Source organism: Schistocerca piceifrons, unplaced genomic scaffold (assembly GCF_021461385.2).
Source record: "Schistocerca piceifrons isolate TAMUIC-IGC-003096 unplaced genomic scaffold, iqSchPice1.1 HiC_scaffold_2167, whole genome shotgun sequence".
NCBI lineage: Eukaryota > Metazoa > Arthropoda > Insecta > Orthoptera > Acrididae > Schistocerca > Schistocerca piceifrons.
In genome coordinates this window covers 350669-422757 of record NW_025728083.1, presented here as the reverse complement: position 1 = coordinate 422757, position 72089 = coordinate 350669, and the positions used below count along the sequence as shown (strand labels likewise).

The window sequence follows — 72089 nt, the reverse complement described above, 5'->3', positions numbered from 1 at the left end:
TGCCCCCTGAATTGCGAGGCGAAAGGACACACCTGCAGGCGAGCAATTCACCTAAAGGCACAAGAAAATCTAAGTTATCTACAACTATTTACATGACTTACATTATACTGTATATTATATACAAAATTTGAATGACGCGCGTGCGCCGAAAAAGTTCTTATGTTGGCAAAACAGAGTGCGCGCATGCGCAGAAGCGTCTGTGTAACTGCGGCACTGCCGTTATTTCGTAAATTTAGATCACGCGGCACAGTATTGCAGTTCATATTGTTCGTGTGCGCGCGCATTTCTTAGTCGTTGCACAAAGAAAATATTCCACCAAGATTACATATGAAGACTACATTCTATGACAGGTAACTTAGTTTTAAAATTACAATATTTGTTATAATACAATACAACTTTAGATTGTTGAATGTTCTTAGTTACATAGCATTGCAATGAAATGCTTCAACGAAAAATGTTCTGTTGTTTCAGGTGCGTTGACCTATACACATCGTGTCGTTATTACAGTTTATATTCATCTACTGCACAGTACTGTTTCACAGGTTAGTGTGGTCGTGGTAAAGTTTTATGATCACAGTAACATCGCTGTATAACAACGTGATTGATACATAAGCATGTCCATTTCCTATTTCCATTATAGTCGTTGTGATGCAGTTCGTTGTGACAAAAAGCATTGTTTATTACAGATCAGACGTGACCCGTCGAGTAATTAGTCCATATGCAGTTCGTTTTCGATATTCCGTGGAAGCTTGGTTGCAGAACCTCGGACGGCACATAGCTGGCGTCGATCCTTGGACAGTCCAGGTAAGAGTGTCCATCACATTTCGAGAACATTTCATTCCCTGAAGTTCCAACCAGAATTCTTCCACCCGTCGTGTTGTTTTCTGGACAGGCACTTTGTGTCCATTTAATCCAGTTAACATCTTGAAGTTGGGTACTGTAGTAATGTCACTAGACGATGCACGAATTATGCACTTCACATATTCAGTTTTTTTTTTTTTTTTTTTTTTTTTTTAAATATAGCTCACCTAAATGTTCGTAGTTACTCATCGAAGAAATCGTTCATCGCGTTTACAAAGGTACGATGCATCATGAATGTCATTAACAGTTTCTTTCACATAGGTTTCTGCGTAGTTGCAGACTTAGTAATGTACGTTAATGTCCGTGAACAGTGGTTCACTACGCATTTTTTTTGTAAGGTCCATCGGATACAGTAAAGCAGCATTGGTGCATCGGAATATAAAACTGGCCTCCCAGGAAACGCTCAAAGCAAACCACAAACAACGAGAAGGGTCACTCTTCTTCTACCTTGTCGGCATTTTGCCATTTGAATTAATTCCCGACGCAATGTCAGTGTTTCATCGTCAATGTATCCATCGGATACAGTAAAACTGCATTGGAGCATCGGAATCTAATACTGGTCCCCCAGGAAACGCTCATAGCAAACCACAAAGAATGAGAAGAGTCAGTCCTCTTGTACTTAAGTCGCCATTGTGCCATTTTAATTAAATCCCGACTCAATTTCTGTGTTTATTCGTCAATTTGAATGTCCATCGGATACAGTAAAGCTGCATTGTTGCAACGTAATCTAATACTGGTGTCCCTGGATACGCTCAAAGCAAAGCAGAAACGATGCGAAGAGTCAGTCCTCTTGTACCCTGTCGGCATTGTGCCATTTGTATGAAGTACCGACACAGTTTTTGTGTTTCATCGTCAATGTGAATGTCCATCGGATACAGTAAAGCTGCAATGGTGCATCGGAACCTAATACTGGTCCCCCAGGAAACGCTCATAGCAAACCACATACAATGAGAAGAGTCAGTCCTCTTGCACTTAAGTCGCCATTGTGCCATTTGAATTAAATCCCGACTCAATATCTGTGTTTATTCGTCAATGTGAAGGTCCATCGGATAGAGTAAAGCTGCATTACTGCAACGTAATGTAATACTGGTCTCCCTGGAAACGCTCAAAGCAAAGCACAAACAATGCGAAGAGTCAGTCTTCTTGTACCCTGTCGGCATTGTGCCATTTGTATGAAATACCGACGCATGTTTTGTGTTTCATCGTCAATGTGAATGTCCATCGGATACAGTAAACCTGCAATGGTGCGTCGGAATCTAATACTGCTCCCCCTGGAGACGCTGAAAGCAAACCACAAACAATAAGAAGAGTCAGCCTTCTTGTACTTATGTTGGCATTGTGCCATTTGAATTAGATCCCGATGCAATTTCTGTGTATCATCGTCAATGTGAAGGTCCATTGGATAAAGAAAAGCGGCATTTGTGCATCGGTATGTGAAACTGGTCTCCCAGGAAACGCTCAAAGCAAACCACAAACAATGAGAAGAGTCAGTCTTCTTGTACCTTGTCGGCATTGTGCCATTTGAATTAAATCCCGACGCAATTACTGTGTTTCACCGTCAATGTGAAAGGCCATCGGACATAGTAAAGCTGCATTGGTGCAACGGTATCTAAAACTGGTCTCCCAGGAGACGCTCAATGCAAACCACAAACAATCAGAAGAATCGGTCTTCTTGTACCTTGTCGGCATTGTGCCATTTGAATCAAATCCCGACGAAAGATCTGTGTTTCATTGTCATTGTGAAGGTCCATCGGATACAGTAAAGCAGCATTGGTGCATCGGAAACTAATACTGGTTTCCCTGGAAGTGCTCAAAACAAACCACAGTCAATGAGAAGAGTCAGTCTTCCTCTACCTTGTCGGCATATTGCCATTTGAATTAAATCCCGACGTAATTTCTGTGTTTCATCGTCAATGTATCTATTGGATTCTGCAAAGCTGCATTGGTGCATCGGAATCTAATACTGGTCACCCGGGACTCGCTCATAGCAAACTTCAAACAATGAGAAGAGTCAGTCATCTTGTACTTAAGTCACCTTTGTGCCATTTGAATTAAATTCCGACGCAATTTCTGTGTTTCATCGTCAATGTGATGGTCGAACGGATACATTAAAGCTGCATAGGTGCATACGAAACTAATACTGGTGTCCCAGGAAACGCTCAGAGCAAACCACAAACAATGAGAAAAGTCAGTCTTCTTGTTCCTTGTCGGCATTGTACCATTTTAATTAACTCCCGACGCATTTTCTGTGTTTCATCGTCAATGTGAAGGTCCATCGGATGCACTAAAGCTGCAATGGTGCATCGGAATCTAATACTGATCTCCCAGGAAGCGCTCAAAGCAAACCACAAACAATGAGAAGAGTAAGTCTTCCTGTACCTTGTCGGCATTGTGCCGCTCAAATTAAATCCCGACGCAATTTCTGTGTTTCATCGTCAATGTGAAGGCCCATCGGAAACAGTAAACCTGCATTGGTGCATCGGAATCTAAAACTGGTCTCCAAGGTAACGCTCAAAGCAAACCACAAACAATGAGCAGAATCAGTCTTAGTGTACCTTGTCGGCATTGAGCCATTTGAATTAAATCCCGACGTAATTTCGGTGTTTCATCGTCAATGTGAAGGTCCATCGGTTACAGTATAGCTACGTTCATGCATCGGAATCTAATACAGGTCTCCCAGGAAACGCTCAAAGCAAACCACAAACAGTGAGAAGAGTCAGTCCTCTTGTAGATTCTCGGCATTGTGCCATTTGAATTAAATCCCGACGCATTTTCTGTGTTTCATCGTCAATGTGAAGGTCCATCGGATTCAGTAGTGTTGCATTGGTGCATCGAAATCTAATACTGGACTCCCAGGAAACGCTCAAAGCAAACCACAAACAATGAGAAGAGTAAGACTTCCTGTACCTTGTTGGCATTGTGCCTTTTGAATTAAATACCGACGCAATTTCTGTGTTTCATCGTCAATGTGAAGGTCCATCGGATACAGTTAAGCTGCATAGGTGCATCGGAATCCAATACTGGTCTCCCAGGACACGTACTAAGCAAACCAAAAACAATGAGAAGAGTCAGTCTTCTTGTACATTGTCGGCATTGTGCCATTTGAATTACATCCCGACGCAATTTCTGTGTTTCATCGTCAATGTGAATGTCCATCGGATACAGTAAAGCTGCAATGGTGCGTCGGAATCTGATACTGCTCTCCCTGGAAACGCTCAAAGCAAACCACAAACAATATGAAGAGTCAGTCTTCTTGTACTTAAGTCGGCATTGTGCCATTTCAAATAGATCCCATGCAATTTATGTGTATCATCGTCAATGTGATGGTTCATTGGATAAAGTAAAGCTGCATTGGTGCATCTGAATCTAATACTGGTCTCCCAGGAAACGCTCAAAGCAAACCACAAACAATGAGAAGAGTCAGTCTTCCAGTACCTTGTCGGCATTGTGCCGCATGAATTAAATCCCGACGCAATTTCTCAGTTTCATCGCCAATGTGAAGGTCCATCGGATACAGTAAAGCTGCATTGGTGCATCTGAATCTAATACTTGTCTCCCAGGAACTGCTCAAAGCAAACCACAAACAATGAGATGAGTCAGTCTTCTTGTACCTTGTCGGCATTGTGCCATTTGTATCACATCCCGTCGCAATTTCTGTGTTTCATCGTCAATGTGAAGGTCCACTGGATACATTAAAGCTGCATAGGTGCATCGGAAAGTAATACTGGTGTCCCAGGAAACGCTCAGAGCAAACCACAAACAATGAGAAGAGTCAGTCTTCTTGTACCTTGTCGGCATTGTGCCATTTGAATTAAATCCCAACGCAATTTCTGGTTTTCATCGTCAATGTGAATGTCCATCAGATACACTAAAGCTGCATTGGTGCATCGGAATCTAATACTGGTCTCCGAGGTAACGCCCAAAGCAAACCACAAACAATGAGCAGAATCAGTCTTCGTGTACTTTGTCGGCATAGATCCATTTGAATTAAATCCCGACGCTGTTTCGTTGTTTCATCGTCAATGTGAAGGTCCATCGGATACAGTAGAGCTGCATTGGTGCATCGGAATCTAATACTGGTCTCCCAGGAAACGCTCAAAGCAAACCACAAACAATGAGAAGAGTAAGACTTCCTGTACCTTGTCGGCATTATGCCGTTTGAATTAAATTCCGACGCAATTTCTCTGTTTCATTGTCAATGTGAAGGTCCATCAGATACAGTAAAGCTGCATTGGTGCATCGGAATCTAATACTGGTCTCCCACGAAGCGCTCAAATAAACCACAAACAATGAGAAGAGTCAGTCTTCTTGTACCTTGTCGGCATTGGGCCATTTGAATTTAAATCCGACGTAATTTCTGTGTTTCATTGTCGATGTGAAGGTCCATCGGATACAGTTAAGCTGCATAGTTGCATCGGGATCTAATACTGGTCTCCCAGGAAACGATCAAAGCAAACCATAAACAATGAGAAGAGTCAGCCTTCTTGTACCTTATCGGCATTGTGCCATTTGGATTACATCCCGATGCAAATTCTGTGTTTCATCGTCAATATGAAGGTCCATCAGATACAGTAAAGCAGCATTGGTGCAGTGGAATCTAAAACTGTCCTCCCAGGAAACGCTCAAAGCAAACAACAAACAAGGAGAAGAGTCACTCCTCCTCTACCTAGTCGGCATTTTGCCATTTCAATTAAATCCCGACGCAGTTTCTGTGTTTCATCGTCAATGTATCCATTGGATACAGTAAAGCTGCATTGGTGCATCGGAATCTAATACTGGTCTCCCAGGAAACGCTCAAAGCAAAGCACAAACAATGCGAAGAGTCAGTCTTTTTGTACCCTGTCGGCATTGTGCCATTTGAATTAAATCCCGACGCAATTTATGTGTTTCATCATCAATGTGAAGGTCCATCGGATACAGTAAAGCTGCATTGCAATCTAGTACTGGCCTCCCATGAAACGCTCAAAGCTAACCACAAACAATGAGAAGAGTCAGTCTTCTTGTACTTTGTCGGCATTGTGATATTTGTATTAAATCCCGACGCAATTTCAGTGTTTCATCGTCAATGTGAACGTCCATCGGAAACAGTAAAGCTGCATTTGTGCATCGGTATGTAAAACTGGTCTCCCAAGAAACTCCCAAAGCAAACCACAAACAATGAGAAGAGTCAGTCTTCTAGTATGTTGTCGACATTGTGCGATTTGAATTACATCCCGACGCAATTTCTGAGTTTCATCGCCAATGTGAAGGTCCATCGGATACAGTAAAGCTGCATTGGTGCATCGGAATCTAATACTGGTCTCCCCGGAAATGCTCAAAGGAAACCACAAACAATAAGAAGAGTCAGTCCTCTTGTTCATTGTCGGCATTGTGCAGTTTGAATTAAATCCCGACGCAATTTATGTGTTTCATCGTCAATGTGAAGGTCCATCGGAAACAGTAAAGCTGCATTGCAATCTAATACTGGTCTTCCATGAAACGCTCAAAGCAAACCACAAACAATGAGACGAGTCAATCTTCTTGTACCTTGTCGGCATTGTGATATTTGTATTAAATCACGACGCAATTTCTGTGTTTCATCGTCAATGTGATGGTCCATCGGGTACATTAAAGCTGCTTTGGTGCATCGGAAACTAATCCTGGTCTTCCAGGAAACGCTTAAAGCAAACCACAAACAATGAGAAGAGTCTGTCTTCCTGTTCCTCGTCGCCATTGTGCCATTTGAATTAAATCCCGAAGCAATTTCTCTGTTTCATCGTCAATGTGAAGGTCCATCAGATACAATAAAGCTGCATTGGTGCATCGGAATCTAAAACTGGCCTCCCAGGAAATGCTCAAAGCAAACCACAGACAACGAGAAGAGTCACTCTTCTTCTACCTTGTCCGCATTATGCCATTTGAATTAAATCCCGACGCAATTTCTGTGTTTCATCGTCAGTGTGAAGGTCCATCGGATACAGTAACGCAACATTGGTGCATCGGAATCTAAAACTGACCTCAAAGGAAATGCTCAAAGCAAACCACAAACAACGAGAAGAGCCACTCTTCTTCTACGTTGTCGGCATTTTGCCATTTGAATTAAATCCCGACGCATTTTCTGTGTTCCATCGTCAATGTATCCATCGGATACAGTAAAACTGCATTGGTGCATCGGAATCTAATTCTGGTCTCCCAGGAAACACTCAAAGCAAAGCACAAACAATGCGAAGAGTCAGTCTTCTTGTACCCTGTCGGCATTGTGCCTTTTGAATGAAATTTCGACGCAATTTTTGTGTTTCATCGTCAATGTGAATGTCCATCGGAAACTGTAAAGCTGCAGTGGTGCGTCGGAATCTAATAGTGGTCTCGCAGGAAACGCTCAGAGCAAACCAGATACAATGAGAAGAGTCAGTCTTCTTGTACTTAGGTCGGCATTGTGCCATTTGAATTAGATCCCGATGCAATTTCTGTGTTTCATCGTCAATGTGAAGGTCAATCGGATACAGTAAAGCTGCATTTGTGCATCGGTATGCAAAACTGGTCTCCCAAGAAACGCCCAAAGAAAACCACAAACAATGAGAAGAGTCAGTCTTCTTGTACCTTGTCGGCATTGTGCCATTTGAATTAAATCCCGACGCAATTTTGGTGTTTCATCGTCAATGTGACGGTCCATCGGTTACAGTATAGCTGCTTAGGTGCATCGGAATCCAATACTTGTCTCCCGAGAAATGCTCAAAGCAAACCACAGACAATGAGAAGAGTCAGTTCTCTTGTACCTTGTCGGCATTGTGCAGTTTAAATTAAATCCCGACGCAATTTTGGTGTTTCATCGTCAATGTGAAGGTCCATCGGTTACAGTATAGCTGCTTAGGTGCATCGGAATCAAATACTGGTCTCCCAGGAAACGCTCAGAGCAAACCAGATACAATGAGAAGAGTCAGTCTTCTTGTACTTAGGTCGGCATTGTGCCATTTGAATTAGATCCCGATGCAATTTCTGTGTTTCATCGTCAATGTGAAGGTCCAACGGATACAGTAAAGCTGCATTTGTGCATCGGTATGCAAAACTGGTCTCCCAGGAAACGCCCAAAGAAAACCACAAACAAAGAGAAGAGTCAGTCTTCTTGTACCTTGTCGGCATTGTGCCATTTGAATTAAATAACGACGCAATTTCTGTGTTTCATCGTCAATGTGAAGGTCCATCAGATTCAATAAAGTGGCATTGGTGCATCGGAATCTATAACTGGCCTAACAGGAAACGCTCAAAGCATACCACAAACAACGAGAAGAGTCACTCTTCTTCTACCCTGTCGGCAGTATGCCATTTGAATAAAATCCGGACGCAATGTCTGTGTTTCATCGTCAATGTGAAGGTCCATCGGATACAGTAAAGCAGCATCGGAGCATCGGAATCTAAAACGGGCCTCCCAGGAAACGCTCAAAGCAAACCACAAACAACGAGAAGAGTCTGTCCTCTTGTACTTAAGTCGCCATTGTGCCTTTTTAATTACATCCCGACTCTATATCTGTGTTTAATCGTCAATGTGAAGGTCCATCGGAAACAGTATAGCTGCTTAGGTGCATCGGAATCTAATACTTGTCTCCCAGGAAATGCTCAAAGCGAACCACAAACAATGAGAAGAGTCAGTCCTCTTGTACCTTATCGGCATTGTGCAGTTTAAATTATATCCCAACGCAATTTCTGTGTTTCATCGTCAATGTGAAGGTCCATCGGGAACATTAAAGCTGCATTGGTGCATCGGAAACTAATACTGGTGTTCCAGGAAACGCTCAAAGCAAACCACAAACAATGAGAAGAATCTGTCTTCTTGTTCCTTGTCGCCATTGTGCAATTTGAACCAAACCCCGACCCAATTTCTGTGTCTCATCGTCACTGTGTAGGTCCAACGGATACATTAAAGCTGTAAAGGTGTAACGATATCTAACACTGGTGTCCCAGGAAACGCTCAGAGCAAACCACAAACAATGAGAAGAGTCAGTCCTCTTGTACCTTGTCGGCATTGTGCCATTTGAATTAATTCCCGACCCAATTTCTGTGTTTCATCGTCAATGTGAAGGTCCATCGCATAAAGTAAAGCTGCATCTATGCATCGGAATCTAATACTGGTCTCCCAGGAAACGCACAAAGCAAACCACAAACAATGAGAAGAGTCAGTCTTCTTCTACCTTGTCGGCTTTGAGCCATTTGAATTAAATCTCAACGCAATTTTGGAGTTTCATCGTCAATGTGAATGTCCATCAGTTGCAGTATGGCTACATTGATGCATCGGAATCTAATACTGGTCCCCCAGGAAGCGCTCAAAGCAAACCACAAACAATGAGGAGAGTTGCCATTTGAATTAAATCCCGATACAATTTCTATGTTTCCTCGTCAATGTGTAGGTCCATCGGAACATTAAAGCTGCACTATTGCATCGGAATCTAATTCTGGGCTCCCAGGAAACGCTCAAAGCCTACCACAATTAATGAGAAGAGTCAGTCCACTTGTACCTTGTTGGGATTGTGCTATTTGATTTCAATCCCGAGGCTATTTCTGTATTTCATCGTCAATATAAAGGTCCATCGAATACAGTGAAGCTGCATTAATGCAACGGTGTCTAATACTGGTTTCCCTGAAAACGCTTACTGCAAACCACAAACATTGAGAAGAGTCAGTCTTCTTGTACCTTGTCGGCATTGTGCCATTTCAATTAAATCCCGACGCAATTTCTGTGTTTCATAGACATGCAAAGGTAGATCGGATACAGTTATACTGCATTGTTGCATCGGAATCTAATACTCGTCCCCCAGGAAACGCTCAAAGCAAACCACAAACAATGAGAAGAGTCAGTCTTCTTGTACCTTGTCGTCATTGTGCCATTTGAATTAAATCCCGACGCATTTTCTGTGTTTTATCGTCAATGTGAAAGTTCATCGGGTACAGTAAAGCTCAATTGGTGCGTCGGAATCTAAAACTGGTCTCCCAGGAAGCGCTAAAAGCAAACCACAAACAATGAGAAGAGGCAGACTTCTTGTACCTTGCCGCATTGTAACATTTGAAATAAATCCCGACTTAATTAGTGTGTTCCACCGTCAATGTGAATGTCCATTGGACATAGAAAAGATGCATTGGCGCAACGGTATCTAAAACTGGTCTCCCAGGAGACGATCAAAGCAAACCACAAACAATGAGCAGAATCAGTCTTAGTGTACCTTGTCGGCATTGAGCCATTTGAATTAAATCCCGACGTAATTTCGGTGTTTCATCGTCAATGTGAAGGTCCATCGGTTACAGTATAGCTACGTTGATGCATCGGAATCTAATACTGGTCTCCCAGGAAACGCTCAAAGCAAACCACAAACAGTGAGAAGAGTCAGTCCTCTTGTAGATTCTCGGCATTGTGCCATTTGAATTAAATCCCGACGCATTTTCTGTGTTTCATCGTCAATGTGAAGGTCCATCGGATTCAGTAGTGTTGCATTGGTGCATCGAAATCTAATACTGGACTCCCAGGAAACGCTCAAAGCAAACCACAAACAATGAGAAGAGTAAGACTTCCTGTACCTTGTCGGCATTGTGCCGTTTGAATTACATCCCGACGCTATTTCTGTGTTTCATCGTCAATGTGAAGATCCATCAGATACAGTAAAGCCGCATTGGTGCATCGTAATCTAATACTGGTCACCCATGAAACGCTCAAAACAAACCATAAACAATGAGAAAAGTCAGTGTTCTTGTACCTTGTCGGCATTGTGCCTTTTGAATTAAATACCGACGCAATTTCTGTGTTTCATCGTCAGTGTGAAGGTCCATCGGATACAGTAAAGCTGCATTGGTGCATCGGAATCCAATACTGGTCTCCCATGAAACGCTCAAAGCAAACCACAAACAATGAGAGGAGTCAGTCTTCATGTACCTTGTCGGCATTGTGCCATTTGAATTAAATACCGACGCAATCTCTGTGTTTCATCGTCAATGTGAAGGTCCATCGGATACAGTAAAGCTGCAAAGGTGCATCGGAATCTAGTAATGGTCTCCCAGGAAACGTTAAAAAAAACCACAAACAATGAGAAGAGTAAGTCTTCCTATACCTTGTCGGCATTGTGCCGTTCAAATTAAATCCCGAAGCAATTTCTGTGTTTTCTCGTCTATGTGAAGGTTCATCGGATACAGTAAACCTGCATTGGTGCATGGGAATCTAATACTGGTCTCCCAGGAAACGCTCAAAGCAAACCACAAACAATGAGAAAAAAGGCAGCCTTTATGTACCTTGTCGGCATTGTGCCTTTTGAATTAAATACCGACGCAATTTCTGTGTTTCATCGTCAATGTGAAGGTCAATCGGATACAGTAAAGCTGTTTTGGTGCAGCGGAATCTAATACTGGTCTCCCATGAAACGCTCAAAGCAAACCACAAACAATGAGAGGAGTCAGTCTTCATTTACCTTGTCGGCATTGTGCCATTTGAATTAAATACCGACGCAATCTCTGTGTTTCATCGTCAATGTGAAGGTCCATCGGATACAGTAAAGCTGCAAAGGTGCATCGGAATCTAGTAATGGTCTCCCAGGAAACGTTAAAAAAAACCACAAAGAATGAGAAGAGTAAGTCTTCCTATACCTTGTCGGCATTGTGCCGTTCAAATTAAATCCCGAAGAAATTTCTGTGTTTTCTCGTCTATGTGAAGGTTCATCGGATACAGTAAAGCTGTTTTGGTGCAGCGGAATCTAATACTGGTCTTCCAGGAAACGCTCAAAGCAAACCACAGTCAATGAGAAGAGTCAGTCTTCCTCTACCTTGTCGGCATTTTGCCATTTGAATTAAATCCCGACGTAATTTCTGTGTTTCATCGTCAATGTATCCATTGGATACTGCAAAGCTGCATTGGTGCATCGGAATCTAGTACTGGTCACCCGGGAAACGCTTATAGCAAACCACAAACAATAAAAAGAGTCTGTCATCTTGTACTTAAGTTACCTTTGTGCCATTTGAATTACATTCCGATGCAATTTCTGTGTTTCTTCGTCAATGTGATGGTGCACCGGATACATTAAAGCTGCATAGGTGCATCCGAAACTAATACTGGTGTCCCAGGAAACGCTCAGAACAAACCACAAACAATGAGAAAGGTCAGTCTTCTTGTTCCTTGACGGCATTGTGCCATTTGAATTAACTCCCGACGCAATATCTGTGTTTCATCGTCAATGTGAACGTCCATCGGATATACTAAAGCTGCAATGGTGCATCGGAATCTAATACTGGTCTCCCAGGAAGCGCTCAAAGCAAACCACAAACAATGAGAAGAGTAAGTCTTCCTGTACCTTGTCGGCATTGTGCCATTCAAATTAAATCCCGACGCAATTTCTGTGTTTCATCGTCAATGTGAAGGTCCATCGGAAGCAGTAAACCTGCATAGGTGCATCGGAATCTAAAACTGGTCTCCGAGGTAACGCTCAAAGCAAACCACATACAATGAGCAGAATCAGTCTTGGTGTACCTTGTCGGCATTGAGCCATTTGAATTAAATCCCGACGTAATTTCGGTGTTTCATCGTCAACGTGAAGGTCCATCGGTTACAGTATAGCTACATTGATGCATCGGAATCTAATACTGGTCTCCCAGGAAACGCTCAAAGCAAACCACAAACAGTGAGAAGAGTCAGTCTCTCTTTTAGAATCTCGGCATTGTGCCATTTGAATTAAATCCCGACGCATTTTCTGTGTTTCATCGTCAATGTGAAGGTCCATCGGATACAGTAGTGTTGCATTGGTGCATCGAAATCTAATACTGGTTTCCCAGGAAACGATCAAAACAAACCACAAACAATGAGAAGAGTAAGACTTCCTGTACCTTGTCGGCATTGTGCCGTTTGAATTAAATCCCGACGCAATTTCTGTGTTTCATCGTCAATGTGAAGATCCATCGGATACAGTAAAGCTGCATTGGTGCATCGTAATCTAATACTTGTCACCCATGAAACCTTCAAAACAAACCACAAACAATGAGAAGAGTCAGTCTTCTTGTACCTTGTCAGCATTGTGCCATTTGAATTAAATACCGTCGCAATTTCTGTGTTTCATCGTCAATGTGAAGGTCCATCGAATACAGTTAAGCTGCATAGGTGCATCGGAATCCAATACTGGTCTCCCAGGAAACGTACAAAGCAAACCAAAAACAATGAGAAGAGTCAGTCATCTTGTACATTGTCGGCATTGTGCCATTTGAATTACATCCCGACGCAATTTCTGTGTTTCATCGTCAATGTGAAGGTCCATCGGATACAGTAAAGCAGCATTGGTGCATCGGAATCTAAAACTGGCCTCCCAGGAAACGGTCAAAGCAAACCACAAACAACGAGAAGAGTCACTCTTCTTCTACCTTGTCGGCATTTTGCCATTTGAATTAATTCCCGACGCAATGTCTGTGTTTCATCGCCAATGTATCCATCGGATACAGTAAAACTGCATTGGAGCATCGGAATCTAATACTGGTCCCCCAAGAAACGCTCATAGCAAACCACAAAGAATGAGAAGAGTCAGTAATCTTGTACTTAAGTCGCCAATGTGCCATTTGAATTAAATCCCGACTCAATATCTGTGTTTATTCGTCAATGTGAAGGTCCATCGGATACAGTAAAGCTGCATTGTTGCAACGTAATCTAATACTAATGTCCCTGGAAACGCTCAAAGCAAAGCACAAACAATTCGAAGAGTCAGTCTTCTCGTACTTAAGTCGGCATTGTGCCATTTGAATTAGATCCCGATGCTATTTATGTGTATCATCGTCAATGTGATGGTCCATTGGATACAGTAAAGCTGCATTGGTGCATCGTAATCTAATACTGGTCACCCATGAAACGATCAAAACAAACCACAAACAATGAGAAAAGTCAGTCTTCTAGTACCTTGTCGGCATTGAGCCACTTGAATTAAATCCCGTCGCAATTTCTCAGTTTCATCGCCAATGTGAAGGTCCATCGGATACAGTAAAGCTGCTTTGGTGTATCTGAATCTAATACTGGTCTCCCAGGAAACGCTCAAAGAAAAACCACAAACAATGAGAAGAGTCAGTCTTCTAGTACCTTGTCGGCATTGTGCCGCTTGAATTAAATACCGACGCAATTTCTCAGTTTCATCGCCAATGTGAAGGTCCATCGGATACAGTGAAGCTGCATTTGTGCATCTAAATCTAATACTGGTCTCCCAGGAAATGCTCAAAGCAAACCACAAACAATGAGATGAGTCAGTCTTCTTGTACCTTGTCGGCATTGTGCCATTCGTCAATGTGAAGGTCCACCGGATGCATTAAAGCTGCATAGGTGCATCGGAAAGTAATACTGGTGTCCGAGGAAACGCTCAGAGCAAACCACAAACAATGAGAAGAGTCAGTCTTCTTGTACCTTGTCGGCATTGTGCCATTTGAATTACATCACGATGCAAATTCTGTGTTTCATCGTCAATGTGAACGTCCATCTGATACAGTAAAGCAGCATTAGTGCAGTGGAATCTAAAACTGGCCTCCCAGGAAACGCTCAAAGCAAACAACAAACAACGAGAAGAGTCACTCTTCCTCTACCTTGTCGGCATTTTGCCATTGGAATTAAATCCCGACGCAATTTCTGTGTTTCATCGTCAATGTATCCATCGGATACAGTAAAGCAGCATTGGTGCATCGGAATCTAAAACTGGCTACCCAGGAAACGCTTAAAGCAAACCACAAACAGCGTGAAGAGTCACTCTTCTTCTACCTTGTCGGCATTTTGCCATTTCAATTAAATCCCGACGCAATTTCTGCGTTTCATCGTCAATGTATCTATGAGATACAGTAAAGCTGCATTGGTGCATCGGAATCTAATAGTGGTCTCCCAGGAAACGCTCAGAGCAAACCACACACAATGCGAAGAGTCAGTCTTCTTGTACCCTGTCGGCATTGTGCCATTTGAATTAAATCCCGACGCAATTTATGTGTTTCATCATCAATGAGAAGGTCCATCGGATACAGTAAAGCTGCATTGCAATCTAATACTGGTCTCCCATGAAACGCTCAAAGCTAACCACAAACAATGAGAAGAGTCAGTCCTCTTGTACCTTGTCGGCATTGTGCAGTTTGAATTAAATCCCGACGCAATTTATGTGTTTCATCGTCAATGTGAAGGTCCATCGGATACAGTAAAGCTGTATTGCAATCTAATACTGGTCTCCCATGAAACGCTCAAAGCAAACCACAAACAATGAGAAGAGTCAGTCTTCTTGTACCTTGTCGGCATTGTGATATTTGTATTAAATCACGACGCAATTTCTGTGTTTCATCGTCAATGTGAAGGTCCATCGGGTACATTAAAGCTGCATTGGTGCATCGGAAACTAATACTGGTCTTCCAGGAAACGCTCGAAGCAAACCACAAACAATGAGAAGAGTCTGTCCTCTTGTTCCTCGTCGCCATTGTGCAATTTGAACTAAATCCCGACGCAATTTCTGTGTTTCATCGTCATTGTGAAGGTCCATCGGATACATTAAAGCTGTAAAGGTGTAACGATATCTAACACAGGTGTCCCAGGAAACGCTCAAAGCAAACCACAAACAATGAGAAGGGTCAGTCCTCTTGTACCTTGTCGGCTTTGTGCCATTTGAATTAAACCCCGATCCTATTTCTGTGATTCATCGTCAATGTGAAGGTCCATCGCTTAAAGTAAAGCCGAATCTATGCATCGGAATCTAATACTGGTCTCCCAGGAAACGCTCAAAGCAAACCACAAACAACGACAAGAGTCAGTCTTCTTGTACCTTGTCGGCATTGAGCCATTTGAAGTAAATCCGGACGCAATTTCGGTGTTTCATTGTCAATGTGAATATCCATCGGATACAGTAAAGCAGCAATGGTGCGTCGGAATCTAATACTGCTCTTCCTGGAAACGCTCAAAGCAAACCACAAACAATGAGATGAGTCAGTCTTTTTGTACTTATGTCGGCATTGTGCCATTAGAATTAGATTCCGATGCAATATCTGTGTATCATCGTCAATGTGAAGGTCCATTGGATAAAGTAAAGCTGCATTTGTGCATCGGTATGTAAAACTGGTCTCCCAGGAATCGCTCAAAGCAAACCACAAACAATGAGAAGAGTCAGTCTTCTAGTACCTTGTCGGCATTGTGCCATTTGAGTTAAATCCCGACGCAATTTCGTTGTTTCATCGTCAATGTGAAGGTCCATCGGTTACAGTATAGCTACATTGATGAATCGGGATCTAATACTGGTCTCCCAGGAAACGCTCAAAACAAACCACAAACAGTGAGAAGGGTCAGTCTTCTTGTACATTCTCGGCATTGTGCCATATGAATTAAATCCCGAGGCATTTTCTGTGTTTCATCGTCAATGTGAAGGTCCATCGGATACAGTGGAGCTGCATTGGTGCATCGGAATCTAATACTGGTCTCCGAGGAAACGTTCAAAGCAAACCACAAACAATGAGAAGAGTAAGACCTCCTGTACCTTGTCGGCATTGTGCCGTTTGAATCTAATCCAGACGCAATTTCTGTGTTTCATCGTCGATGTGAAGGTCCATCGGTTACAGTTAAGCTGCATAGGTGCATCGGAATCTAATACTGGTCTCCCAGGAAACGCTCAAAGCAAACCTCAAACAATGCGAAGAGTCAGTCTCCTTGTACATTGTCGGCATTGTGCCATATGAATTACATCCCGACGCAAATTCTGTGTTTCATCGTCAATGTGGAAGTCCATCGGATACAATAAAGCGGCATTGGTGCAGTGGAATCTAAAACTGGCCTCCCAGGAAACGCTCAAAGCAAACAACAAACAACGAGAAGAGTCACTCTTCTTCTACCTTGTCGGCATTTTCCCATTTGAATTAAATCCCGACGCAATTTCTGTGTTTCATCGTCAATGTATCCATTGGATACAGTAAGGCTCCATTGGTGCATCGGAATCTAATACTGGTCCCCCAGGAAACGCTCGTAGCAAACCACAAACAATGAGAAGAGTCGGTCCTCTTGTACTTAAGTCGCCATTGTGCCATTTAAACTAAATCCCGACTCAATATCTGTGTTTAATCGTCAATGTGAAGGTCCATCGGATACAATAAAGCTGCATTGGTGCATCGGAATCTATAACTGGCCTCCCAGGAAACGCTCAAAGCAAACCACAAACAACGAGAAGAGTCACTCTTCTTCTACCTTGTCCGCATTATGCCATTTGAATTAAATCCCGACGCAATTTCTGTGTTTCATCGTCAATGTGAAGCGCCATCGGTTACAGCAAAGCAGCATTGGTGCATCGGAATCTTAAACTGGCCTCCCAGGAAACGCTCAAAGCAAACCACAAACAACGAGAAGTGTCACTCTTCTTCAACCTTGTCGGCATTTTGCCATTTGAATTAAATCCCGACGCAATTTCTGTGTTCCATCGTCAATGTATCCATCGGATATAGTAAAGCTGCATTTGTGCATCGGAATCTAATACTGGTCTCCCAGGAAACACTCAAAGCAAAGCACAAACAATGCGAGGAGTCAGTCGTCTTGTACCCTGTCGGCATTGTGCTTTTTGAATGAAATTTCGACGCAATTTTTGTGTTTCATCGTCAATGTGAATGTCCATCGGATACTGTAAAGCTGCAATGGTGTGGCGGAATCTAATACTGGTCTCCCAGGAAACGCTCAGAGCAAACCAGATACAATGAGAAGAGTCAGTCTTCTTGTATTTAGGTCCGCATTATGCCATTTGAATTAGATCCCGATGCAATTTCTGTGTTTCATCGTCAATGTAAAGGTCCATCGGATACAGTATAGCAGCTTAGGTGCATCGGAATCTAATACTGGTCTCCGAGGAAACGTTCAAAGCAAACCACAAACAATGAGAAGAGTAAGACCTCCTGTACCTTGTAGGCATTGTGCCGTTTGAATTTAATCCAGACGCAATTTCTGTGTTTCATCGTCAATGTGATGGTCCATCGGATACAGTAAAGCTGCATTTGTGCATCGGTATGCAAAACTGGTCTCCCAGGAAACGCCCAAAGAAGACCACAAACAATGAGAAGAGTCAGTCTTCTTGTACCTTGTCGGCATTGTGCCATTTGAATTAAATCCCGACGCACCTTCTGTGTTTCATCGTCAATGTGAAGGTCCATCAGATACAATAAAGCTGCATTGGTGCATCGGAATCTATAACTGGCCTCCCAGGAAACGCTCAAAGCAAACGACATACAACGAGAAGAGTCACTCTTCTTCTACCCTGTCGGCAGTATGCCATTTCAATTAAATCCCGACGCAATTTCTGTGTTTCATCGTCAATGTAAAGGTCCATCGGATACAGTATAGCAGCTTAGGTGCATCGGAATCTAATACTGGTCTCCCAGGAGAAGCTCAAATCAAAGCACAATCAATGCGATAGTCAGTCTGCTTGTACCCTGTCGGAATTTGTAACGTTCCCTGGCAAACTCACGTTATTAAAAAAAAAAAAAAGGAGTTTATTTGTACCATATACGCCGCTCTGGGCAAGTTGTATATATCGTAATTATTGAACAAAAATATCACTGAATGTGGTGTAAAAGACATTTGTTATTCTCCTTATATTTTTTGTTGTAATATTTCTCTGTATTTAGGACAGGAATTTTTCTGTATTTATTATGTGATTGTAAAATGTGTCAGTATTTGCGATAGCAGAGATATAAAATGTTGCCAGAAGAGAATAATATCGTCAATTTGCAAAGAAATGTTAATAGTCAGCAATACTATTTAAGCACAATGCATTATGTATTCTTTGGTCTTCTCTGTTCAGAAGTCATTGCGGTAGGACACTGTGAAAAAGTTTTTTTTTACGAATGGGTAGACTTCTTTTGTCTCTGTCTGGACTTAGCCGCCATTAGACGATCCGTTACGAATTAATGTGAGTTGTATTGTTGTTTGATCTAAATATATTAGAGTTTATCAAAAGTGTGAATTATTTATGTAAATTAGCTTGCCCACGTCATCTATAAAATTTCTTTAAGAATTTTTCAGCATTTTTTTAGCGGTGTTGCTGGGCTGTGCCGCGACCAACAATAGCAAACCCGTAAATCGGGAACAGATGCATAAAAATCAATGGTGAATTAAGAAATTGTTCTTCTTTTTCAGTGATCCTGTGGCTGATAAAATTTGAATTAATTATACGTTTGTGCATTCGTAGGCGGATAGCTAATGTTAGTTAACATTGAAATTTAAACAGTTTGGTTCTTTCAAAATATCTTAAATGTGTAATGAAGTAGGTTTGATCAGTGATAAATGTCGGCTTGGCAATAATTAAAACATTTTCTGCTAATAGAGGTAATCTTGTGTTCTATGGCTAGTGTCGGGATAAAATTCAGTAAAAATATTTAACAAAAAATCCACTGCATCAGGAAAGTGTATGCCAAGGCCGAATGATTTAAAGGACCAAATTCTCAACCTAATATTCTTAACCAGTTCATATGAGTTCACGTAAATATTATTTTTTCCTTAAATGTACGTAATAATTAAGTAAAAATTTTTTATTACCACACGAAAATAAGAGAGTGGTTCTACAACAAAGTTCGCACGAAAGAAAATTAACTTAAAAACAACAGATAAATTTTATTATTCTTCTTTAACGAAATTTCAAATCAATCCCATTCATTTCCGCCGATTTCGTTAAATTGGCGCCCAACGTGGGGCTCGAATATGCAGTGGCCACTAAATACCCGTGAGATAACTAGGGAATTAATATAGTCGAACTTTGTTGCAGAACATTTAACAATTTTTCTATGTATTGTATGTATTGCATAACCAATATTGTGTGGTAATACCTGTGTATGATTTTTTGCATGAGAACACTATGTACCCAGAGGCAAGTTGAAGAAGAGAGCTCAATATTTCGAAAAATTAATTACCTACCACAATATCAGGGGGCAGCTGCACCCAAGATAGATCACCAAAAGGTAAAGCTACAGTGTAGTTGTCCTGTGGGTAGTATAGTAGCCTCAGTGCAGTGTTCTCGGATCATTAGTGGTGTGCTTGTTGTTAGTAAATTGTTTTAAAATAACAGGACATTTAGGTAGTTAGTCATTGTAGTATATAGTAAGTGTGTATTAGTTAATGTCCATTTCTTGTGTGATTATGTCAGTGAAACCTGAGTGTTAGGATATTTAGTTCAGATTTTATTTCTTTAGTTTACTATGGTTAGATTGCGTAGTCAGAAAGATATCAACATGGATAATGAGCAACAGTCAGTAAGTAGTGATACCGAGTTGGAAAGTGGGACACAAAGTAATGTTAGTGACGTAGTTCAGGAAGTACAATGTGAGAATCTGGGGGCAGAAGGACAAGAAATGTTGCCATTGCCACCCAGTGATTCAGTTGATAGCGGAAATACTGTGCCATCCGCAAGCACTGGACACGGACCAGAGAGTGGTGAGGTGTCAGAAGTGCAATCATTAAGAGTTATGTTCGAGCGCATGCTCAATTTCCAAGCTGAATTTGTACGTGTGCAAGCAGAGCGTGATAGAGAACGTGATGCTAAACAAGCAGAACGCGATAGAGAACGTGATGCTAAACAAGCAGAACGCGATAGAGAACGTGATGCTGAACAAGCAGAGCGTGACCAGAGATTGGTAGCTGAATTTGCCAAACAAGCAGAGCGCGATAGAGAACGTGATGCTAAACAAGCAGAGCGTGACCGACGCCTGCATGAGAGGGACTTGCAGTTGATGCAAACTTTAGAAGTTATGCAAAGTGAGATTGTTAGTTTGAAACAAAAATATGAAACCATACCCAAAACGGTGCAAGAATTAAGCGAAAGAGTAGATAGTGTTCAAGTGGCTAACGCCAATATAGTAGAGGAAATCAGTGTCCTGACTAATAGGGTCGAACAACTAGAAATTGACACAACTCAAGTAATTGAGAACAAAGTGACCGAACAAGTGCACAAAGTAGAAAATGAAGTCATAAAAGAAATAGATCAGAAAGTGCACGCCGCAATTGAGGCCAGAGATGTGGGCTCAAGTGCGGATGTGCAAGATCTAAAAAGGATAGTGCACAAAGACATTCCGCTGTGGCAGCGGAGTGTGGACCGTCGTCTTGCCGAGTTGGAGCTTAGCTTGCGGCATGACGAGGCACGGGCGTATGTCACGCCAGCCAGGTCCAACAATGATAGGCATATAAATACTGCAGTAAAAAATTGCGACTGCGAGACAGAACAGGCAACCAATGTAAGCGAAACAAATAAATGTCATTCCAAAGTAGTGATTGAAGAAAGCTTGATTAGGAACCGACAGTTTCAGATCTTTACAACGGAGAAGAAATCTGTTCACCCTGTAGTGTTTATCAAGGGATTTGGAAACATTTTGCCTAGCGTTTGGAGTCATACCCAGAAAATACAGCTCGTTATGTCTTACATACAAGGAGATGCTGCATTATGGGCAACCGAAGCAGCTGACAGTTGTGATACATATGAGCAATTTGAAAAAGCATTCTTGGCCAAATATTGGTCAACATGTATCCAGGAGAGATTACGGAAGGAGGTATATAATCCAGAGCCGTATTCTCCACGACTAGGCAATTTGCGAAAATATTTCGAGAAGTACATTAATAAGACCCGTTACTGGGACGAACAGATTTCATCCCGGGATTTGATCAGACTTTTGAAATCACACTTGCCGATACATGTAAAGGAAAAACTTATACACGTGCCTGAAAATGATATGGAACATTTCTTGTCTGTTCTGGACTCAATTGACCTGATTCAGGAGGATGTTAAGGCAGCCACTGAACAGGCTAGAAGTAACGGAAACGGTTATAGAAATGGTAGAAATAACACGCCTCCACCAAGTAATGGAAACGGCGGAGGTAATAATAGGAGACAAGAGTATGCACAAAACGGAAATAGAGGTAGAGACCGGAACGGCAATAGTCCGCCGGTGAATAATGACCGGAAAAGGAGGTTCGATGACCGGTATGAGACAGGCCCACCAAGCAATAATAGATGGAAAAATGCCAGGGGGCCGAGCAACACTAATACTTATAATGATGCAAACCGAACTTGGCCGCAGAACCAGAGGCCCAGTCCGGACCGGCAAAACAGTGATAGATATGACAATAACCGACCGCCACCACAAAATGCGCCAATTGCGCAACCGTGGCGGCCGACGCAACACAACGTGCACATAGTGGAGGTCAGTGACACAGAGCAGCCACGCCCATCCACTAGCAATAATTCAACAAACTAGATGCAGCCGAGATACGCTCTCCATCGTCGGCTGAGGTTTGGAGTGAGAGCAGCCCGACACAGAACAAAACACCGAACAAAATCTGTATCCTTAGGTATAATGACGGGGTACAGATGGGAGATGAATTAATAACTGAACCATCCACGTGCATAAAGGAGCACAAAGACAAAGTATAAGCGATAATAGAGATCAAAATTAACAATATTGATGTGCAAGCGGTCGTAGATACAGGTGCTACTGTCAGTGTTATGAGTATGGACTTATTCAAAGTACTGGGGAAGGAAAGGCGTATGCTGACTTTTCCCGTGAATAATTGTAAAGTCACTGGAGCCATAATAAAGTCACTGGAGCCATAAGTGCACAGCGACAAATAATTAAACTCCAAGTGCGGGTAGAGATGTATGTAGGGGATGAAGCCATAGCGTGCTCATTCCTGGTAGTAAAGGGTTTAAAGGTAGCCTGCATTTTGGGGGTAGATTTTTTAAGAGAAAGGGACGCAATAATCGACCTTTCTCGGGGAAAATTAAGCTTGATGAATGCTGGTAGGAGAATAGAATTGTCCATGCTCAGATCTGAAGAGGTACCTGTACCTAATTGTAACGCTATTAACATAAGGTGTAGGAATCAGTGGATACTACATTTAGACAATCATTGTCTAGGTCAGAATCTCTATTATCCTGACGTACAAGATGATCAATTAAAAGCAAATGTGGACGCACTTGTGAACAAAGTATCACAGTCCGAAAATTTGAACTCTATGCAACAGCAGGATTTGGTACAGTTATTATCTAATTATGCAGATGTATTTTCAGAACGACCAGGAATTGTTAAGGGATATCAGTACAATATCGAGGTAAAGCCTCACAAAACTTACTGTCGAGCCTCATACTCCATTCCTTGGCCCAAGAAGGAAAAAGTTTTTTTACGAACATTTGGAGAGTTAAATAAATTTTTCAGGTTATACATTGTATATAAGCACACAAGATAAGAAAAGCAGGGTGCAACCTTACCAGGTGCGCTCAAAAAAGGAAAGAAAAATATAATCGACATGTGACGAATAACCAAAAATTTAGTGTTGGGGACTTGGTACTCTTACGCAATCATCCTAAGTCCTCGGCATCCTTGAAACAGAATAGCAAGTGGCAATTGGTGTACAATGGACCTTTTAGAGTAGTAAGTGTGCCACATGAGTGTAGCTATCTCTTAGCAGATCCCCACTCAGGGAGAGTACGGGGACTGTATCCGCGTAAGGATGTGAAAGCATTCCTACAGTAAAAGACTAATAGTCCTATGTGGACACCATTCTTTTGTAAATAATGAACATTAATGATGTGTGATCTTTAGAGATAATGTACTAGTGTAGAAGTGTTTAGTTATAAGAATATGATTGACTTTCTTATGTGTATGGATATTTGTGTTATGTACTCTTTTAATTTGTGTTATCTAGAACATGCTCTAAATGTTTGCACAGATAATCTGATTAGTGCAATTATTTGTAGTGTTAAGCTGTGACAGAGTTCAATCAAAAAGAACATTTTAGTAATGATTAGTTAGTGTACTACATAATTTTCTATGTGCCCAAATTTGAAATATTTCTTGGCACAATCTTCTCTATTATGTGTATGTATGTATATATGTGTAGCTGTCAGATTGACAGATTCGAACCCAGAATAATATCAATAATATGAGGCCCTGAGAACTTTATTATCTAACCAATGTTATTAGAGAAAATAATGCACCCAGTAGTGACCCGAGGGCACCACGGGAGGCAAACTTGTTGCAAATTTATGTAATGCAAAGTTACGCACAAAAAAGCTTCAATTGAAGCATGTGCAGATTCAAACAGTAAAAAAGAGCTAGCCAGATACAGTCCAAGTCAATTTTTGCCTACAGAGACTACACTGTAGTTACGTAGGACGTTGATAGTAAAGTGTGACATGAGTTCAAAGGAGTTATTGAACAATATGCCTGAATCCGGCTGGAATGCACAAATAAAATCTACTCGAACACGAATATAGATGACTTTTGGGCAAACTAATACCAAATTTTAATATTTTGTTACCATGTACGCAAATATCACACCTTGGTAAAGAGTTACGAATGTGCTATTACAAAAAAAAAAAAAAAAAAAAATTGCACAGCGGACATTGTAAATAAAAATAAAGGAACTTAAACAAAAGTGCAGTATTGTGCGGCAGAGACAGACAGTGACTGTTAAACCTGCAGCAATACGTCACGGAATAGTTGTGTATAAGTGATAAAAAACTGTATCATCGCCGTGTGTGCAAGTGGACAAGGAACTAGCACGACACGAACAGTGAACCGATAACGGATGGTGGATCAAGCTAGTGTCAAACTTTAACTCTTTGTGTGTCAAGGGACGCTAGGAAAGCGCATTGACTACGAAGATACATTTTGTCCTAAGGTGAAAACTTGCGTGTGACTAATGACAAGTCATGACATGGTGAAAAATATTGTGTGCCCATAAAACGTGTTACTGTGACAACGAAATATTGTGCAAACCAGACTAGTGAAGGCCTACTGAGTAATAACTGCCACTAACTGTGTGCGTTCTTTCCCACAGCAGGAAAAATGCCTATAAGGATAGTACACTGTTTCTGAACTTGTTGCATGTTTCCTGGAGCACTGCAAGAAAACGTCGCACGGGCGAGCGGATATCCAACGCGCATCCGGCTACATCAGCTATGCAGCGGCCGCAGCAGCCCGTAGCAGACCAGACAGACAGCCACGCCCCTTCGCGCCGTAGCTGTCAACGCCGGGGGCGGTGACCTACACGGAGTCAGCGCGCCGCGCCGAGCGCCGCTCAACAATCACTCCGCACCGCTCACCAAATACAGCATTATTGATTTTTTTTTATGTTCACATAAACTGAATAACATGTCAATGACTTCATTTCGATAAACATTGAACATTTACTATGTATGTCCGTAAGTGATATATCCTAGGACAAGTGTCCTTGTAGTGTATCACAAGAATAATAGTATCATACACAAAAAAACTTCCGTCGAACTGTATGTGACTGTGATATTGTGTAATTGTGTAACCGTTTGTGACGAACTGCTAATTTAATTCAAATGAATAACTGCTAAAGAGACAATATTGACCACGAACCAACTGGGATGGCTGGGCTCCGGCACAGTTTTGCCCAGGTTTCCTGTTTGCCTACGCCCAAATGGGGGAGCCATGAACTTATATAATCCTGGGACTAAATAAAAGAGCCATTCCGTAAAATATACAAGTGTAAAGAACGTTACTGGCACCATTGTGTCAAAGTGTAAAAACTCTTTGCCAAATGCTGCCAGGGGGCAATGTAACGTTCCCTGGCAAACTCACGTTATTAAAAAAAAAAAAAAGGAGTTTATTTGTACCACATACGCCGCTCTGGGCAAGTTGTATATATCGTAATTATTGAACAAAAATATTACTGAATGTGGTGTAAAAGACATTTGTTATTCTCCTTATATTTTTTGTTGTAATATTTCTCTGTATTTAGGATAGGAATTTTTCTGTATTTATTATGTGATTGTAAAATGTGTCAGTATTTGCGATAGCAGAGATATAAAATGTTGCCAGAAGAGAATAATATCGTCAATTTGCAAAGAAATGTTAATAGTCAGCAATACTATTTAAGCACAATGCATTATGTATTCTTTGGTCTTCTCTGTTCAGAAGTCATTGCGGTAGGACACTGTGAAAAAGTTTTTTTTTACGAATGGGTAGACTTCTTTTGTCTCTGTCTGGACTTAGCCGCCATTAGACGATCCGTTACGAATTAATGTGAGTTGTATTGTTGTTTGATCTAAATATATTAGAGTTTATCAAAAGTGTGAATTATTTATGTAAATTAGCTTGCCCACGTCATCTATAAAATTTCTTTAAGAATTTTTCAGCATTTTTTTAGCGGTGTTGCTGGGCTGTGCCGCGACCAACAATAGCAAACCCGTAAATCGGGAACAGATGCATAAAAATCAATGGTGAATTAAGAAATTGTTCTTCTTTTTCAGTGATCCTGTGGCTGATAAAATTTGAATTAATTATACGTTTGTGCATTCGTAGGCGGATAGCTAATGTTAGTTAACATTGAAATTTAAAAAGTTTGGTTCTTTCAAAATATCTTAAATGTGTAATGAAGTAGGTTTGATCAGTGATAAATGTCGGCTTGGCAATAATTAAAACATTTTCTGCTAATAGAGGTAATCTTGTGTTCTATGGCTAGTGCCGGGATAAAATTCAGTAAAAATATTTAACAAAAAATCCACTGCATCAGGAAAGTGTATACCAAGGCCGAATGATTTAAAGGACCCAATTCTCAACCTAATATTCTTAACCAGTTCATATGAGTTCACGTAAATATTATTTTTTCCTTAAATGTACGTAATAATTAAGTAAAAATTTTTTATTACCACACGAAAATAAGAGAGTGGTTCTACAACAAAGTTCGCACGAAAGAAAATTAACTTAAAAACAACAGATAAATTTTATTATTCTTCTTTAACGAAATTTCAAATCAATCCCATTCATTTCCGCCGATTTCGTTAAAAATTGAGCCTTTTGAATGAAATACCGACAAAATTTCTATGTTTACTCGTCAATGTGAAGGTCCATCGGATACAGTAAAGCTGCATTGGTGCATCGGAATCTAATTCTTGTCTCCCAGGAAATGCTCAAAGCAAACCACAAACAATGAGAAGAGTCAGTCCTCTTGTACCTTGTCGGCATTGTGCAGTTTAAATTAAATCCCGACGCAATTTCTGTGTTTCATCGACAATGTGAAGGTCAATCGGGAACATTAAAGCTGCATTTGAGCATCGGAAACTAATACTGGTCTTCCAGGAAACGCTCAAAGCAAACCACAAACAATGAGAAGAGTCTGTCTTCATGTTCCTTGTCGCCATTGTGCAATTTGTACTAAATCCCGACCCAATTTCTGTGTTTCATCGTCATTGTGTAGGTCCAACGGATACATTAAAGCTGTAAAGGTGTAACGATATCTAACACTGGTGTCCCAGGAAACGCTCACAGCAAACCACAAACAATGAGAAGAGTCAGTCCTCTTGTACCTTGTCGGCATTGTGCCATTTGAATTAAATCCCGACCCAATTTCTGTGATTCATCGTCAATGTGAAGGTCCATCGCATAAAGTAAAGCTGCATCTATGCATCGGAATCTGGTCTCCCCGGAAATGCTCACAGCAAACCACAAACAATGAGAAGAGTCAGTCTTCTTGTACCTCGTCGGCTTTGAGCCATTTGAATTAAATCCCGACCCAATTTTGGTGTTTCATCGTCAATGTGTAGGTCCATCGGTTACAGTGTGGCTACATTGATGCATCGGAATCTAATACTGGTCTCCCAGGAAGCGCTCAAAGCAAACCACAAACAATGAGAAGAGTCAGTCCACTTGTACCTTGTTGGGATTGTGCTATTTGATTTCAATCCCGAGGCTATTTCTGTATTTCATCGTCAATGTCAAGGTCCATCGGATACAGTGAGGCTGCATTAATGCATCGGTATCTAATACTGGTTTCCCTGGAAACGCTTACAGCAAACCACAAACAATGAGAAGAGTCAGTCTTCTTGTACCTTGTCGTCATTGTGCCATTTGAATTAAATCCGGAAGCATTTTTTTTGTTTTATCGTCAATATGATAGTTCATCGGGTACAGTAAAGCTCAATTGGTGCGTCGGAATCTAATATTGGTCTCCCAGGAAGCGCTTAAAGCAAACCACAAACAATGAGAAGAGTCAGTCTTCTAGTACCTTGTCGGCATTGTGCCATTTGAATCAAATCCCGACGCAATTTCTGTGTTTCATTCTCAATGTGAAGGTCCAACGGAAACAGTAAAGCAGCATTGGTGCATCGGAATCTAATTCTGGACTCCCAGGAAGCGCTCAAAGCCAACCACAAACAATGAGAAGAGTTAGTCTTCCTGTACCTTGTCGGCATTGTGCCGTTTGAATTAAATCCCGAAGCAATTTCTGTGTTTCATCGTCAATGTGAAGGTCCATCGGATACAGTAAACCTGCATTGGTGCATCGGAATCTAATACTGGTCTCCCAGGAAACGCTCAAAGCAAAGCACAAACAATGAGAAAAGTCAGCCTGTATGTACTTTGTCGGCATTGTGCCATTTGAATTAAATACCGAGGCAATTTCTGTGTTTCATCGTCAATGTGACGGTCCATCGTATACAGTAAAGCTGCATTGGTGCATCGGAATCTGATACTGGTCTCCCAGGATACGCTCAAAGCAAACCACAAACAATGAGAATAGTCAGTCTTCTTGTACCTTGTCGACATTGTGCCATTTGAATTAAATACCGAAGCAATTTCTGTGTTTCATCGTCAATGTGAAGGTCCATCGGGTAAGGTAAAGCTGCATTGGAGCATCGGAATCTAATACTGGTCTCCCAGGAAACGCTCTAAGCAAACCACAAACAATGAGAAGAGACAGCCTTCCTCTATCTTGTCGGCTTTTTGCCATTTGAATTAAATCCCGACGCAATTTCATTGTTTCATCACCATGTATCCATCGGATACTGCAAAGCTGCATTTGTGCATCAGAATATAATACTGGTCACCCAGGAAACGCTCATGGCGTACCACAAACAATGAGAAGAGTCAGTCTTCTTGTACTTACGTCACCATTGTGCCATTTGAATTAAATCCTGACACATTTTCTATGTTTCTTCGTGAATGTGAAGGTCCTCCGGATACATTAAAGCTGCATAGGTGCATCGGAAACTAATACAGGTGTCCCAGGAAACGCTCAGAGCAAAGCACAAACAATGAGAACAGTCAGTCTTTTGTACCTTGTCGGCTTTGTGCCATTGGAATTAAATCCCGACGCAATTTCTGTGTTTCATCGTCAATGTGAAGGTCCATCGGATACACTAAAGCTGCATTAATGCATCGGAATCTAATACTGGTCTCTGAGGTAATGCTCAAAGCAAACCACAAACAATGAGCAGAGTCAGTCTCCGTGTACCTTGTCGGCATTGAGCCATTTGAATTAAATCCCGACGCAATTTCGGTGTTTCATCGTCAATGTGAAGGCCCATCGGTTACAGTATGGCTACATTGATGCATCGGAATCTAATACTGGTCTCCCAGAAACCGCTCAAAGCAAACCACAAACAGTGAGAAGAGTCAGTCTTCTTGTACATTCTTGGCATTGTGCCATTTGAATTAAATCCCGAAGCAATTTCTGTGTTTCATCGTCAATGTGATGGTCCATCGGATACAGTAGAGCTGCATTGGTGCATCGGAATCTAATACTGGTCTCCCAGCAGACGCTCAAAGCCAACCACAAACAATGACAAGAGTAAGTCTTCCTGTACCTTGTTGGCATTGTGCCGTGCGAATTAAATCCCGACGAAATTTTTGTGTTTCATCGACAATGTATCCATCGGATTCAGTAAAGCTGCATTGGCGCATCGGAATCGAGGACTTGTCCTCCAGGAAACGCTCATAGCAAACCACAAACTATGAGAAGAGTCAGTCCTCTTGTACTTACGTCGCCATTGTGCCATTTCAATTAAATCCCGACTCAATATCTGTGTTAATTCGTCAATGTTAAGGTCCATCGGATACAGCAAAGCTGCATTGGTGCATCGGAATCTAAAACTGGTCTCCCTGGAAACGCTCAAAGCCATGCACAAACAATGCAAAGATTCAGTCTTCTTGTACCCTTTCGGCATTGTGCCATTTGAATGAAATACCGACGCAATTTTTGTGTTTCATCGTTAATGTGAAGGACCATCGGATACAATAAAGCTGCATTGGTGCATCGGAAACTAATACTGGTCTCCCAGGAGCCGCTCAAAGCAAACCACAAACAATGCGAAGAGTCAGTCTTCTTGTTCCTTGTCGGCATTGTGCCATTTGAATTATATCCCGCGCAATTTCTGTGTTTCGTCGTCAATGTGAAAGTCCATCGGATACAGTAAACCTGCAATGGTGCGTCGGAATCTAATACTGCTCCCCCTGGAGACGCTGAAAGCAAACCACAAACAATAAGAAGAGTCAGCCTTCTTGTACTTATGTTGGCATTGTGCCATTTGAATTAGTTCCCGATGCAATTTCTGTGTATCATCGTCAATGTGAAGGTCCATTGGATAAAGAAAAGCGGCATTTGTGCATCGGTATGTGAAACTGGTCTCCCAGGAAACGCTCAAAGCAAACCACAAACAATGAGAAGAGTCAGTCTTCTTGTACCTTGTCGGCATTGTGCCATTTGAATTAAATCCCGACGCAATTACTGTGTTTCACCGTCAATGTGAAAGGCCATCGGACATAGTAAAGCTGCATTGGTGCAACGGTATCTAAAACTGGTCTCCCAGGAGACGCTCAATGCAAACCACAAACAATCAGAAGAATCGGTCTTCTTGTACCTTGTCGGCATTGTGCCATTTGAATCAAATCCCGACGAAAGATCTGTGTTTCATTGTCATTGTGAAGGTCCATCGGATACAGTAAAGCAGCATTGGTGCATCGGAAACTAATACTGGTTTCCCTGGAAGTGCTCAAAACAAACCACAGTCAATGAGAAGAGTCAGTCTTCCTCTACCTTGTCGGCATATTGCCATTTGAATTAAATCCCGACGTAATTTCTGTGTTTCATCGTCAATGTATCTATTGGATTCTGCAAAGCTGCATTGGTGCATCGGAATCTAATACTGGTCACCCGGGACTCGCTCATAGCAAACTTCAAACAATGAGAAGAGTCAGTCATCTTGTACTTAAGTCACCTTTGTGCCATTTGAATTAAATTCCGACGCAATTTCTGTGTTTCATCGTCAATGTGATGGTCGAACGAATACATTAAAGCTGCATAGGTGCATACGAAACTAATACTGGTGTCCCAGGAAACGCTCAGAGCAAACCACAAACAATGAGAAAAGTCAGTCTTCTTGTTCCTTGTCGGCATTGTACCATTTTAATTAACTCCCGACGCATTTTCTGTGTTTCATCGTCAATGTGAAGGTCCATCGGATGCACTAAAGCTGCAATGGTGCATCGGAATCTAATACTGATCTCCCAGGAAGCGCTCAAAGCAAACCACAAACAATGAGAAGAGTAAGTCTTCCTGTACCTTGTCGGCATTGTGCCGCTCAAATTAAATCCCGACGCAATTTCTGTGTTTCATCGTCAATGTGAAGGCCCATCGGAAACAGTAAACCTGCATTGGTGCATCGGAATCTAAAACTGGTCTCCAAGGTAACGCTCAAATCAAACCACAAACAATGAGCAGAATCAGTCTTAGTGTACCTTGTCGGCATTGAGCCATTTGAATTAAATCCCGACGTAATTTCGGTGTTTCATCGTCAATGTGAAGGTCCATCGGTTACAGTATAGCTACGTTCATGCATCGGAATCTAATACTGGTCTCCCAGGAAACGCTCAAAGCAAACCACAAACAGTGAGAAGAGTCAGTCCTCTTGTAGATTCTCGGCATTGTGCCATTTGAATTAAATCCCGACGCATTTTCTGTGTTTCATCGTCAATGTGAAGGTCCATCGGATTCAGTAGTGTTGCATTGGTGCATCGAAATCTAATACTGGACTCCCAGGAAACGCTCAAAGCAAACCACAAACAATGAGAAGAGTAAGACTTCCTGTACCTTGTTGGCATTGTGCCGTTTGAATTAAATCCCGACGCAATTTCTGTGTTTCATCGTCAATGTGAAGATCCATCAGATACAGTAAAGCCGCATTGGTGCATCGTAATCTAATACTGGTCACCCATGAAACGCTCAAAACAAACCATAAACAATGAGAAAAGTCAGTCTTCTTGTACCTTGTCGGCATTGTGCCTTTTGAATTAAATACCGACGCAATTTCTGTGTTTCATCGTCAATGTGAAGGTCCATCGGATACAGTTAAGCTGCATAGGTGCATCGGAATCCAATACTGGTCTCCCAGGACACGTACAAAGCAAACCAAAAACAATGAGAAGAGTCAGTCTTCTTGTACATTGTCGGCATTGTGCCATTTGAATTACATCCCGACGCAATTTCTGTGTTTCATCGTCAATGTGAATGTCCATCGGATACAGTAAAGCTGCAATGGTGCGTCGGAATCTGATACTGCTCTCCCTGGAAACGCTCAAAGCAAACCACAAACAATATGAAGAGTCAGTCTTCTTGTACTTAAGTCGGCATTGTGCCATTTCAAATAGATCCCATGCAATTTATGTGTATCATCGTCAATGTGATGGTTCATTGGATAAAGTAAAGCTGCATTGGTGCATCTGAATCTAATACTGGTCTCCCAGGAAACGCTCAAAGCAAACCACAAACAATGAGAAGAGTCAGTCTTCCAGTACCTTGTCGGCATTGTGCCGCATGAATTAAATCCCGACGCAATTTCTCAGTTTCATCGCCAATGTGAAGGTCCATCGGATACAGTAAAGCTGCATTGGTGCATCTGAATCTAATACTTGTCTCCCAGGAACTGCTCAAAGCAAACCACAAACAATGAGATGAGTCAGTCTTCTTGTACCTTGTCGGCATTGTGCCATTTGTATCACATCCCGTCGCAATTTCTGTGTTTCATCGTCAATGTGAAGGTCCACTGGATACATTAAAGCTGCATAGGTGCATCGGAAAGTAATACTGGTGTCCCAGGAAACGCACAGAGCAAACCACAAACAATGAGAAGAGTCAGTCTTCTTGTACCTTGTCGGCATTGTGCCATTTGAATTAAATCCCAACGCAATTTCTGGTTTTCATCGTCAATGTGAATGTCCATCAGATACACTAAAGCTGCATTGGTGCATCGGAATCTAATACTGGTCTCCGAGGTAACGCCCAAAGCAAACCACAAACAATGAGCAGAATCAGTCTTCGTGTACTTTGTCGGCATAGATCCATTTGAATTAAATCCCGACGCTGTTTCGTTGTTTCATCGTCAATGTGAAGGTCCATCGGATACAGTAGAGCTGCATTGGTGCATCGGAATCTAATACTGGTCTCCCAGGAAACGCTCAAAGCAAACCACAAACAATGAGAAGAGTAAGACTTCCTGTACCTTGTCGGCATTATGCCGTTTGAATTAAATTCCGACGCAATTTCTCTGTTTCATTGTCAATGTGAAGGTCCATCAGATACAGTAAAGCTGCATTGGTGCATCGGAATCTAATACTGGTCTCCCATGAAGCGCTCAAATAAACCACAAACAATGAGAAGAGTCAGTCTTCTTGTACCTTGTCGGCATTGGGCCATTTGAATTTAAATCCGACGTAATTTCTGTGTTTCATTGTCGATGTGAAGGTCCATCAGATACAGTTAAGCTGCATAGTTGCATCGGGATCTAATACTGGTCTCCCAGGAAACGATCAAAGCAAACCATAAACAATGAGAAGAGTCAGCCTTCTTGTACCTTATCGGCATTGTGCCATTTGGATTACATCCCGATGCAAATTCTGTGTTTCATCGTCAATGTGAAGGTCCATCAGATACAGTAAAGCAGCATTGGTGCAGTGGAATCTAAAACTGTCCTCCCAGGAAACGCTCAAAGCAAACAACAAACAAGGAGAAGAGTCACTCCTCCTCTACCTAGTCGGCATTTTGCCATTTCAATTAAATCCCGACGCAGTTTCTGTGTTTCATCGTCAATGTATCCATTGGATACAGTAAAGCTGCATTGGTGCATCGGAATCTAATACTGGTCTCCCAGGAAACGCTCAAAGCAAAGCACAAACAATGCGAAGAGTCAGTCTTCTTGTACCCTGTCGGCATTGTGCCATTTGAATTAAATCCCGACGCAATTTATGTGTTTCATCATCAATGTGAAGGTCCATCGGATACAGTAAAGCTGCATTGCAATCTAGTACTGGTCTCCCATGAAACGCTCAAAGCTAACCACAAACAATGAGAAGAGTCAGTCTTCTTGTACTTTGTCGGCATTGTGATATTTGTATTAAATCCCGACGCAATTTCAGTGTTTCATCGTCAATGTGAACGTCCATCGGAAACAGTAAAGCTGCATTTGTGCATCGGTATGTAAAACTGGTCTCCCAGGAAACTCCCAAAGCAAACCACAAACAATGAGAAGAGTCAGTCTTCTAGTATGTTGTCGACATTGTGCGATTTGAATTACATCCCGACGCAATTTCTGAGTTTCATCGCCAATGTGAAAGTCCATCGGATACAGTAAAGCTGCATTGGTGCATCGGAATCTAATACTGGACTCCCCGGAAATGCTCAAAGGAAACCACAAACAATAAGAAGAGTCAGTCCTCTTGTTCATTGTCGGCATTGTGCAGTTTGATTTAAATCCCGACGCAATTTATGTGTTTCATCGTCAATGTGAAGGTCCATCGGAAACAGTAAAGCTGCATTGCAATCTAATACTGGTCTTCCATGAAACGCTCAAAGCAAACCACAAACAATGAGACGAGTCAATCTTCTTGTACCTTGTCGGCATTGTGATATTTGTATTAAATCACGACGCAATTTCTGTGTTTCATCGTCAATGTGATGGTCCATCGGGTACATTAAAGCTGCTTTGGTGCATCGGAAACTAATCCTGGTCTTCCAGGAAACGCTTAAAGCAAACCACAAACAATGAGAAGAGTCTGTCTTCCTGTTCCTCGTCGCCATTGTGCCATTTGAATTAAATCCCGAAGCAATTTCTCTGTTTCATCGTCAATGTGAAGGTCCATCAGATACAATAAAGCTGCATTGGTGCATCGGAATCTAAAACTGGCCTCCCAGGAAATGCTCAAAGCAAACCACAGACAACGAGAAGAGTCACTCTTCTTCTACCTTGTCCGCATTATGCCATTTGAATTAAATCCCGACGCAATTTCTGTGTTTCATCGTCAGTGTGAAGGTCCATCGGATACAGTAACGCAACATTGGTGCATCGGAATCTAAAACTGACCTCAAAGGAAATGCTCAAAGCAAACCACAAACAACGAGAAGAGCCACTCTTCTTCTACGTTGTCGGCATTTTGCCATTTGAATTAAATCCCGACGCATTTTCTGTGTTCCATCGTCAATGTATCCATCGGATACAGTAAAACTGCATTGGTGCATCGGAATCTAATTCTGGTCTCCCAGGAAACACTCAAAGCAAAGCACAAACAATGCGAAGAGTCAGTCTTCTTGTACCCTGTCGGCATTGTGCCTTTTGAATGAAATTTCGACGCAATTTTTGTGTTTCATCGTCAATGTGAATGTCCATCGGAAACTGTAAAGCTGCAGTGGTGCGTCGGAATCTAATAGTGGTCTCGCAGGAAACGCTCAGAGCAAACCAGATACAATGAGAAGAGTCAGTCTTCTTGTACTTAGGTCGGCATTGTGCCATTTGAATTAGATCCCGATGCAATTTCTGTGTTTCATCGTCAATGTGAAGGTCAATCGGATACAGTAAAGCTGCATTTGTGCATCGGTATGCAAAACTGGTCTCCCAAGAAACGCCCAAAGAAAACCACAAACAATGAGAAGAGTCAGTCTTCTTGTACCTTGTCGGCATTGTGCCATTTGAATTAAATCCCGACGCAATTTTGGTGTTTCATCGTCAATGTGACGGTCCATCGGTTACAGTATAGCTGCTTAGGTGCATCGGAATCCAATACTTGTCTCCCGAGAAATGCTCAAAGCAAACCACAGACAATGAGAAGAGTCAGTTCTCTTGTACCTTGTCGGCATTGTGCAGTTTAAATTAAATCCCGACGCAATTTTGGTGTTTCATCGTCAATGTGAAGGTCCATCGGTTACAGTATAGCTGCTTAGGTGCATCGGAATCAAATACTGGTCTCCCAGGAAACGCTCAGAGCAAACCAGATACAATGAGAAGAGTCAGTCTTCTTGTACTTAGGTCGGCATTGTGCCATTTGAATTAGATCCCGATGCAATTTCTGTGTTTCATCGTCAATGTGAAGGTCCAACGGATACAGTAAAGCTGCATTTGTGCATCGGTATGCAAAACTGGTCTCCCAGGAAACGCCCAAAGAAAACCACAAACAAAGAGAAGAGTCAGTCTTCTTGTACCTTGTCGGCATTGTGCCATTTGAATTAAATAACGACGCAATTTCTGTGTTTCATCGTCAATGTGAAGGTCCATCAGATTCAATAAAGTGGCATTGGTGCATCGGAATCTATAACTGGCCTAACAGGAAACGCTCAAAGCATACCACAAACAACGAGAAGAGTCACTCTTCTTCTACCCTGTCGGCAGTATGCCATTTGAATAAAATCCGGACGCAATTTCTGTGTTTCATCGTCAATGTGAAGGTCCATCGGATACAGTAAAGCAGCATCGGAGCATCGGAATCTAAAATGGGCCTCCCAGGAAACGCTCAAAGCAAACCACAAACAACGAGAAGAGTCTGTCCTCTTGTACTTAAGTCGCCATTGTGCCTTTTTAATTACATCCCGACTCTATATCTGTGTTTAATCGTCAATGTGAAGGTCCATCGGAAACAGTATAGCTGCTTAGGTGCATCGGAATCTAATACTTGTCTCCCAGGAAATGCTCAAAGCGAACCACAAACAATGAGAAGAGTCAGTCCTCTTGTACCTTATCGGCATTGTGCAGTTTAAATTATATCCCAACGCAATTTCTGTGTTTCATCGTCAATGTGAAGGTCCATCGGGAACATTAAAGCTGCATTGGTGCATCGGAAACTAATACTGGTGTTCCAGGAAACGCTCAAAGCAAACCACAAACAATGAGAAGAATCTGTCTTCTTGTTCCTTGTCGCCATTGTGCAATTTGAACCAAACCCCGACCCAATTTCTGTGTCTCATCGTCATTGTGTAGGTCCAACGGATACATTAAAGCTGTAAAGGTGTAACGATATCTAACACTGGTGTCCCAGGAAACGCTCAGAGCAAACCACAAACAATGAGAAGAGTCAGTCCTCTTGTACCTTGTCGGCATTGTGCCATTTGAATTAATTCCCGACCCAATTTCTGTGTTTCATCGTCAATGTGAAGGTCCATCGCATAAAGTAAAGCTGCATCTATGCATCGGAATCTAATACTGGTCTCCCAGGAAACGCACAAAGCAAACCACAAACAATGAGAAGAGTCAGTCTTCTTCTACCTTGTCGGCTTTGAGCCATTTGAATTAAATCTCGACGCAATTTTGGAGTTTCATCGTCAATGTGAATGTCCATCAGTTGCAGTATGGCTACATTGATGCATCGGAATCTAATACTGGTCCCCCAGGAAGCGCTCAAAGCAAACCACAAACAATGAGGAGAGTTGCCATTTGAATTAAATCCCGATACAATTTCTATGTTTCCTCGTCAATGTGTAGGTCCATCGGAACATTAAAGCTGCACTATTGCATCGGAATCTAATTCTGGGCTCCCAGGAAACGCTCAAAGCCTACCACAATTAATGAGAAGAGTCAGTCCACTTGTACCTTGTTGGGATTGTGCTATTTGATTTCAATCCCGAGGCTATTTCTGTATTTCATCGTCAATATAAAGGTCCATCGAATACAGTGAAGCTGCATTAATGCAACGGTGTCTAATACTGGTTTCCCTGAAAACGCTTACTGCAAACCACAAACATTGAGAAGAGTCAGTCTTCTTGTACCTTGTCGGCATTGTGCCATTTCAATTAAATCCCGACGCAATTTCTGTGTTTCATAGACATGCAAAGGTAGATCGGATACAGTTATACTGCATTGTTGCATCGGAATCTAATACTCGTCCCCCAGGAAACGCTCAAAGCAAACCACAAACAATGAGAAGAGTCAGTCTTCTTGTACCTTGTCGTCATTGTGCCATTTGAATTAAATCCCGACGAATTTTCTGTGTTTTATCGTCAATGTGAAAGTTCATCGGGTACAGTAAAGCTCAATTGGTGCGTCGGAATCTAAAACTGGTCTCCCAGGAAGCGCTAAAAGCAAACCACAAACAATGAGAAGAGGCAGACTTCTTGTACCTTGCCGCATTGTAACATTTGAAATAAATCCCGACTTAATTACTGTGTTCCACCGTCAATGTGAATGTCCATTGGACATAGAAAAGATGCATTGGCGCAACGGTATCTAAAACTGGTCTCCCAGGAGACGATCAAAGCAAACCACAAACAATGAGCAGAATCAGTCTTAGTGTACCTTGTCGGCATTGAGCCATTTGAATTAAATCCCGACGTAATTTCGGTGTTTCATCGTCAATGTGAAGGTCCATCGGTTACAGTATAGCTACGTTGATGCATCGGAATCTAATACTGGTCTCCCAGGAAACGCTCAAAGCAAACCACAAACAGTGAGAAGAGTCAGTCCTCTTGTAGATTCTCGGCATTGTGCCATTTGAATTAAATCCCGACGCATTTTCTGTGTTTCATCGTCAATGTGAAGGTCCATCGGATTCAGTAGTGTTGCATTGGTGCATCGAAATCTAATACTGGACTCCCAGGAAACGCTCAAAGCAAACCACAAACAATGAGAAGAGTAAGACTTCCTGTACCTTGTCGGCATTGTGCCGTTTGAATTACATCCCGACGCTATTTCTGTGTTTCATCGTCAATGTGAAGATCCATCAGATACAGTAAAGCCGCATTGGTGCATCGTAATCTAATACTGGTCACCCATGAAACGCTCAAAACAAACCATAAACAATGAGAAAAGTCAGTGTTCTTGTACCTTGTCGGCATTGTGCCTTTTGAATTAAATACCGACGCAATTTCTGTGTTTCATCGTCAATGTGAAGGTCCATCGGATACAGTAAAGCTGCATTGGTGCATCGGAATCCAATACTGGTCTCCCATGAAACGCTCAAAGCAAACCACAAACAATGAGAGGAGTCAGTCTTCATGTACCTTGTCGGCATTGTGCCATTTGAATTAAATACCGACGCAATCTCTGTGTTTCATCGTCAATGTGAAGGTCCATCGGATACAGTAAAGCTGCAAAGGTGCATCGGAATCTAGTAATGGTCTCCCAGGAAACGTTAAAAAAAACCACAAACAATGAGAAGAGTAAGTCTTCCTATACCTTGTCGGCATTGTGCCGTTCAAATTAAATCCCGAAGCAATTTCTGTGTTTTCTCGTCTATGTGAAGGTTCATCGGATACAGTAAACCTGCATTGGTGCATGGGAATCTAATACTGGTCTCCCAGGAAACGCTCAAAGCAAACCACAAACAATGAGAAAAAAGGCAGCCTTTATGTACCTTGTCGGCATTGTGCCTTTTGAATTAAATACCGACGCAATTTCTGTGTTTCATCGTCAATGTGAAGGTCAATCGGATACAGTAAAGCTGTTTTGGTGCAGCGGAATCTAATACTGGTCTCCCATGAAACGCTCAAAGCAAACCACAAACAATGAGAGGAGTCAGTCTTCATTTACCTTGTCGGCATTGTGCCATTTGAATTAAATACCGACGCAATCTCTGTGTTTCATCGTCAATGTGAAGGTCCATCGGATACAGTAAAGCTGCAAAGGTGCATCGGAATCTAGTAATGGTCTCCCAGGAAACGTTAAAAAAAACCACAAAGAATGAGAAGAGTAAGTCTTCCTATACCTTGTCGGCATTGTGCCGTTCAAATTAAATCCCGAAGAAATTTCTGTGTTTTCTCGTCTATGTGAAGGTTCATCGGATACAGTAAAGCTGTTTTGGTGCAGCGGAATCTAATACTGGTCTTCCAGGAAACGCTCAAAGCAAACCACAGTCAATGAGAAGAGTCAGTCTTCCTCTACCTTGTCGGCATTTTGCCATTTGAATTAAATCCCGACGTAATTTCTGTGTTTCATCGTCAATGTATCCATTGGATACTGCAAAGCTGCATTGGTGCATCGGAATCTAGTACTGGTCACCCGGGAAACGCTTATAGCAAACCACAAACAATAAAAAGAGTCTGTCATCTTGTACTTAAGTTACCTTTGTGCCATTTGAATTACATTCCGATGCAATTTCTGTGTTTCTTCGTCAATGTGATGGTGCACCGGATACATTAAAGCTGCATAGGTGCATCCGAAACTAATACTGGTGTCCCAGGAAACGCTCAGAACAAACCACAAACAATGAGAAAGGTCAGTCTTCTTGTTCCTTGACGGCATTGTGCCATTTGAATTAACTCCCGACGCAATATCTGTGTTTCATCGTCAATGTGAACGTCCATCGGATATACTAAAGCTGCAATGGTGCATCGGAATCTAATACTGGTCTCCCAGGAAGCGCTCAAAGCAAACCACAAACAATGAGAAGAGTAAGTCTTCCTGTACCTTGTCGGCATTGTGCCATTCAAATTAAATCCCGACGCAATTTCTGTGTTTCATCGTCAATGTGAAGGTCCATCGGAAGCAGTAAACCTGCATAGGTGCATCGGAATCTAAAACTGGTCTCCGAGGTAACGCTCAAAGCAAACCACATACAATGAGCAGAATCAGTCTTGGTGTACCTTGTCGGCATTGAGCCATTTGAATTAAATCCCGACGTAATTTCGGTGTTTCATCGTCAACGTGAAGGTCCATCGGTTACAGTATAGCTACATTGATGCATCGGAATCTAATACTGGTCTCCCAGGAAACGCTCAAAGCAAACCACAAACAGTGAGAAGAGTCAGTCTCTCTTTTAGAATCTCGGCATTGTGCCATTTGAATTAAATCCCGACGCATTTTCTGTGTTTCATCGTCAATGTGAAGGTCCATCGGATACAGTAGTGTTGCATTGGTGCATCGAAATCTAATACTGGTTTCCCAGGAAACGATCAAAACAAACCACAAACAATGAGAAGAGTAAGACTTCCTGTACCTTGTCGGCATTGTGCCGTTTGAATTAAATCCCGACGCAATTTCTGTGTTTCATCGTCAATGTGAAGATCCATCGGATACAGTAAAGCTGCATTGGTGCATCGTAATCTAATACTTGTCACCCATGAAACCTTCAAAACAAACCACAAACAATGAGAAGAGTCAGTCTTCTTGTACCTTGTCAGCATTGTGCCATTTGAATTAAATACCGTCGCAATTTCTGTGTTTCATCGTCAATGTGAAGGTCCATCGAATACAGTTAAGCTGCATAGGTGCATCGCAATCCAATACTGGTCTCCCAGGAAACGTACAAAGCAAACCAAAAACAATGAGAAGAGTCAGTCATCTTGTACATTGTCGGCATTGTGCCATTTGAATTACATCCCGACGCAATTTCTGTGTTTCATCGTCAATGTGAAGGTCCATCGGATGCAGTAAAGCAGCATTGGTGCATCGGAATCTAAAACTGGCCTCCCAGGAAACGGTCAAAGCAAACCACAAACAACGAGAAGAGTCACTCTTCTTCTACCTTGTCGGCATTTTGCCATTTGAATTAATTCCCGACGCAATGTCTGTGTTTCATCGCCAATGTATCCATCGGATACAGTAAAACTGCATTGGAGCATCGGAATCTAATACTGGTCCCCCAAGAAACGCTCATAGCAAACCACAAAGAATGAGAAGAGTCAGTAATCTTGTACTTAAGTCGCCAATGTGCCATTTGAATTAAATCCCGACTCAATATCTGTGTTTATTCGTCAATGTGAAGGTCCATCGGATACAGTAAAGCTGCATTGTTGCAACGTAATCTAATACTAATGTCCCTGGAAACGCTCAAAGCAAAGCACAAACAATTCGAAGAGTCAGTCTTCTCGTACTTAAGTCGGCATTGTGCCATTTGAATTAGATCCCGATGCTATTTATGTGTATCATCGTCAATGTGATGGTCCATTGGATACAGTAAAGCTGCATTGGTGCATCGTAATCTAATACTGGTCACCCATGAAACGATCAAAACAAACCACAAACAATGAGAAAAGTCAGTCTTCTAGTACCTTGTCGGCATTGAGCCACTTGAATTAAATCCCGTCGCAATTTCTCAGTTTCAACGCCAATGTGAAGGTCCATCGGATACAGTAAAGCTGCTTTGGTGTATCTGAATCTAATACTGGTCTCCCAGGAAACGCTCAAAGAAAAACCACAAACAATGAGAAGAATCAGTCTTCTAGTACCTTGTCGGCATTGTGCCGCTTGAATTAAATACCGACGCAATTTCTCAGTTTCATCGCCAATGTGAAGGTCCATCGGATACAGTGAAGCTGCATTTGTGCATCTAAATCTAATACTGGTCTCCCAGGAAATGCTCAAAGCAAACCACAAACAATGAGATGAGTCAGTCTTCTTGTACCTTGTCGGCATTGTGCCATTCGTCAATGTGAAGGTCCACCGGATGCATTAAAGCTGCATAGGTGCATCGGAAAGTAATACTGGTGTCCGAGGAAACGCTCAGAGCAAACCACAAACAATGAGAAGAGTCAGTCTTCTTGTACCTTGTCGGCATTGTGCCATTTGAATTACATCCCGATGCAAATTCTGTGTTTCATCGTCAATGTGAACGTCCATCTGATACAGTAAAGCAGCATTAGTGCAGTGGAATCTAAAACTGGCCTCCCAGGAAACGCTCAAAGCAAACAACAAACAACGAGAAGAGTCACTCTTCCTCTACCTTGTCGGCATTTTGCCATTGGAATTAAATCCCGACGCAATTTCTGTGTTTCATCGTCAATGTATCCATCGGATACAGTAAAGCAGCATTGGTGCATCGGAATCTAAAACTGGCTACCCAGGAAACGCTTAAAGCAAACCACAAACAGCGTGAAGAGTCACTCTTCTTCTACCTTGTCGGCATTTTGCCATTTCAATTAAATCCCGACGCAATTTCTGCGTTTCATCGTCAATGTATCTATGAGATACAGTAAAGCTGCATTGGTGCATCGGAATCTAATAGTGGTCTCCCAGGAAACGCTCAGAGCAAACCACACACAATGCGAAGAGTCAGTCTTCTTGTACCCTGTCGGCATTGTGCCATTTGAATTAAATCCCGACGCAATTTATGTGTTTCATCATCAATGAGAAGGTCCATCGGATACAGTAAAGCTGCATTGCAATCTAATACTGGTCTCCCATGAAACGCTCAAAGCTAACCACAAACAATGAGAAGAGTCAGTCCTCTTGTACCTTGTCGGCATTGTGCAGTTTGAATTAAATCCCGACGCAATTTATGTGTTTCATCGTCAATGTGAAGGTCCATCGGATACAGTAAAGCTGTATTGCAATCTAATACTGGTCTCCCATGAAACGCTCAAAGCAAACCACAAACAATGAGAAGAGTCAGTCTTCTTGTACCTTGTCGGCATTGTGATATTTGTATTAAATCACGACGCAATTTCTGTGTTTCATCGTCAATGTGAAGGTCCATCGGGTACATTAAAGCTGCATTGGTGCATCGGAAACTAATACTGGTCTTCCAGGAAACGCTCGAAGCAAACCACAAACAATGAGAAGAGTCTGTCCTCTTGTTCCTCGTCGCCATTGTGCAATTTGAACTAAATCCCGACGCAATTTCTGTGTTTCATCGTCATTGTGAAGGTCCATCGGATACATTAAAGCTGTAAAGGTGTAACGATATCTAACACAGGTGTCCCAGGAAACGCTCAAAGCAAACCACAAACAATGAGAAGGGTCAGTCCTCTTGTACCTTGTCGGCTTTGTGCCATTTGAATTAAACCCCGATCCTATTTCTGTGATTCATCGTCAATGTGAAGGTCCATCGCTTAAAGTAAAGCCGAATCTATGCATCGGAATCTAATACTGGTCTCCCAGGAAACGCTCAAAGCAAACCACAAACAACGACAAGAGTCAGTCTTCTTGTACCTTGTCGGCATTGAGCCATTTGAAGTAAATCCGGACGCAATTTCGGTGTTTCATTGTCAATGTGAATATCCATCGGATACAGTAAAGCAGCAATGGTGCGTCGGAATCTAATACTGCTCTTCCTGGAAACGCTCAAAGCAAACCACAAACAATGAGATGAGTCAGTCTTTTTGTACTTATGTCGGCATTGTGCCATTAGAATTAGATTCCGATGCAATATCTGTGTATCATCGTCAATGTGAAGGTCCATTGGATAAAGTAAAGCTGCATTTGTGCATCGGTATGTAAAACTGGTCTCCCAGGAATCGCTCAAAGCAAACCACAAACAATGAGAAGAGTCAGTCTTCTAGTACCTTGTCGGCATTGTGCCATTTGAGTTAAATCCCGACGCAATTTCGTTGTTTCATCGTCAATGTGAAGGTCCATCGGTTACAGTATAGCTACATTGATGAATCGTGATCTAATACTGGTCTCCCAGGAAACGCTCAAAACAAACCACAAACAGTGAGAAGGGTCAGTCTTCTTGTACATTCTCGGCATTGTGCCATATGAATTAAATCCCGAGGCATTTTCTGTGTTTCATCGTCAATGTGAAGGTCCATCGGATACAGTGGAGCTGCATTGGTGCATCGGAATCTAATACTGGTCTCCGAGGAAACGTTCAAAGCAAACCACAAACAATGAGAAGAGTAAGACCTCCTGTACCTTGTCGGCATTGTGCCGTTTGAATCTAATCCAGACGCAATTTCTGTGTTTCATCGTCGATGTGAAGGTCCATCGGTTACAGTTAAGCTGCATAGGTGCATCGGAATCTAATACTGGTCTCCCAGGAAACGCTCAAAGCAAACCACAAACAATGCGAAGAGTCAGTCTCCTTGTACATTGTCGGCATTGTGCCATATGAATTACATCCCGACGCAAATTCTGTGTTTCATCGTCAATGTGGAAGTCCATCGGATACAATAAAGCGGCATTGGTGCAGTGGAATCTAAAACTGGCCTCCCAGGAAACGCTCAAAGCAAACAACAAACAACGAGAAGAGTCACTCTTCTTCTACCTTGTCGGCATTTTCCCATTTGAATTAAATCCCGACGCAATTTCTGTGTTTCATCGTCAATGTATCCATTGGATACAGTAAGGCTCCATTGGTGCATCGGAATCTAATACTGGTCCCCCAGGAAACGCTCGTAGCAAACCACAAACAATGAGAAGAGTCGGTCCTCTTGTACTTAAGTCGCCATTGTGCCATTTAAACTAAATCCCGACTCAATATCTGTGTTTAATCGTCAATGTGAAGGTCCATCGGATACAATAAAGCTGCATTGGTGCATCGGAATCTATAACTGGCCTCCCAGGAAACGCTCAAAGCAAACCACAAACAACGAGAAGAGTCACTCTTCTTCTACCTTGTCCGCATTATGCCATTTGAATTAAATCCCGACGCAATTTCTGTGTTTCATCGTCAATGTGAAGCGCCATCGGTTACAGCAAAGCAGCATTGGTGCATCGGAATCTTAAACTGGCCTCCCAGGAAACGCTCAAAGCAAACCACAAACAACGAGAAGTGTCACTCTTCTTCAACCTTGTCGGCATTTTGCCATTTGAATTAAATCCCGACGCAATTTCTGTGTTCCATCGTCAATGTATCCATCGGATATAGTAAAGCTGCATTTGTGCATCGGAATCTAATACTGGTCTCCCAGGAAACACTCAAAGCAAAGCACAAACAATGCGAGGAGTCAGTCGTCTTGTACCCTGTCGGCATTGTGCTTTTTGAATGAAATTTCGACGCAATTTTTGTGTTTCATCGTCAATGTGAATGTCCATCGGATACTGTAAAGCTGCAATGGTGTGGCGGAATCTAATACTGGTCTCCCAGGAAACGCTCAGAGCAAACCAGATACAATGAGAAGAGTCAGTCTTCTTGTATTTAGGTCCGCATTATGCCATTTGAATTAGATCCCGATGCAATTTCTGTGTTTCATCGTCAATGTAAAGGTCCATCGGATACAGTATAGCAGCTTAGGTGCATCGGAATCTAATACTGGTCTCCGAGGAAACGTTCAAAGCAAACCACAAACAATGAGAAGAGTAAGACCTCCTGTACCTTGTCGGCATTGTGCCGTTTGAATTTAATCCAGACGCAATTTCTGTGTTTCATCGTCAATGTGATGGTCCATCGGATACAGTAAAGCTGCATTTGTGCATCGGTATGCAAAACTGGTCTCCCAGGAAACGCCCAAAGAAGACCACAAACAATGAGAAGAGTCAGTCTTCTTGTACCTTGTCGGCATTGTGCCATTTGAATTAAATCCCGACGCACCTTCTGTGTTTCATCGTCAATGTGAAGGTCCATCAGATACAATAAAGCTGCATTGGTGCATCGGAATCTATAACTGGCCTCCCAGGAAACGCTCAAAGCAAACGACATACAACGAGAAGAGTCACTCTTCTTCTACCCTGTCGGCAGTATGCCATTTCAATTAAATCCCGACGCAATTTCTGTGTTTCATCGTCAATGTAAAGGTCCATCGGATACAGTATAGCAGCTTAGGTGCATCGGAATCTAATACTGGTCTCCCAGGAGAAGCTCAAATCAAAGCACAATCAATGCGATAGTCAGTCTGCTTGTACCCTGTCGGAATTTGTAACGTTCCCTGGCAAACTCACGTTATTAAAAAAAAAAAAAAAGGAGTTTATTTGTACCATATACGCCGCTCTGGGCAAGTTGTATATATCGTAATTATTGAACAAAAATATCACTGAATGTGGTGTAAAAGACATTTGTTATTCTCCTTATATTTTTTGTTGTAATATTTCTCTGTATTTAGGACAGGAATTTTTCTGTATTTATTATGTGATTGTAAAATGTGTCAGTATTTGCGATAGCAGAGATATAAAATGTTGCCAGAAGAGAATAATATCGTCAATTTGCAAAGAAATGTTAATAGTCAGCAATACTATTTAAGCACAATGCATTATGTATTCTTTGGTCTTCTCTGTTCAGAAGTCATTGTGGTAGGACACTGTGAAAAAGTTTTTTTTTACGAATGGGTAGACTTCTTTTGTCTCTGTCTGGACTTAGCCGCCATTAGACGATCCGTTACGAATTAATGTGAGTTGTATTGTTGTTTGATCTAAATATATTAGAGTTTATCAAAAGTGTGAATTATTTATGTAAATTAGCTTGCCCACGTCATCTATAAAATTTCTTTAAGAATTTTTCAGCATTTTTTTAGCGGTGTTGCTGGGCTGTGCCGCGACCAACAATAGCAAACCCGTAAATCGGGAACAGATGCATAAAAATCAATGGTGAATTAAGAAATTGTTCTTCTTTTTCAGTGATCCTGTGGCTGATAAAATTTGAATTAATTATACGTTTGTGCATTCGTAGGCGGATAGCTAATGTTAGTTAACATTGAAATTTAAACAGTTTGGTTCTTTCAAAATATCTTAAATGTGTAATGAAGTAGGTTTGATCAGTGATAAATGTCGGCTTGGCAATAATTAAAACATTTTCTGCTAATAGAGGTAATCTTGTGTTCTATGGCTAGTGCCGGGATAAAATTCAGTAAAAATATTTAACAAAAAATCCACTGCATCAGGAAAGTGTATGCCAAGGCCGAATGATTTAAAGGACCAAATTCTCAACCTAATATTCTTAACCAGTTCATATGAGTTCACGTAAATATTATTTTTTCCTTAAATGTACGTAATAATTAAGTAAAAATTTTTTATTACCACACGAAAATAAGAGAGTGGTTCTACAACAAAGTTCGCACGAAAGAAAATTAACTTAAAAACAACAGATAAATTTTATTATTCTTCTTTAACGAAATTTCAAATCAATCCCATTCATTTCCGCCGATTTCGTTAAATTGGCGCCCAACGTGGGGCTCGAATATGCAGTGGCCACTAAATACCCGTGAGATAACTAGGGAATTAATATAGTCGAACTTTGTTGCAGAACATTTAACAATTTTTCTATGTATTGTATGTATTGCATAACCAATATTGTGTGGTAATACCTGTGTATGATTTTTTGCATGAGAACACTATGTACCCAGAGGCAAGTTGAAGAAGAGAGCTCAATATTTCGAAAAATTAATTACCTACCACAATATCAGGGGGCAGCTGCACCCAAGATAGATCACCAAAAGGTAAAGCTACAGTGTAGTTGTCCTGTGGGTAGTATAGTAGCCTCAGTGCAGTGTTCTCGGATCATTAGTGGTGTGCTTGTTGTTAGTAAATTGTTTTAAAATAACAGGACATTTAGGTAGTTAGTCATTGTAGTATATAGTAAGTGTGTATTAGTTAATGTCCATTTCTTGTGTGATTATGTCAGTGAAACCTGAGTGTTAGGATATTTAGTTCAGATTTTATTTCTTTAGTTTACTATGGTTAGATTGCGTAGTCAGAAAGATATCAACATGGATAATGAGCAACAGTCAGTAAGTAGTGATACCGAGTTGGAAAGTGGGACACAAAGTAATGTTAGTGACGTAGTTCAGGAAGTACAATGTGAGAATCTGGGGGCAGAAGGACAAGAAATGTTGCCATTGCCACCCAGTGATTCAGTTGATAGCGGAAATACTGTGCCATCCGCAAGCACTGGACACGGACCAGAGAGTGGTGAGGTGTCAGAAGTGCAATCATTAAGAGTTATGTTCGAGCGCATGCTCAATTTCCAAGCTGAATTTGTACGTGTGCAAGCAGAGCGTGATAGAGAACGTGATGCTAAACAAGCAGAACGCGATAGAGAACGTGATGCTAAACAAGCAGAACGCGATAGAGAACGTGATGCTGAACAAGCAGAGCGTGACCAGAGATTGGTAGCTGAATTTGCCAAACAAGCAGAGCGCGATAGAGAACGTGATGCTAAACAAGCAGAGCGTGACCGACGCCTGCATGAGAGGGACTTGCAGTTGATGCAAACTTTAGAAGTTATGCAAAGTGAGATTGTTAGTTTGAAACAAAAATATGAAACCATACCCAAAACGGTGCAAGAATTAAGCGAAAGAGTAGATAGTGTTCAAGTGGCTAACGCCAATATAGTAGAGGAAATCAGTGTCCTGACTAATAGGGTCGAACAACTAGAAATTGACACAACTCAAGTAATTGAGAACAAAGTGACCGAACAAGTGCACAAAGTAGAAAATGAAGTCATAAAAGAAATAGATCAGAAAGTGCACGCCGCAATTGAGGCCAGAGATGTGGGCTCAAGTGCGGATGTGCAAGATCTAAAAAGGATAGTGCACAAAGACATTCCGCTGTGGCAGCGGAGTGTGGACCGTCGTCTTGCCGAGTTGGAGCTTAGCTTGCGGCATGACGAGGCACGGGCGTATGTCACGCCAGCCAGGTCCAACAATGATAGGCATATAAATACTGCAGTAAAAAATTGCGACTGCGAGACAGAACAGGCAACCAATGTAAGCGAAACAAATAAATGTCATTCCAAAGTAGTGATTGAAGAAAGCTTGATTAGGAACCGACAGTTTCAGATCTTTACAACGGAGAAGAAATCTGTTCACCCTGTAGTGTTTATCAAGGGATTTGGAAACATTTTGCCTAGCGTTTGGAGTCATACCCAGAAAATACAGCTCGTTATGTCTTACATACAAGGAGCTGCTGCATTATGGGCAACCGAAGCAGCTGACAGTTGTGATACATATGAGCAATTTGAAAAAGCATTCTTGGCCAAATATTGGTCAACATGTATCCAGGAGAGATTACGGAAGGAGGTATATAATCCAGAGCCGTATTCTCCACGACTAGGCAATTTGCGAAAATATTTCGAGAAGTACATTAATAAGACCCGTTACTGGGACGAACAGATTTCATCCCGGGATTTGATCAGACTTTTGAAATCACACTTGCCGATACATGTAAAGGAAAAACTTATACACGTGCCTGAAAATGATATGGAACATTTCTTGTCTGTTCTGGACTCAATTGACCTGATTCAGGAGGATGTTAAGGCAGCCACTGAACAGGCTAGAAGTAACGGAAACGGTTATAGAAATGGTAGAAATAACACGCCTCCACCAAGTAATGGAAACGGCGGAGGTAATAATAGGAGACAAGAGTATGCACAAAACGGAAATAGAGGTAGAGACCGGAACGGCAATAGTCCGCCGGTGAATAATGACCGGAAAAGGAGGTTCGATGACCGGTATGAGACAGGCCCACCAAGCAATAATAGATGGAAAAATGCCAGGGGGCCGAGCAACACTAATACTTATAATGATGCAAACCGAACTTGGCCGCAGAACCAGAGGCCCAGTCCGGACCGGCAAAACAGTGATAGATATGACAATAACCGACCGCCACCACAAAATGCGCCAATTGCGCAACCGTGGCGGCCGACGCAACACAACGTGCACATAGTGGAGGTCAGTGACACAGAGCAGCCACGCCCATCCACTAGCAATAATTCAACAAACTAGATGCAGCCGAGATACGCTCTCCATCGTCGGCTGAGGTTTGGAGTGAGAGCAGCCCGACACAGAACAAAACACCGAACAAAATCTGTATCCTTAGGTATAATGACGGGGTACAGATGGGAGATGAATTAATAACTGAACCATCCACGTGCATAAAGGAGCACAAAGACAAAGTATAAGCGATAATAGAGATCAAAATTAACAATATTGATGTGCAAGCGGTCGTAGATACAGGTGCTACTGTCAGTGTTATGAGTATGGACTTATTCAAAGTACTGGGGAAGGAAAGGCGTATGCTGACTTTTCCCGTGAATAATTGTAAAGTCACTGGAGCCATAATAAAGTCACTGGAGCCATAAGTGCACAGCGACAAATAATTAAACTCCAAGTGCGGGTAGAGATGTATGTAGGGGATGAAGCCATAGCGTGCTCATTCCTGGTAGTAAAGGGTTTAAAGGTAGCCTGCATTTTGGGGGTAGATTTTTTAAGAGAAAGGGACGCAATAATCGACCTTTCTCGGGGAAAATTAAGCTTGATGAATGCTGGTAGGAGAATAGAATTGTCCATGCTCAGATCTGAAGAGGTACCTGTACCTAATTGTAACGCTATTAACATAAGGTGTAGGAATCAGTGGATACTACATTTAGACAATCATTGTCTAGGTCAGAATCTCTATTATCCTGACGTACAAGATGATCAATTAAAAGCAAATGTGGACGCACTTGTGAACAAAGTATCACAGTCCGAAAATTTGAACTCTATGCAACAGCAGGATTTGGTACAGTTATTATCTAATTATGCAGATGTATTTTCAGAACGACCAGGAATTGTTAAGGGATATCAGTACAATATCGAGGTAAAGCCTCACAAAACTTACTGTCGAGCCTCATACTCCATTCCTTGGCCCAAGAAGGAAAAAGTTTTTTTACGAACATTTGGAGAGTTAAATAAATTTTTCAGGTTATACATTGTATATAAGCACACAAGATAAGAAAAGCAGGGTGCAACCTTACCAGGTGCGCTCAAAAAAGGAAAGAAAAATATAATCGACATGTGACGAATAACCAAAAATTTAGTGTTGGGGACTTGGTACTCTTACGCAATCATCCTAAGTCCTCGGCATCCTTGAAACAGAATAGCAAGTGGCAATTGGTGTACAATGGACCTTTTAGAGTAGTAAGTGTGCCACATGAGTGTAGCTATCTCTTAGCAGATCCCCACTCAGGGAGAGTACGGGGACTGTATCCGCGTAAGGATGTGAAAGCATTCCTACAGTAAAAGACTAATAGTCCTATGTGGACACCATTCTTTTGTAAATAATGAACATTAATGATGTGTGATCTTTAGAGATAATGTACTAGTGTAGAAGTGTTTAGTTATAAGAATATGATTGACTTTCTTATGTGTATGGATATTTGTGTTATGTACTCTTTTAATTTGTGTTATCTAGAACATGCTCTAAATGTTTGCACAGATAATCTGATTAGTGCAATTATTTGTAGTGTTAAGCTGTGACAGAGTTCAATCAAAAAGAACATTTTAGTAATGATTAGTTAGTGTACTACATAATTTTCTATGTGCCCAAATTTGAAATATTTCTTGGCACAATCTTCTCTATTATGTGTATGTATGTATATATGTGTAGCTGTCAGATTGACAGATTCGAACCCAGAATAATATCAATAATATGAGGCCCTGAGAACTTTATTATCTAACCAATGTTATTAGAGAAAATAATGCACCCAGTAGTGACCCGAGGGCACCACGGGAGGCAAACTTGTTGCAAATTTATGTAATGCAAAGTTACGCACAAAAAAGCTTCAATTGAAGCATGTGCAGATTCAAACAGTAAAAAAGAGCTAGCCAGATACAGTCCAAGTCAATTTTTGCCTACAGAGACTACACTGTAGTTACGTAGGACGTTGATAGTAAAGTGTGACATGAGTTCAAAGGAGTTATTGAACAATATGCCTGAATCCGGCTGGAATGCACAAATAAAATCTACTCGAACACGAATATAGATGACTTTTGGGCAAACTAATACCAAATTTTAATATTTTGTTACCATGTACGCAAATATCACACCTTGGTAAAGAGTTACGAATGTGCTATTACAAAAAAAAAAAAAAAAAAATTGCACAGCGGACATTGTAAATAAAAATAAAGGAACTTAAACAAAAGTGCAGTATTGTGCGGCAGAGACAGACAGTGACTGTTAAACCTGCAGCAATACGTCACGGAATAGTTGTGTATAAGTGATAAAAAACTGTATCATCGCCGTGTGTGCAAGTGGACAAGGAACTAGCACGACACGAACAGTGAACCGATAACGGATGGTGGATCAAGCTAGTGTCAAACTTTAACTCTTTGTGTGTCAAGGGACGCTAGGAAAGCGCATTGACTACGAAGATACATTTTGTCCTAAGGTGAAAACTTGCGTGTGACTAATGACAAGTCATGACATGGTGAAAAATATTGTGTGCCCATAAAACGTGTTACTGTGACAACGAAATATTGTGCAAACCAGACTAGTGAAGGCCTACTGAGTAATAACTGCCACTAACTGTGTGCGTTCTTTCCCACAGCAGGAAAAATGCCTATAAGGATAGTACACTGTTTCTGAACTTGTTGCATGTTTCCTGGAGCACTGCAAGAAAACGTCGCACGGGCGAGCGGATATCCAACGCGCATCCGGCTACATCAGCTATGCAGCGGCCGCAGCAGCCCGTAGCAGACCAGACAGACAGCCACGCCCCTTCGCGCCGTAGCTGTCAACGCCGGGGGCGGTGACCTACACGGAGTCAGCGCGCCGCGCCGAGCGCCGCTCAACAATCACTCCGCACCGCTCACCAAATACAGCATTATTGATTTTTTTTTATGTTCACATAAACTGAATAACATGTCAATGACTTCATTTCGATAAACATTGAACATTTACTATGTATGTCCGTAAGTGATATATCCTAGGACAAGTGTCCTTGTAGTGTATCACAAGAATAATAGTATCATACACAAAAAAACTTCCGTCGAACTGTATGTGACTGTGATATTGTGTAATTGTGTAACCGTTTGTGACGAACTGCTAATTTAATTCAAATGAATAACTGCTAAAGAGACAATATTGACCACGAACCAACTGGGATGGCTGGGCTCCGGCACAGTTTTGCCCAGGTTTCCTGTTTGCCTACGCCCAAATGGGGGAGCCATGAACTTATATAATCCTGGGACTAAATAAAAGAGCCATTCCGTAAAATATACAAGTGTAAAGAACGTTACTGGCACCATTGTGTCAAAGTGTAAAAACTCTTTGCCAAATGCTGCCAGGGGGCAATGTAACGTTCCCTGGCAAACTCACGTTATTAAAAAAAAAAAAAAGGAGTTTATTTGTACCACATACGCCGCTCTGGGCAAGTTGTATATATCGTAATTATTGAACAAAAATATTACTGAATGTGGTGTAAAAGACATTTGTTATTCTCCTTATATTTTTTGTTGTAATATTTCTCTGTATTTAGGATAGGAATTTTTCTGTATTTATTATGTGATTGTAAAATGTGTCAGTATTTGCGATAGCAGAGATATAAAATGTTGCCAGAAGAGAATAATATCGTCAATTTGCAAAGAAATGTTAATAGTCAGCAATACTATTTAAGCACAATGCATTATGTATTCTTTGGTCTTCTCTGTTCAGAAGTCATTGCGGTAGGACACTGTGAAAAAGTTTTTTTTTACGAATGGGTAGACTTCTTTTGTCTCTGTCTGGACTTAGCCGCCATTAGACGATCCGTTACGAATTAATGTGAGTTGTATTGTTGTTTGATCTAAATATATTAGAGTTTATCAAAAGTGTGAATTATTTATGTAAATTAGCTTGCCCACGTCATCTATAAAATTTCTTTAAGAATTTTTCAGCATTTTTTTAGCGGTGTTGCTGGGCTGTGCCGCGACCAACAATAGCAAACCCGTAAATCGGGAACAGATGCATAAAAATCAATGGTGAATTAAGAAATTGTTCTTCTTTTTCAGTGATCCTGTGGCTGATAAAATTTGAATTAATTATACGTTTGTGCATTCGTAGGCGGATAGCTAATGTTAGTTAACATTGAAATTTAAACAGTTTGGTTCTTTCAAAATATCTTAAATGTGTAATGAAGTAGGTTTGATCAGTGATAAATGTCGGCTTGGCAATAATTAAAACATTTTCTGCTAATAGAGGTAATCTTGTGTTCTATGGCTAGTGCCGGGATAAAATTCAGTAAAAATATTTAACAAAAAATCCACTGCATCAGGAAAGTGTATACCAAGGCCGAATGATTTAAAGGACCCAATTCTCAACCTAATATTCTTAACCAGTTCATATGAGTTCACGTAAATATTATTTTTTCCTTAAATGTACGTAATAATTAAGTAAAAATTTTTTATTACCACACGAAAATAAGAGAGTGGTTCTACAACAAAGTTCGCACGAAAGAAAATTAACTTAAAAACAACAGATAAATTTTATTATTCTTCTTTAACGAAATTTCAAATCAATCCCATTCATTTCCGCCGATTTCGTTAAAAATTGAGCCTTTTGAATGAAATACCGACAAAATTTCTATGTTTACTCGTCAATGTGAAGGTCCATCGGATACAGTAAAGCTGCATTGGTGCATCGGAATCTAATTCTTGTCTCCCAGGAAATGCTCAAAGCAAACCACAAACAATGAGAAGAGTCAGTCCTCTTGTACCTTGTCGGCATTGTGCAGTTTAAATTAAATCCCGACGCAATTTCTGTGTTTCATCGACAATGTGAAGGTCAATCGGGAACATTAAAGCTGCATTTGTGCATCGGAAACTAATACTGGTCTTCCAGGAAACGCTCAAAGCAAACCACAAACAATGAGAAGAGTCTGTCTTCATGTTCCTTGTCGCCATTGTGCAATTTGTACTAAATCCCGACCCAATTTCTGTGTTTCATCGTCATTGTGTAGGTCCAACGGATACATTAAAGCTGTAAAGGTGTAACGATATCTAACACTGGTGTCCCAGGAAACGCTCACAGCAAACCACAAACAATGAGAAGAGTCAGTCCTCTTGTACCTTGTCGGCATTGTGCCATTTGAATTAAATCCCGACCCAATTTCTGTGATTCATCGTCAATGTGAAGGTCCATCGCATAAAGTAAAGCTGCATCTATGCATCGGAATCTGGTCTCCCCGGAAATGCTCACAGCAAACCACAAACAATGAGAAGAGTCAGTCTTCTTGTACCTCGTCGGCTTTGAGCCATTTGAATTAAATCCCGACCCAATTTTGGTGTTTCATCGTCAATGTGTAGGTCCATCGGTTACAGTGTGGCTACATTGATGCATCGGAATCTAATACTGGTCTCCCAGGAAGCGCTCAAAGCAAACCACAAACAATGAGAAGAGTCAGTCCACTTGTACCTTGTTGGGATTGTGCTATTTGATTTCAATCCCGAGGCTATTTCTGTATTTCATCGTCAATGTCAAGGTCCATCGGATACAGTGAGGCTGCATTAATGCATCGGTATCTAATACTGGTTTCCCTGGAAACGCTTACAGCAAACCACAAACAATGAGAAGAGTCAGTCTTCTTGTACCTTGTCGTCATTGTGCCATTTGAATTAAATCCGGAAGCATTTTTTTTGTTTTATCGTCAATATGATAGTTCATCGGGTACAGTAAAGCTCAATTGGTGCGTCGGAATCTAATATTGGACTCCCAGGAAGCGCTTAAAGCAAACCACAAACAATGAGAAGAGTCAGTCTTCTAGTACCTTGTCGGCATTGTGCCATTTGAATCAAATCCCGACGCAATTTCTGTGTTTCATTCTCAATGTGAAGGTCCAACGGAAACAGTAAAGCAGCATTGGTGCATCGGAATCTAATTCTGGACTCCCAGGAAGCGCTCAAAGCCAACCACAAACAATGAGAAGAGTTAGTCTTCCTGTACCTTGTCGGCATTGTGCCGTTTGAATTAAATCCCGAAGCAATTTCTGTGTTTCATCGTCAATGTGAAGGTCCATCGGATACAGTAAACCTGCATTGGTGCATCGGAATCTAATACTGGTCTCCCAGGAAACGCTCAAAGCAAAGCACAAACAATGAGAAAAGTCAGCCTGTATGTACTTTGTCGGCATTGTGCCATTTGAATTAAATACCGAGGCAATTTCTGTGTTTCATCGTCAATGTGACGGTCCATCGTATACAGTAAAGCTGCATTGGTGCATCGGAATCTGATACTGGTCTCCCAGGATACGCTCAAAGCAAACCACAAACAATGAGAATAGTCAGTCTTCTTGTACCTTGTCGACATTGTGCCATTTGAATTAAATACCGAAGCAATTTCTGTGTTTCATCGTCAATGTGAAGGTCCATCGGGTAAGGTAAAGCTGCATTGGAGCATCGGAATCTAATACTGGTCTCCCAGGAAACGCTCAAAGCAAACCACAAACAATGAGAAGAGACAGCCTTCCTCTATCTTGTCGGCTTTTTGCCATTTGAATTAAATCCCGACGCAATTTCATTGTTTCATCACCATGTATCCATCGGATACTGCAAAGCTGCATTTGTGCATCAGAATATAATACTGGTCACCCAGGAAACGCTCATGGCGTACCACAAACAATGAGAAGAGTCAGTCTTCTTGTACTTACGTCACCATTGTGCCATTTGAATTAAATCCTGACACATTTTCTATGTTTCTTCGTGAATGTGAAGGTCCTCCGGATACATTAAAGCTGCATAGGTGCATCGGAAACTAATACAGGTGTCCCAGGAAACGCTCAGAGCAAAGCACAAACAATGAGAACAGTCAGTCTTTTGTACCTTGTCGGCTTTGTGCCATTGGAATTAAATCCCGACGCAATTTCTGTGTTTCATCGTCAATGTGAAGGTCCATCGGATACACTAAAGCTGCATTAATGCATCGGAATCTAATACTGGTCTCTGAGGTAATGCTCAAAGCAAACCACAAACAATGAGCAGAGTCAGTCTCCGTGTACCTTGTCGGCATTGAGCCATTTGAATTAAATCCCGACGCAATTTCGGTGTTTCATCGTCAATGTGAAGGCCCATCGGTTACAGTATGGCTACATTGATGCATCGGAATCTAATACTGGTCTCCCAGAAACCGCTCAAAGCAAACCACAAACAGTGAGAAGAGTCAGTCTTCTTGTACATTCTTGGCATTGTGCCATTTGAATTAAATCCCGAAGCAATTTCTGTGTTTCATCGTCAATGTGATGGTCCATCGGATACAGTAGAGCTGCATTGGTGCATCGGAATCTAATACTGGTCTCCCAGCAGACGCTCAAAGCCAACCACAAACAATGACAAGAGTAAGTCTTCCTGTACCTTGTTGGCATTGTGCCGTGCGAATTAAATCCCGACGAAATTTCTGTGTTTCATCGACAATGTATCCATCGGATTCAGTAAAGCTGCATTGGCGCATCGGAATCGAGGACTTGTCCTCCAGGAAACGCTCATAGCAAACCACAAACTATGAGAAGAGTCAGTCCTCTTGTACTTACGTCGCCATTGTGCCATTTCAATTAAATCCCGACTCAATATCTGTGTTAATTCGTCAATGTTAAGGTCCATCGGATACAGCAAAGCTGCATTGGTGCATCGGAATCTAAAACTGGTCTCCCTGGAAACGCTCAAAGCCATGCACAAACAATGCAAAGATTCAGTCTTCTTGTACCCTTTCGGCATTGTGCCATTTGAATGAAATACCGACGCAATTTTTGTGTTTCATCGTTAATGTGAAGGACCATCGGATACAATAAAGCTGCATTGGTGCATCGGAAACTAATACTGGTCTCCCAGGAGCCGCTCAAAGCAAACCACAAACAATGCGAAGAGTCAGTCTTCTTGTTCCTTGTCGGCATTGTGCCATTTGAATTATATCCTGCGCAATTTCTGTGTTTCGTCGTCAATGTGAAAGTCCATCGGATACAGTAAAGCTGCATTGGTGCATCAGAATCTAATACAGGTCTCCCCGGAGACGCTTAAGGCAAACCACAAACAATGAGAAGAGTCAGTCTTCTTGTACCTTGTCGGCATTGTGCCATTTGAATTAAATCCCGATGCAACTTCTGTGTTTCATCGTCACTGTGAAGGTCCATCGGATACAGTGAAGCTGCATTAATGCATTGGAATCTGATACTGGTCTCCCAGGAAACGCTCAAAGCCAACCACAAAGAATGAGAGAGTCAGTCCTTTTGTACCTTGGTGGGATTGTGCTATTTTAATTCAATCCCGACGCAATTTCTGTGTTTCATCGGCAATGTGTAAGACCATGGGATACAGTAAAGCTGCATTGGTGCATCGGAATCTAAAACTGGTCTCCCTGGAAACGCTTAAAGCAAACCACAAACAATGAGAAGACACAGACTTCTTGTAGCTTGTCGGCATTGTGCCATTTGAATTAAATCCCGACGCAGCTTCTGTGTTTCATAGTCATGTGAATGTAGATCGGATAGAGTAATACTGCATTGGTGCATCGGAATCTAATACTCGTCTCCCATGAAACGCTCAAAGCAAACCACAAACAATGAGAAAGGTCAGTCTTCTTGAACCTTGTCGGAATTGTGCCATTTTAATTAAATCCCGACGCAATTCCTGTGTTTCATCGTCAATGTGAAGGTCCTTCGGATACAGTAAAGCTGCATTAGTGCATCGGAATCCAATACTGGTCTCCAAGGAAACTCTCAAAGCTAACCACAAACCACTAGAAGAGTTAGTCTTCTTGTACCTTGTCGGCATTGTGCCATTTGAAATAAATAACGACTTAATTTCTGTGTTCCACCGTCAATGTGAAGGTCCGTCGGATACAGTAAAGCTGCATTGGTGCATCTGAATCTATTACTGGTCTCTCAGGAAACGCTCAAAGCACACCACAAACAAGGAGAAGAGTCAGTCTTCTTGTACCTTCTCGGCATTGTGCCATTTGAATTAAATCCCGACGCAATTTCTGTGTTTCATCGTCAATGTGAAGGTCCAACGGACATAGTAAAGCTGCATTGGTGCATCGGTATCTAAAACTGGTCTCCCAAGAAACGCTAAAAGAAAACAACAAACAATGAGAAGAGTCAGTCTTCTAGTACCTTGTCGTCATTGTGCCATTTGAATCAAATCCCGATGCAATTTCAGTGTTTCATTGTCAATGTGAAAGTCCATCGGTTACAGTAAAGCAGCATTGGTGTATCGGTATCTATTACTGGTCACACAGGAATCGCTCAAAGCAAACCACAAATAATGTGAAGAGTCAGTCTTTTTGTACCTTGCCCGATATGTAACATTTGAATTAAATCCCGACGCAATTTCTGTGTTTAATCGCCAATGTGAAGGTCCATCGGATACAGAGCAGCTGCATTAATGCATTGGAATCCAATACTGGTCTCTCAGGAAGCGCTCAAAGCAAACCACATTCAGTGAGAAGAGTCAGTCTACTTGCACCTTGTCGGCATTGTGCCATTTGAATTAAATCCCGACACACTTTCTGTGTTTCATCGTCAATGTGATGATCCATCGGATACAGTAAAGCTGCATTGGTGCATCGTAATCTAATACTGGTCTCCCAGGAAACGCTCAAAGCCAACCACAAACAATGACGAAAGTCAGTCCTCTTGTACCTTGTTGGGATTGTGCTATTTTGATTCAATCCCGACACAATTTCAGTGTTTCATCGTCAATGTGAAGGGCCATCGGATCCAGTAAAGCTGCATTGTTGCATCGGAAACTAATACTGGTCTCTTAGGAGCAGCTCAAAGCAAACCACAAACAATGCGAAGAGTCAGTCTTCTTGTTCCTTGTCGGCATTGTGCCATTTGAATTATATCCTGACACAATTTCAGTACTTCGTCATCAGTGTGAAAGTCCATCGGATACAGTAAAGCTGCATTGGTGCATTGGAAACTAATACTGGTCTCCCTGGAAACGCTTAAAGCAAACCACAAACAAAGAGAAGAGTCAGTCTTCTTGTACCGTGTCGGCATAGTGCCATTTGAATTAAATCCCGACGCAATTTCTGTGTTTCATAGTCATGTGAATGTAGATCGGATACAGTAATGCTGCATTGGTGCATCGCAATCTAATACTGGTCTCCCATATAACACTCAAAGCAAACCACAAACAATAAGAAGAGTCAGTCTTCTTGTACCTTGTCGGCATTGTGCCATTTGAATTAAATCCCGACGCAATATCTGTGTTTCATCGTCAATGTGAAAGTCCATCGGACATAGTAAAGCTTCATTGGTGCATCGGTGTCTAATACCGGTCTCACAGGAAACGCTCAAAGCCAACCTCAAACAATGAGAAGAGTCAGTGTTCTTGTTCCTTGTCGGCATTGTGCCATTTGAATTATATCCCGACGCAATTTCTTTGTTTCGTCGTCAATGTGAAAGTCCATCGGATACAGTAAAGCTGCATTGATGCATCGGAATCTAATACTGGTCTCCCTGGAAACGCTTAAAGCAAACCACAAACAATGCGAAGAGTCAGTCTTCTTCAACCTTGTCGGCATTGTGCCATTTGAATTAAATCCCGACGCAATTTCTGTGTTTCATAGTCATGTGAAGGTAGATCGGATACAGTAATACTGCATTGGTGCATCGGAATCTAATACTCGTCTCCCAGGAAACGCTCAAAGCATACCACAAACAATGGAAAAGTCAGTCTTCTTGTACCTTGTCTGCATTGTGCCATTTGAATTAAATCCCGACGCAATTCCTGTGTTTCATTGTCAATGTGAAGGTCCATCGGATACAGTAAAGCTGCATTAGTGCATCAGAATCTAATACTGGTCTCCAAGGAAACGCTCAAAGCAAACCACAAACAATGAGAAAAGTCAGTCTTCTTGTACACTGCCGGCATTGTGCCATTTGAAATAAATCCCGACGCATTTTCTGTGTTTTATCGTCAATGTGCAGATCCATCGGGTACAGTAAACCTGCATTGGTGCGACAGAATCTAATACTGGTCTCCCAGGAAGCGCTCAAAGCAAGCCACAGACAATGAGAAGAGTCAGTCTCCTAGTACCTTGTCGGCATTTTTCCATTTGAATTAAATCCCGACTTAATTTCTGTGTTCCACCGTCGTTGTGAAGGTCCATCGGAGACAGTAGAGCTGCATTGGTGCATCGGAATCTAATACTGGTCGACCAGGAAACGCTCAAAGCAAACCACAAACAATGAGAAGAGCCAGTCTTCTGGTTCATTGTCGGCGTTGTGGCATTGAAATTAAATCCCGATGTAATTCATGTGTTTCATCGTCAATGTGAACGTCCATCGGATGCAGTAGAGCTGCATTGGTGCATCGGAATCTAATACTGGTCTCCCAGGAAACGCTCAAAACAAACCACAAACCATGAAAAGAGTCAGTCTTCTTCCACCCTTTCGGCATTTTGAAATCTGAAATAATTCCCGACGCAATTTCTGTGTTTCATCGTCAATGTATCCATCGGATACAGTTAAGCTGCATTGGTGCATCGGATTCTAATACTAGTCCCCCAGGAAAGGCTCATAGCAAACCACAAACAATAAGAAGAACCAGTCTTCTTGTACTTAAGTCACCACTGTGCCATTTGAATTAAATCCCGACGCAATTTCTGTGTTTCATCGTCAATGTGAAAGTCCATCGGGTACAGTAAAGCTGCATTGGTGCATCGGAATCTAATACTGGTCTCCCAGGGAACGCTCAAAGCAAACCACAAACAATGGGAAGAGTCAGCCTTCTTGTTCCTTGTCAGCATTGTGCAATTTGAACTAAATCCCGACGCAATTTCTGTGTTTCATCGTCAATGTGAAGGTCCATTGGATACAGTAAAGCTGCGCTGGTGCATCGGAATCTATTACTGGTTTCCCAGGAAACGCTCAAAGCAAACCACAAACAATGGGAAGAGTCAGCCTTCTTGTACCTTGTCGGCATTGTGCCATTTGAATTAAATCCCGACGAAATTTCTGTGTTTCATAGTCAATGCATCCTTCGGATACAGTAAAAATGCATTGGTGCATCGGAATCCAATTCTGGTCCCCCAGGAAACGCTCATAGCAAACCACAAACAATGAGATGAGTCAGTCTTCTTGTACTTATGCCGCCAGTGTGCCATTTCAATTAAATCCCGACGTAATTTCTGTGTTTCATCGTCTATGTGAAGGTCCACCGGATACAGTACAGCTGCATAGGTTCATCAGAATCTATTACTGGTGTCCCAGGAAACGCTCAGAGCTAACCATAACCAATGAGAGGAGTCAGTCCTCTTGCACCCTGTCGGCATTGTGCCATTTGAATGAAATACCGACGCAATTTCTGTCTTTCACCGTCAACGTCAATGTCCATCGGATGCAGTAAAGCTGCGTTGGTGCGTCGGAATCTAATACTGGTCTCCCAGGAGACGCTCAAAGCAAACCACAAACAATGAGAAGAGTCGGACTTCTTGTCCTTGAATCGGCATTGTGCCATTTGAATAAGTTCCCGATGCAATTTCTGTGTTTCATCGTCAATGTGAAGGTCCATCGGATACAGTAAAACTGCATTTGTGCATCTGTATCTAAAACTGGTCTCCCAGGAAACGTTCAAAGCAAATTACAAACAATGAGAAGATTCAGTCTTCTTGTACCTTGTCGCCATTGTGCCATTTGAATTAAATCCCGACGCAATTTCTGTGTTACATAGTCATGTGAATGTAGATCAGATACAGTAATGCTGCATTGGTGCATCGCAATCTAATACTGGTCTCCCATGTAACGCTCAAAGCAAACCACAAACAATGAGAAGAGTCATTCTTCTTGTACCTTGTCGGCATTGTGCCATTTGAATTAAATCCCGACGTAATTTCTGTGTTTCATCGTCAACGTGAAGGTCCATCAGATAAAGTAAAGCTGCATCGGTGCATCGGAATCTAATACTGGTCTCTTCGGAAACGCTCAAAGCAAACCACAAAGAATGAGAAGAGTCAGTCTTCTTATACCTTGTCGGCATTGAGCACTTTGAATTAAAACCCGACGCAATTTCGGTGTTTCATCGTCAATGTAATGGTCCATCAGTTACAGTGTAGCTACATTAATGCATCGGAATCTATTATTTGTCCCCCTGGAAACGCTCAAAGCAAACCACAAACAATGAGAAGAGTCAGTCGTCTTGTACCTTGTCGGCATTGTGCCATTTGAATTAAATCCCGACGCAATTTCTGTGTTTCATCGTCAATGTGAAAGTCCATCGGACATAGTAAAGCTGCATTGGTGCATCGGTGTCTAGTACTGGTCTCACAGGAAACGCTCAAAGCAAACCACAAACAAAGAGAAAAGTCAGTCTTCTTGTACGCTGTCGGCATTGTGCCATTTGAATTAAATCCCTAATCAATTACTGTGTTTCATCGTCAATGTGAAGGTCCATCAGATACAGTAAAGCAGCATTGGTGCATCGGAATCTAATACTGGTCTCCCAGGATGCGCTCAAAGCAAACCACAAACAAGGAGAAGAGTCAGTCTTCTTGTACCTTGTCTGCATTGTTCCATTTGAATTAAATCCCGACGCATTTTCTGTGTTTCATCGTCAATGTGAAGGTCCATCGTATACAGTGAAGCTGCATTAAAGCATCGGAATCTGATACTGGTCTCCCAGGAAACGCTTAAAGCAAACCACAAACAATGCAAAGAGTCAGTCTTCTTGAACCTTGTCGGCATTGTGCCATTTGAATTAAATCCCGACGCAATTTCTGTGTTTCATAGTCATGTGAAGGTAGATCGGAAACAGTAATACTGCATTGGTGCATCGGAATCTAATACTCGTCTCCCAGGAAACGCTCAAAGCATACCACAAACAATGAGAAAAGTCCGTCTTCTTGTACCTTGTCTGCATTGTGCCATTTGAATTAAATCCCGACGCAATTCCTGCGTTTCATCGTCAATGTAGAGGTCCATCGGATACAGTAAAGCTGCATTAGTGCATCAGAATCTAATACTGGTCTCCAAGGAAACGGTCAAAGCAAACCACAAACAATGAATAGAGTCAGTCTTCTTGTACATTGCCGGCATTGTGCCATTTGAAATAAATCCCGACGCATTCTCTGTGTTTTATCGTCAATGTGAAGGTCCATCGGGTACAGTAAAGCTGCATTGGTGCGACGGAATCTAATACTGGTCTCCCAGGAAGCGCTCAAAGCAAGCCACAGACAATGAGAAGAGTCAGTCTTCAAGTACCTTGTCGGCATTTTTCCGTTTGAATTAAATCCCGACTTAATTTCTATGTTCCACCGTCGATGTGAAAGTCCATCGGAGATAGTAGAGCTGTATTGGTGCATCGGAATCTAATACTGGTCACCCAGGAAACGCTCAAAGCAAACCACAAACAATGAGAAGAGCCAGTCTTCTTGTTCATTGTCGGCGTTGTAACATTTAAATTAAATCCCGATGTAATTTCTGTGTTTCATCGTCAATTTGAAGGTCCATCGGATGCAGTAGAGCTGCATTGGTGCATCGGAATCTAATACTGGTCTCCCAGGAAACGCTCAAAACAAACCACAAACCATGAAAAGAGTCAGTCTTCTTCCACCCTTTCGGCATTTTGAAATTTGAATTAATTCCCGACGCAATTTCTGTGTTTCATCGTCACTGTATCCATCGGATACAGTTAAGCTGCATTGGTGCATCGGATTCTAATACTAGTCCCCCAGGAAACGCTCACAGCAAACCACAAACAATGAGAAGAGTCAGTCTTCTTGTTCCTTGTCAGCATTGTGCAATTTGAACTAAATCCCGACGCAATTTCTGTGTTTCATCGTCAATGTGAAGGTCCAACGGATACAGTAAAGCTGCGCTGGTGCATCGGAATCCATTACTGGTTTCCCAGGAAACGCTCAAAGCAAACCACAAACAATGAGAAGAGTCGGTCATCTTGTCCTTAAGTCGGCAATGTGCTATTTGAATTAGTTCCCGATGCAATTTCTGTGTTTCATCGTCAATATGAAGGTCCACCGGATACACTAAAGCTGCATAGGTGCATCAGAATCTATTACTGGTGTCCCAGGAAACGCTCAGAGCAAACCATAACCAATGAGAGGAGTCAGTCTTCTTGTACCTTGTCGGCATTGTGCCATTTGAATTAAATCCCGACGAAATTTCTGTGTTTCATAGTCAATACATCCTTCGGATACAGTAAAGCTGCATTGGTGCATCGGAATCTAATTCTGGTCCCCCAGGAAACGCACATAGCAAACCACAAACAATGAGAAGAGTCAGTCTTCTTGTACTTATGTCGCCAGTGTGCCATTTATATTAAATCCCGACGTAATTTCTGTGTTTCATCGTCTATGTGAAGGTCCACCGTATACAGTAAAGCTGCATAGGTGCATCAGAATCTATTACTGGTGTCCCAGGAAACGCTCAGAGCAAACCATTACCAATGACAGGAGTCAGTCTTCTTGCACCCTGTCGGCATTGTGCCATTTGAATGAAATACCGACGCAATTTCTGTGTTTCACCGTCAATGTGAATGTCCATCGGATGCAGTAAAGCTGCATTGGTGCGTCGGAATCTAATACTGGTCTCCCAGGAAACGCTCAAAGCAAACCACAAACAATGAGAAGAGTCGGTCTTCTTGTCCTTAAATCGACATTGTGCCATTTGAATTAGTTCCCGATGCAATTTCTGTGTTTCATCGTCAATGTGATGGTACATCGGATACAGTAAAACTGCATTTGTGCATGTGTATCTAAAACTGGTCTCCCAGGAAACGTTCAAAGCAAATTACAAACAATGAGAAGAGTCAGTCTTCTTGTACCTTGTCGCCATTGTGCCATTTGAATTAAATCCCGACGCAATTTCTGAGTTTCATCGCCAATGTGAAGATCCATCGGCTACAGTAAAGCTACATTGGTGCATCGGAATCTAATACTGGTCTCCCAGGAAACGCTCAAAGCAAACCACAAACAGTGAGAAGAGTAGTCTTCTTGTACCTTGTCGGCATTGTGCAGATTGATTTTCATCCTGACGCAATTTCTGTGTTTCATCATCAATTTCAAGGTCCATCGGATACACTAAAGCTGCATTGGTGCATCGGAATCTAATACTGGTCTCCCAGGAAACGCTCAAAGCAAAATACAAACAATGAGAAGAGTCAGTCTTCTTGTGCCTTGTCGGAATTGTGCCATTTGAATTAAATCCCGACGCAATTTCTATGTCTCATCGTCAATGTGAAGGTCCATCGGATACAGTAAAGGTGCATTTGTGCATCGCAATCTAATAGTGCCATCTCAGGAAGTGCTCAAAGCAAACCACAAACAATGACAAGAGTCAGTCTTTTTGTACCTTGTCGCCATTGTGCCATTTGAATTAAATCCCGACGCAATTTCTGTGTTACATAGTCATGTGAATGTAGATCAGATACAGTAATGCTGCATTGGTGCATCGCAATCTAATACTGGTCTCCCATGTAACGCTCAAAGCAAACCACAAACAATGAGAAGAGTCATTCTTCTTGTACCTTGTCGGCATTGTGCCATTTGAATGAAATCCCGACGTAATTTCTGTGTTTCATCGTCAACGTGAAGGTCCATCAGATAAAGTAAAGCTGCATCGGTGCATCGGAATCTAATACTGGTCTCTTCGGAAACGCTCAAAGCAAACCACAAAGAATGAGAAGAGTCAGTCTTCTTATACCTTGTCGGCATTGAGCACTTTGAATTAAAACCCGACGCAATTTCGGTGTTTCATCGTCAATGTAATGGTCCATCAGTTACAGTGTAGCTACATTAATGCATCGGAATCTATTATTGGTCCCCCTGGAAACGCTCAAAGCAAACCACAAACAATGAGAAGAGTCAGTCGTCTTGTACCTTGTCGGCATTGTGCCATTTGAATTAAATCCCGACGCAATTTCTGTGTTTCATCGTCAATGTGAAAGTCCATCGGACATAGTAAAGCTGCATTGGTGCATCGGTGTCTAATACTGGTCTCACAGGAAACGCTCAAAGCAAACCACAAACAAAGAGAACAGTCAGTCTTCTTGTACGCTGTCGGCATTGTGCCATTTGAATTAAATCCCTAATCAATTTCTGTGCTTCATCGTCAATGTGAAGGTCCATCAGATACAGTAAAGCAGCATTGGTGCATCGGAATCTAATACTGGTCTCCCAGGATGCGCTCAAAGCAAACCACAAACAAGGAGAAGAGTCAGTCTTCTTGTACCTTGTCTGCATTGTTCCATTTGAATTAAATCCCGACGCAATTTCTGTGTTTCATCGTCAATGTGAAGGTCCATCGGATACAGTAAAGCTGCATTAGTGCATCAGAATCTAATACTGGTCTCCAAGGAAACGCTCAAAGCAAACCACAAACAATGAGAAGAGTCAGTCTTCTTGTACATTGCCGGCATTGTGCCATTTGAAATAAATCCCGACGCATTCTCTGTGTTTTATCGTCAATGTGAAGGTCCATCGGGTACAGTAAAGCTGCATTGGTGCGACGGAATCTAATACTGGTCTCCCAGGAAGCGCTCAAAGCAAGCCACAGACAATGAGAAGAGTCAGTCTTCTAGTACCTTGTCGGCATTTTTCCATTTGAATTAAATCCCGACTTAATTTCTATGTTCCACCGTCGATGTGAAAGTCCATCGGAGATAGTAGAGCTGTATTGGTGCATCGGAATCTAATACTGGTCACCCAGGAAACGCTCAAAGGAAACCACAAACAATGAGAAGAGCCAGTCTTCTTGTTCATTGTCGGCGTTGTAACATTTAAATTAAATCCCGATGTAATTTCTGTGTTTCATCGTCAATTTGAAGGTCCATCGGATGCAGTAGAGCTGCATTGGTGCATCGGAATCTAATACTGGTCTCCCAGGAAACGCTCAAAACAAACCACAAACCATGAATAGAGTCAGTCTTCTTCCACCCTTTCGGCATTTTGAAATTTGAATTAATTCCCGACGCAATTTCTGTGTTTCATCGTCACTGTATCCATCGGATACAGTTAAGCTGCATTGGTGCATCGGATTCTAATACTAGTCCCCCAGGAAACGCTCACAGCAAACCACAAACAATGAGACGAGTCAGTCTTCTTGTTCCTTGTCAGCATTGTGCAATTTGAACTAAATCCCGACGCAATTTCTGTGTTTCATCGTCAATGTGAAGGTCCAACGGATACAGTAAAGCTGCGCTGGTGCATCGGAATCCATTACTGGTTTCCCAGGAAACGCTCAAAGCAAACCACAAACAATGAGAAGAGTCGGTCTTCTTGTCCTTAAGTCGGCAATGTGCTATTTGAATTAGTTCCCGATGCAATTTCTGTGTTTCATCGTCAATATGAAGGTCCACCGGATACACTAAAGCTGCATAGGTGCATCAGAATCTATTACTGGTGTCCCAGGAAACGCTCAGAGCAAACCATAACCAATGAGAGGAGTCAGTCTTCTTGTACCTTGTCGGCATTGTGCCATTTGAATTAAATCCCGACGAAATTTCTGTGTTTCATAGTCAATACATCCTTCGGATACAGTAAAGCTGCATTGGTGCATCGGAATCTAATTCTGGTCCCCCAGGAAACGCACATAGCTAACCACAAACAATGAGAAGAGTCAGTCTTCTTGTACTTATGTCGCCAGTGTGCCATTTATATTAAATCCCGACGTAATTTCTGTGTTTCATCGTCTATGTGAAGGTCCACCGTATACAGTAAAGCTGCATAGGTGCATCATAATCTATTACTGGTGTCCCAGGAAACGCTCAGAGCAAACCATTACCAATGACAGGAGTCAGTCTTCTTGCACCCTGTCGGCATTGTGCCATTTGAATGAAATACCGACGCAATTTCTGTGTTTCACCGTCAATGTGAATGTCCATCGGATGCAGTAAAGCTGCATTGGTGCGTCGGAATCTAATACTGGTCTCCCAGGAAACGCTCAAAGCAAACCACAAACAATGAGAAGAGTCGGTCTTCTTGTCCTTAAATCGACATTGTGCCATTTGAATTAGTTCCCGATGCAATTTCTGTGTTTCATCGTCAATGTGATGGTACATCGGATACAGTAAAACTGCATTTGTGCATGCGTATCTAAAACTGGTCTCCCAGGAAACGTTCAAAGCAAATTACAGACAATGGGAAGAGTCAGTCTTCTTGTACCTTGTCGCCATTGTGCCATTTGAATTAAATCCCGACGCAATTTCTGAGTTTCATCGCCAATGTGAAGATCCATCGGATACAGTAAAGGTGCATTTGTGCATCGCAATCTAATACTGCCATCTCAGGAAGTGCTCAAAGCAAACCACAAACAATGAGAAGAGTCAGTCTTTTTGTACCTTGTCGCCATTGTTCCATTTGAATTAAATCCCGACTTAATTTCTGTGTTCCATCGTCTATGTGATGGTCCATCGGATACAGTAAAGGTGCATTGGTGCATCGGAATCTAATACTGGTCACCCAGGAAACGCTCAAAGCAAACCACAAACAATGAGAAGAGTCGGTCTTCTTTTACTTAAGTTGACATTGTGCAATTTGAATGAAATCCCGACGCAAATTCTCCGTTTCATCGTCAGTGTGAAGGTCCATCGGATACAGTAAAGCTGCATTGGTGCATCGGAATCTATTACTGGTCTCCCAGGAAGCACTCAAAGCAGAGCACAAACAATGAGAAGAGTTAGTCTACTTTTACTTAAGTCGGCATTGTGCCATTTGAATTAAATCCCGACGCAATTTCTGTGTTTCTTCGTCAATGTGAAAGTCCATCGGACATAGTAAAGCTGCATTGGTGGATCGGTATCTAATACTGGTCTCACAGGAAACGCTCAAAGGAAACCACAAACAATGAGAAGAGTCAGTCTTCTTGTACCTAGTCTTCATTGTGCCATTTGAATCAAATCCCAACGCCATATCTGTGTTTCATTGTCAATGTGAGGGTCCATCGGATACAGTAAAGCAGCATTGGTGCATCGGAATCTAATACTGGTCTCCCAGGAAGCGCGCAAAGCAAACCACAAACAATGAGAAGAATAAGTCTTCATGTACCTTGCCGGCATTGTGCCGTTTGAATAAAATACCGACGCAATTTCTGTGTTTCATCATCATTGTGACGGATCATCGGATACACTTAAGCTGCATTGGTGCATCGGAATCTGATACTGGTCTCCCAGGAAGCGCTCAAAGCAAACCAAAAACAATGAGAAGAGTCAGTCTTCTTGTACCTTGTCGGCATTGTGCCATTTGAATAAAATCCCGACGCATTTTCTGTGTTTTATCTCAATGTGAAAGTCCATCGGATACATTAAAGCTGCATTGGTGCATCGGAATCTAATACTGGTCTCCCTGGGAACGCTCAAAGAAAACCACACACAATGGGAAGTGTCAGTCTTCGTGTACCTTGTCGGCATTGTGAATTTTGAATTAAATCCCAACGTAATTTCTGTGTTTCATCGTCAATGTAGAGGTACATCGGGTACAGTAAAGCTGCTTTGGTGCATCGGAAACTAATACTGGTCTTCCAGGTAACGCTCAAAGCATACCACAAACAATGAGAAGCGTCAGCCTTCTTGTTCCTAGTCGGCATTGTGCAATTTGAACTAAATACCGACGCAATTCCTGTGTTTCATCGTCAATGTGAAGGTCCATCGGATACAGTAAAGCTGCATAGGTGCAACGGGATCTAATACTGGTGTCCCAGGAAACGCTTACAGCAAACCACAAACAATGAGCAGAGTCTGTCATCTTGTTCCTTGTCGGCATTGCGCCATTTGAATTAAATCCCGACGCAATTTCTGTGTTTCATCGTCAATGTGAAGGTCCATCGGGTACAGTAAAGCTGCATTGGTGCATCGGAATCTAATACTGGTCTTTTAGGAAACGCTCAAAGCAAACCACAAACAATGGGAAGAGTCAGTCTTCTTGTACCTAGTCGGCATTGTGCCATGTGAATTAAATCCGGACGCAATTCCTGTGTTTCTTCGTCTATGTGAAAGTCCATCGGACATAGTAAAGTTGCAATGGTGCATCGGTATCTAATACTGGTCTCACAGGAAACGCTCAAAGCAAACCACAAATAATGAGTAGAGTCAGTCTTCTTGTACCTTGTCGGCATTGTGCCATTTGAATCAAATCCCGTCGCAATTTCTGTGTTTCATTGTCTATGTGAAGATCCATCGGATACAATGAAGCAGCATTGGTGCAACGGAATCTAATTCTGGTCTCCCAGGAAGAGCTCAAAGCAAACCACAAACAATGAGAAGAGTAAGGCTTCCTATACCTTGTCGGCATTGTGCCGTTTGAATTAATTCCCGACGCAGTTTCTGTGATTCATCGCCAATGTGAAGGTCCATCGGATACAGTAAAGCTGCATTTGTGCATCGGAATCTAACACTGGTCTCCCAGGAAACGTTCAAAGCAAACCACAGACAATGAGATGAGTCGGTCTTCTTGTGCATTGTCGGCGTTGTGCCATTTAAATTAAATCCCGACGTAATTTCTGTGTTTCATCGTCAATGTGAAGATACATCGGATTCAGTAAAGCTGCATTGGTGCGTCGGAATCTAATACTGGTCTCCCAGGAAACGCTCAAAGCAAACCACAAACAATGCGAAGAGTCAGTCTTCTTGTACCCTGTCGGCATTGTGCCTTTTGAATGAAATACCGACGCCACTTCTGTGTTTCATCGTCAATGTGAAGGTCCACCGGATACATTGTAGCTGCATAGGTGCTTCGCAATCTAATACTGGTGTCCCTGGCAACACTCAGAGCAAACCTCAAACAATGAGAAGAGTCAGTCTTCTTGTACCTTGTCGGCATTGTGCCATTTGAATCAAATGCCGACGCAATTTCTGTGTTTCATCGTCAATGTGAAGATCCATCGGATTCAATTAAGCTGCATTGGTGTATCGGAATCTAAGACTGGTCTCCCACGATACGCTCAAAGCAAAC

General features: G+C 41.9%; 1 protein-coding gene across 1 annotated transcript; it reads left to right on the top strand.

The window, feature by feature from the left end:
- Window positions 1–20052: 20052 nt before the first annotated feature.
- Window positions 20053–51160, top strand: LOC124742170 (E3 ubiquitin-protein ligase BRE1A-like). Its single transcript, XM_047248758.1, has 3 exons — window positions 20053–21051; window positions 48131–49168; window positions 51143–51160. The coding sequence occupies exons 1-3, from the start codon at window positions 20053–20055 to the stop codon at window positions 51158–51160; spliced, it is 2055 nt and encodes a 684-aa protein (XP_047104714.1).
- Window positions 51161–72089: the final 20929 nt, after the last annotated feature.

What these genes read in the sequence shown, in the direction of transcription:
- LOC124742170 (XM_047248758.1), top strand. Translation starts at nt 20,053, where the DNA reads ATGGATAATGAGCAACAGTCAGTAAGTAGTGATACCGAGTTGGAAAGT. An exon ending in AGACAGAACAGGCAACCAAT is followed by an intron (nt 21,052 to 48,130) that starts GTAAGCGAAACA and finishes TTATTTCTTTAG; the next exon opens with TTTACTATGGTTAGATTGCG.